The sequence below is a fragment of the Vicia villosa genome, linkage group LG2 (assembly GCF_029867415.1).
Source record: "Vicia villosa cultivar HV-30 ecotype Madison, WI linkage group LG2, Vvil1.0, whole genome shotgun sequence".
In the NCBI taxonomy this organism is placed as follows: domain Eukaryota; kingdom Viridiplantae; phylum Streptophyta; class Magnoliopsida; order Fabales; family Fabaceae; genus Vicia; species Vicia villosa.
Window position 1 is genome coordinate 207,411,759 of NC_081181.1, and position 71,866 is coordinate 207,483,624.

The window sequence follows — 71,866 nt, forward strand, 5'->3', positions numbered from 1 at the left end:
TCGTTTATCACATGATTGACTAACACTAATTAAATTATGTTTAAGCCTTTTAACTAATAAAACACCTTTAAGAGCTATTGTGTAGGGATTTTCCACAATACATTCTCCAAGAATTTTACCTCGTTTGTTGTTTCCATACGTGACATGACCATTTTCTTTATGATCAAGCTTTATGAACATCTAAGTGTCTCCTGTCATGTGTCTTGAGCATCCTCTATCTAGGAACCAAAACCTTTTCATGAAGACAAGACGTTCTTAAAGACAAACAAACATGTAATTTAGGTACCCAACTAGTGGGTCCTTGAGGGTTTGTTAAAGAACACTTAAGTATCCATGACATGGTACCATTAGGAACTTTGACAATCCTATTATGGAAAAGAGACCTAATCAGGCCTTTGTCACCACAATAATGAAATATAGCTTTAGAGGAAATACTCTTTCTATTTCTTCTAACAAGTCAATGGTTTTTCTCAAAACAATTCCCTCTTTCACATGAAGACATAGAACTAGTAGTAGATAGAGAAATAGCTTGTGCTAATAGTCATTTGAGATTTTCATTTCGAAGTTTTAAAATTAGACAAGAAACACAATCTATTTTTACTATCTTTTTAACTAAAGTATCAGAAGCATTAAAATGCTCAATTATGAGAGATGCATGCTCTTCCCTTAAGAAATATAAGGCATCATTATTAAGATCATTAATCTCCTTTTTTAGTTTTGAAATAAGATTTCTTTAGAGAGAAATTTTCTTAAAAACATCTAAAGCATTTAGATGTAGTTCACTAAAAACTTTCAAAAATTATTTATAAGATGGTTTAACTTTAGGGTCAAAAGTATATACCTTGGAGTCTTCACGTTTCTTGTATGCCATCAAGCATAGGTTGGCACATTGATCATCTGAACTTGAACCAGAACATGAAGACGGGCTCTCATCTTCTTCTTCCCAAGCAATATAGGCTCTATGATTTTAAGCATGTTTGCTCTTTGTCTTGTAGAATTCTTTATCTTTTTCCTTATGATGTTTGTTGAGACTCGTAAACATGGTTCTATAGTGACCTGATTTTCTGTATTCAAAGCATGTTACATTTTCTTTTCTCTTATGTTCCTTCCTGTGTGGATGAGACTTCTTAAAACTAATCAAATTCTTATCGGAATTCTTGAGCTTATGTTTCCTCATATATTTATTGTAGTGCTTGACAAATAACCCCATCTCTTATTCTTTAGATTAATTTTTGTCATAACTAACACCTTCGTCCTTACTTTTATTTGTCATTGACCATAAAGCTTTCAAGGATAGAGCATATTTTTCTTATTTTATCTTATCTTTCTTTTTCAACTTTACTTTGCTTTCAAAGAGCCGTTTTAGTTTATTCTCTAGTTTAGTAAGCTTTCCAAACAGTTTTATGATATCCAAAGAACTATTATCATTTGATTCTTTTATGGTAGTAACCTTTGGTTGTCATTCCCTGCACATAGATCTTAGAATATTGTTAGCATATTCTTATTTAGAAAAGGTATTTTCCAAGTTGTCTAGCTTGTTGGTTAAATGTAGGAAACGAGTATGCATGGATTCCACGGGTTCTCCGAGTTCCAAACAAAAAATATTTAATACTCCTCTATCAACATTTTGATTATCGAATCTTTGGCATCTTCAGTTCCTTCGTAAAGGACTTGGAGAGCGTTCAACATAGTTTGTGCGCTCTTATGATGTGAGATAGAGTCATATACTTTAGCACTTAACATGTAGATAGGTATATTCCTTGCCTTCAAATCATATTAAGTCTTTTTAGTTTCATCATTGGTCCAATCTTTTGGGAGTTTAATCGCATTATCAAATTTATTTTTAGGGATAAAGCAAGTCTTTCGGTAACTGCTCCCCATAGATTCTTGTCAATTGACATTAAGTGTATATATATGTTTTCCTTCCAATAAGCATAACTTTCTCCTTTAAAAATTGGTTCTTTATGATGCGCAGCCTTTAGATCGTCCTCACCCATATTCCCAAACTTTTGAGTTGCTTAGACCTAAATAAAATACCAGCTCTAAGGCCAATTGTTGGGTGAGAATATGGATAATAAGCGATCTTGATGGGGGTGAATAGACCTTCCATGTTTAAAAATTTGTTTGAAAATAGTTTTATCAGAGTTTCAAAACTAAATTTGATTTTGCGTGGCAGAAGCAAATTTAGCGTAAAAGAGATTATGCTTATCGATTGGAAGTTATGTGAGTATACTTAAACAGCTCACAATACAATCAAGAGTGATAATTGAATTAAACTAAAGAGATAAACTAGATTGTCTTGAATAATATCTCAATCACACAAGGAGTGTTATTGCACCATTATCAATACTGATAAGATTCTACAAGCACAGTTTCCTACTTAATCGACATTTAAACAAAGTTAAATTGCCAATTCTAACAAAACCTATAACTTATGCAATAAATCGCTACCAATAGAAATCCTATCAGCATGCAATTTCTAGAAAGCAATAGAAAACGACCTTAACATGCAATTACTTTATATTAATTGTACAAGACAAATCGATTTTACCCACAACAATCCTCTAAGAAGAATTTAATTACTTTCTTTGATATTTGTGTAGAATAATAATAAGTGGCTGGTTTGCCCGAGAGGTTAAGGGGGAAGACTTAAGATCTTCTGCACATAAGTGCGCGTGGGTTCGAACCCCACAGCCAACATTTTTTATTAATATAATTTTTCCTCTAATTCTGATAGTGGTTATGCAATAATTTCTGTTTTTTTTCTTAATGCATATTTTAAACGTTTTTAGGCTATAATGACTAGTTTTCAGATTAGTTGGCCTCATGTATTAGAGTATTCTTCTTCCTATTGAGATCTATCTTTTGTAACTTAAGCTCTTCGACACATAAGTGTGTATGGGTTCAATATTTATAGCAAACACGCGAGTTTCAATATTTTTTTCTTTTTAAAAAAGAATTTTTTTCATTCTCTCAATAAAGGTTTATATATATATATATATATATATATAGTTTTAAATGTATTAGGAAAAATATAATTCATTAAAAAACAATAACATAAGAGTTTATTTCACTATATGAATGTAACTAATATAATTGTTTTCATCAAAAGCTTCAATCAAGAGACACTTCAAATAAATATTGATCTTGCTTAAAAGCTTCAATCAAGAGACACAACACTCATGCTTAAAAGCTTAGAGTGACACAAAAAATTACAACTCAAAAACACCATACTCCAATACAATTATCAAAGTGACAATTGCTTGGCTCACAATAGAATACTAAGAACAATAAACCCTAACATACAAAATGCAGCACACTGAATTCTTCACGTAAAAATCTCTGCATCTTCAAGTAGGATTACCTATCTTCTTATAGGCAGATCATGGGCCTTGGGCCTCTCAAACACAAATTAGGGTTAACCAAGTTAACCTAATTTTCACATACCAAGGTGCTAAAATATAGGCCACAAGCGCGGTCTTTCATAAACAGCATTGAATAGATAGTTTCCTAAAATATAGCCTGAGATTAATAAGGAAACATAATAGAACACATAACAGTCCATGCTGTCAGATATTGATGTCACAACATTCAGCTTGACATCCAATAAACTCAATAACAGCTAACCATACATATCCTGCAGAACACTACAAATGCATGTCATGACATCAGTCAAGACATCTAAACACAGAAATATGTTTTATCATAAAATTAAGCCAATCAAAACATCTACCTCATGGATGCCGATAAAAAATCAACACTACAACCATAAATCCAACCCATGAGATAGAAAGTCGGATAAACATAAAGGAAAACTAAAATTAATTGCACTAAGGGAAAAGTCGCCATGTTTCTTCAAAGGTTATGGTACAATAAGTTGATTGACTTTCAGTAGTACATTTGTTCTTTTTCTAAAGAAGTTTTCTCTAATAAATCACAAAGATCTATTTGATAAGGAGTATGATAATGTAGATCTCTATAGTTTTCACTTGCCAATATTTATATTTTATTAATTCAATCAGCACGTAGAATTCATCAATTGTTCAAATCCCGGACAAAGTGGGAAGTAAAACACTTCCTATTTATCATGAAACATATACCAAAATCAACTCAAAATTATTTTCAATCTTATATTAGTTGAAGTTTTACCATAAAGTGAAGCACTTCTTATATGTCATGATACATATATCAAAATCCACTCAATTATTTTCACTCTTATATAAAGAACAGGGAGGAGGAATAGCAGAGGCGACATTGGGTCCGCTTTATTTGGTAAATTTATTGTTGAAAGTGGTTTGGTGGATGTTCCATGTAAAGGGAAAAAATCCGTGATTTAGTGGAGATGAGAGGTCTATGAGTAGAATCAATCGATTCTTGGTGTCGAATACTATCGTGAATAGGTGGGGTGTAGTGGGGCAACTCATTGGTAGGAGAGATATATTGGATCATAGTCCGATGTGGATAGTGATGGATAACACAAATTGAGGCTTGAAACCTTTAAAGTTTAACAATGAATGGTTTACTTTAAATTCTTTTATTCCTTTTGTTGAGAAGGAATGGAAAAGAATGGTTGTGGAAGGAAGGGGTGATTTTGTTCTAAAGGAAAAGTTAAGAAGGTTGAAAGATAGTTTAAATTGGTGGAATAAGAAGGTGTTTGGTAGATTTGATTTGGAAGTGGAAGAAAGTGTGAGGGAGATAAATTTGGGGGATGATGTTTTGGAAGTTGCTTCGGAAGACTTTATTGAAGATACTATTACAAGTAGAAAGGAGGCGGCGAACAAGATATTTTGGTTAAATTTAAGAATTAAGGAGAACATGCTTGTGCAAAAGTCTAGGCATAAATGGCTCAATGAAGGTGATTCAAATAGTAGGTTTTTCCATAAAGTGGTGAAGTAGAGGAGAAGAATCATTCATTTGGGCCCTATTTCTTCTCCCGGTGGTTTGCTTGAGAAGGTGGAGGATGTTAGAAAAGAGGTTCGTAGGCATTTCTCTAATAAATTTGTTGAGGAAGAAACAGATAGATTGATTTTAGAGGGTGTTCCTTTTGAGAGAATTAGTTCCGATGTTTCTTCTTCCCTTGAAACTCCTTTCCTAGAAGAAGAAATCAAGGAAGCAATATGGAGTTGTAGGAGTTCAAAAAGCTCGGGTCCGGATGGATATTCTTTTCTATTCATAAAGAAGTGTTGGTATTTCCTTAAGAAGGATTTTGTGAGCTTTTTCAATTATTTTCATTCGGGGGGTGAGGTATCCAAAGCTTTATCTTCTTCTTTTTTGTCTTTGGTTCCTAAGGTTACAAACCCGGTTTCTTTGGATGAATATAGGCCTATTTGTTTGGTGGGATTTATGTACAAGGCCATTTCAAAACTCTTAGCGGGTAGGTTGAAAAAGGTTCTTCATGTGATTATCTCTCCTTCTCAAAATGCTTTTGTGTCGGGTAGACAACTTCTTGACGGGGTGTTGGTTGCAAATGAGGTAGTGAATTTAGTCAAGAAAGAGGGAAGAAGGATTATATTATTCAAGGTAGATTTTGATAAGGCTTATGATAAAGTCTCTTGGAACTTCCTTAGGTATATGATGGATAGAATGGGGTTTGGTTTATTGTGGAGGAGGTGGATGGATATCTTGGTTTTTCAAAGTAAAATGTCCGTTTTGGTGAATGGGAGCCCAACTAAGGAGTTTGTGGTGGAGAAGGGATTGAGGCACGGTGACCCTTTATCGCCTTTTCTTTTTGTTTTGGTGGTTGAGGGCCTAGTGGGTTTAGTGAGTAAATCGGTGGAGATTGGTGAATTCAAAGGTCTTGATATTAAGGGGGAGTGTGATGTGAGGTGGATATTCTCCAATTTGCGGATGATACACTTTTGGTGGGTGAAGGGTCTTGGAGGCATGTGTGGGCTATCAAGGTGGTGCTTAGGGCGTTCGAACTTGTTTCGGGGCTTGGCATCAATTATCGCAAGAGTAAATTGATTAGTTATAATGTTAGTAAGAATTTTTTGGATGTGGCTTCTTATGTTCTATCTTGCAAGGTGGAAGAGTGGATGTTTTCTTTTCTTGGTATTGTCACTGGGTGTAATCCGAGAAAGGTAGCGACTTGGAAGCCTCTTGTGACTAAATTGAAGAAGCGACTTTTGGGTTGGAAGAATCGTTTTCTTATTTTGGGCGGAAGAATAACACTCTTGAAGTCGGTTCTTATCTCTCTCTTAATTTTTACTATGTCCTTTTACAAGATGCCGGCGTTGGTGGCTAAGGAAATTACTAGCATTCAAGGAAATTTCTTGTGGGGAGGAGGGATGGAGGATAAGAGGAGGATCCATTGGGTAAGTTGGAAGAGTGTTTGTCTTCTGGTGGAAAAAGGGGGCTTGGCATTAAAAATATCGTGGATTTTAATTTGGCCCTTCTTAATAAATGGAGGTGGAGAATTCTTAAAAGGAGAGGAAGTTCTTTGGTATAAAATGTTGAAAGCGCATTATGGCGAATTAAGCGTGAAGACTTTTTGTGGAGGTACGCTTCCTTTATCCTCTCCCACTTCATCTTCTTCTTCTATTGCTTCATATTGGTGGAGAGATTTGATTGCCATTGGGAATTTTGGGGTTGGAGATCCTATGGAGTCATATTGTCGTTTTAAAATTTAGAAAGGATTTTCTACTCCGTTTTGGGAAGCGTCGTGGTTGGAAACGTTTTGTTTAAAGAAGGATTTTTCGGAATTAGATGTGAATTATAGTTTGAAGAAGGTGGCGGTGGCGGGTATGGGAGGTCGGGTGAATGGGGTATGGACTTGGGGGAATTGTGGGATTAATCTGTTGGTTTTAGCCGAGCATAATCTTGAGTCGGATATGGAATCCTTGTGTGTTTTGTTAAAGGGCTGTGGGCCGTGTAGTGCGGAAGGTGATGGGGTAGTGTGGAGAGCCGAATCAGATGGTGTTTTCTCCGTTGCATCTTGCTATAATTTTTATGCCGGTTCTCGTATTCCTTACGGTCCACTTAATAAAGATGGGGCATTAAGTTTGGTGTGGAAAGCGGAAGTTCCGTTCAAAATTAAGGCATTTGGTTGGAGACTCCTTGTGAATAGGCTTCCAACAAAGGACTTACTCTTACATAGAGGCATTACTTTTTCAGTAGATAATTCCAAGTGTGTTTTTTGTGGTGTCGATCCGAAAAGTCGGAATCATTCTTTCTTTACTTGTTCTTCGGTTAAGGCGGTTTGAGTGCGGTGACTATGGGGATTGGGAAACCGTATGGAGGTGTGGAGGAAGATTGTTATCGGGGTTTGGATTGGTTCTCCTTTTGTAAAAAAAAGAAAGTTAAAGAAGGTAAAGTAGGAGTAGTTTGGTTAGCAACTTTATGGACCCTTTGGCTTTATAGGAATTGGGTTTGTTTTCGGAATGAAGTGTGGAATGTGGATAATACAATTTGGAGCATCAAGTTTTTGGTTTGGAAGTGGGCGCTTATAGGATATATTACACATCCCATTTGTAGTTTTTACGAATTTAACAAAGATCCTTTGCTATTTATTTCATAGTACCAATTGGTTTGTAATCTCTCGATTTTTTTGGCGGGGATGTCTCCCCTTTCTTGATGTAAACAGGTGTTGAGAACCCTTAGTTCTCCTTTTAATACAACTTGCTTACTCAAAAAAAAATTGAAGCTCTACGACAACATGAGTTTTGGCACAAGGCTAGGTGACAACAAATAAGCAAAGAATTCTGGTAAGGAAATAAATAGAATTTGAATAACAACTTAATAGTAAATTTAAACCAATTGATAAAAGGGTATAGTATAACAACTTATTTTATGAGAAGGATTCAACCAACCCAATAAATTTGGAAAGGCTTTTGAGACTCAACGCTTCTCATAAAAGATGGTTTCATGTGAAGGTTGATAACGAGGATAAAGTCATTATTTTGTTGTTCTATTTACCAAGATCTTATGATCACTAGATGATCAGTCTCACATACAGGAAAGAAAAAATCACACTTGATTCTATTTTTTAACCCTTTTTGCAACACGCACAACATCGCCAAAGTGAAGAGGAAGATGAAGGAAGTTCAGGTGAAGGTTTGTTTACAAAGGGAGGTCAAGACCGTGGCAGAGGAAAGGGTAAGGCAATGGATTATGGAAAGAAAAAGAGGTTCAAATTCAAGGACAGAAAAATATCAGGATGTTATGGTTGCAAACACCATTTCAAAGATATTTTTTGTTGGATTCGTAGTGATTATAGTAGTTCTATTGACTCTAGCTACACAAGTTTATGTATTCATGAGAATGGTTATGTGATAATGTATGCTTATTCTTTCTTAGTGAATATCCCAAACCATTAAATGGTTATTATGACTAGCATCAAAACTAGTTAACCTTTCCACGAGGTATTATAGTAATATTCTTCCTATTGTAATAAGTCTTTTGTAAATGATTTTTTTTTCTGGTTGAGTTTTCTTCCACCGACAAACAAGACGGTGTAAGTAGAGAAATAGTTAGGGATGATGATCATATTATGGTGAAGTTTTATCTAGGGTCTACTTTGGAGGTTCTCTACATGTACACTAGTATTATTGAAGATTTAATGTTTAGAATTCTCTTTATAAACTTTGAGTGTCAGTTCTTCAAGACACTCTATATGACGCCTTCTTAGTTTAGTCTCAATAAATGGCCCTTCATGAGGTCTTTGGAATTTTTTCCCAAGTCCTTGGCGTATAAGCTATTGTAGGGGTTTTATTTTCTATTAATTGTACAAGATGGAATTTTTTCACCCATATTAATCCTCTGACAAGGATTTAATTACTTTTGTTAATGTAAATGTAGAATAACAATAAGTGGCTGGTTTGCCCGAGAGGTTAAGGGGGAAGACTTAAGATCTTCTGCACATAAGTGCGCGTGGATTCGAACCCCACAGCCAGCATTTTAAGTTTTAGAAGAAATATTTTATATAACATAAAAAGCATCTTAACATAAATATAAAGTAAGGGTGCTAAAATGGGCCGTGGCCCGCCGGGCCGTACATCTGACATAAAATGACGGGTTGGGTTGGGATTTTGAGCACGCTGCCCATAAAAATCCGCCGCCCTCCAAAACCCCCACCCGCCAAAGTCCGCCCCACCTATTCGTTCAACCTGTCCCGCCTTAAGCCAGCCCTTTTTCAATTAATTTTAGTAATTCTAATTCTTGATGGTATTATTTTATACATTTATTTGTGAATATATGCAAGATTTTTTAAAGTAAAATTTGTTTAAAAGATGCTTTATAAAAATTATTCTAAAATATAAGTGAAAATTTGATTGAAAAGTAAAAAAAAAAAACTATTAATCTATTAAAAAAATGAAAATAAATAAATAGGCGGGCAAGTCCGTAGCCCGCCAACTTGGCGGGACGAGTTTGATTTTATGTCCATTCTCGCTTGGCGGACTTGCCCGTCCCGTTTTTTTTTTGCGGGCTTTAGGAAGGGTGGGACGGACGGCCCGTTTTGCCACCCCTAATATAAAGAGTTTATGTTACTATAGAAATGTAACTAATATACTTGTTTTCATCAAAAGTAGAAGTAGAAATAATATTATTTTTCTTCTTCTAAATCGCATGAGAAAAGAGCGCATTGAAAATGATGAAACCACAATTCTTGCCATTCGTCACTAAAATAGTTGTGAAGAGCAATAATTTCTTACTTCATAAATTCTTGTTTGTAGAGTTGTTGGACCAATTTAATATCATATTGATTGAGAATGGAGGATATGTATCTCATGGACACAAATAAAAGACAACCAAACCCTCAGATATAAAGTTGGGTGAATGAAAAAGAAAGTTGAAACCAATCGCATTAGAGGGAAAAAAATTGGGCACAAAAATAGAAAGAGAAATCCACCAAAGTCGTCATTAACTCTTTAAAACACTCTCAAATAATTATCTTAGATTATAATCATTTAAAAATGGTTTATGCATATGGAAAACATTAAATACTTGCATTCATCTATTAACACTAACTGATTAACATTATTTTTCCTTCTATTATTTTTAATTTGGTATTGTAGCTACATCAATAAGTAGGTATTAGTAATTAAAAAAAATTATTGAATCATGTAAATTAAAATTAATACCTTAATTTTTGTCCATATTTTTTGTTTAAATTAGTTGATAAATTAACCCAATCATCTATCAAAATACTCATATTGCAACATCCAAGAAACGCCACATAACTGCTAAAAAGGGGATTATTCTTATCACAACAAGTCCAAGTTTTATGGTCTAATTCGATCGGCAACCTAACACCCGAGTTGCGAACTTTTGCTAATTTACATCATAGAAGCACCTTTAGATTTTCTTTTGCTTTTATCCTCTATAGTATAATACTAATTTGTATGAGTGGCGCTAGATGAATTGTCCATCGATGTTCAAAACAACAACACATTAAAATACCTTCATTAAACCTTTAATAACTCAAAACAACAAAAATAAACCTTCAATAACTCAATAACATAATAGCAACAACAATAGTAAACCATTATTATCTCAATATACCAAAATATTCCACATCTCAATAACAACAATAACACTAAACCTTCATTATTTCAATAACAACAAATTACAATATCTCAATAACATAAAGCCATTAATAACACAGTAACAACAACAACACTAAACCTTCATTATCTTCATAACAACAAATCTTCTATTATTTTCAATCTGGTCCATATAATATAAAGTTTACTATAAATACGATCACTAACTACCATTGAATTGCAAATATATTCATAGTTTAAGATACTAAAAATTAGTAGCATACATACAAGCTATATTCAGTTAGATTGTAAGACACCCTTTAACTATTTAGGCTTACAATAATATGTTTTGTTTGCATTTTAGAAGAGTTGATAAAAGTATTAACTAAGATGAGTATTTTAATGATATTTTTTGGTTTGAGTAGTAGTTAAATCTAGTCATTCTAATTACTCTGTGACACAATCCTATGTAACCTTGAAAGTGATTATGTGATAAATTTTTCTTTTTCTTTCCTATTGCATATTCAAAACTAATCTTCCTATTGTACCTATATTTTGTAAATTTATTTTTTTCGATTGAGTATTCTTCCACAGAAAAGAAGATGATGTATTATAGAAATGGTTAGGAACAAAAACATGTGGTGAAGTGTCCTCTAAGGTTTACTTTATACACTACTAAAAATATGACATTTGCTTAAAGGATTTTATATCAGGTATTAAAATATATGATGTGAAAAATATTTGTTAAAAAAACGGTAGCAGTATTGTAAATATATAACACAGTGACAGTATTGTAAATATATAATACAGTGGCAGTATTGTAAATAGAATGAAAAAAAACGGTGGTAGAATTGTAGATAAATGAAAATCTTGTTATAAAGGATTTTACATCGAACCTAGACCATACCCGATATAATAAATGGTACGCATATGGGAAATGTTAAATTAGTTGGCCTTTACATCGGGCAATTAAAGAACCGATGGAAATGTTACTCCCAAAATTTCCCTAAAACCATTTCCTTTTATATGCAGGCACAAAATTTGTTTCTGTATTCTTCCGAAACCCTATTTCGCTGTCACGACTCTGTTCGCTGTCACGACCTCCTCCGCCTTCCTCCGTTCGCCTTCCCCTGTTCGCGCCGACCTCCTCCGCTTTCCTAGCCGTCACCACCGCCTTCTTCTACAAGTTCTTCTCTTCTAACTAACTAGTTGTATACTTTTGTGAATAGTTATTGTATACAATATCTTCTTTCTTTCTCAAATGTAAAATTCAAATCAATTCTTGTTCTACCTGACCCACATTGATGTAAACCCTAAAACCCCGCTTCTGATGTCGAAATTGCCATTATAGGGTCTGTCTCAGTCTTCATTCAATTCAAACGCAGCATTGTATTGTGTTGTCACAAACGAGAAAAACCAACGTCAAGCGAGAGCGAGAGCGAGAGCTGCTTCTTCTTCCTCTTCATCATTCTTCTTTTGCCATGGTAAGATTTCAATCACCTGATTCTTCAACTCTCATTTTTTTCAATCAAATTAGGTTTATCCTCATTCATGCTAATCAAGTATTTTTTTCTCAGGCTAATAATAATCGACACATGATTATTCTAATCCAAACATCTCAGAACAGAGCAACCAGAACTTTCAAGGATTATAATACAGTATCTCTAGCTATGGATACTAATATTCAATTTTCTGCTGCTGTTTTGTTTTACTCGCTTTTAAATTCATTGTTTATTTGTTGATTTAGGTTTAGCTTGTTTTTTATGTGCAATTTCATCGATAATCAATGTTAGTGTAAACTCGATGAGTTTTTCTCTTTTGGATGAGTTTTTATTCTTCTTGTAGCTTGATTTCAATCCCTAGTTGAACGAGTTAGGGATTTAGAAACAAGTCCTGATTTTACAGCCAACTTTTAACAGAAATAAGCCCATTTCTTGTTCTTGCATTTAGGCTTTCGTCTTCCTTAATATTTATCATTATTTCTTATTCTCTAGACGATTCGGGATGTTGAATCAATATTGAGATCTTATTCTTCTTGTAGCTTGATTTAAATCCCGAGGAAATTGTAATCTTCTATTTTTATTAAGTTCTTGACAATTTTGCAATTTGTCAATTATTTTAAGTACTTGTGTCATTTTGTGACTTGCTATTGTTACGTTATGTGACCTGCTACCATGCTGGCTATCCCTTGTATGCTGCATAGATTGATGGCTACCATCACAATAAGGAGGAAAAGCGTTACAAAAAAGAGATATGGGAATTTAATAATCGAGAGTATCTGGAGGTACTGAAGATTTGTTTTCTACATTCAATCATTACCTTAACTCTGAAGTGGATATGCTTGCATTGTGTCTTCCTCTAATTTGCTATTTTAGAGTCTGGCTTGTGTAAAAAGTTAATATGGACTGGATCTCACTCTACCTTACATTCTCTTACAGGAACAAGCTATCAAGGAAGCAGCAATAGCAGCTGAAATGAAAAAATTAGTTTGGCAAAATCTAGAAAGGTAACTTTGGAATTAGTTTTCTAGTGTGTCTCATGTGTGTGTAAAATGAAACTACTAGAGTCTTATTATTGAGCGATTTACGGTTACCTGTGCACTATTTGTTTATTGGTATTCTAGTCTGTTACATAAACAGTATTGGTAAGTATCCAAGCACTTGGGGGGAGCTTTCTCTTAAAATCTAGCTATCGAGGCAGAAGAACCGCTACACTTAAATACTCCACCACATCTCATACTCCACGGATATATGATGAATTCTAAAATAATAAGACTTAACTCTTATGTTTAACATAAAACTGACACAGTTAAGTTTGAATCAAAAGTGAAAATTATTGTTTTAGTGGTTTTTTATTCTCCATCAATATTGGTATAGAAGTTCTAAAAATAAAAGTGGATTTTCTTCCCTCTATAAAATGCAACTATAAGTATCTAAATGGTTGCATTAAGTGGGGTGCAGATACTATTTTTTATTTTTCATTTTTATATTCAATTTTGCTACGCCGTAATTTTGATTTGGAGAACTACATCTCATTTTCCAAATATATATGCAAAAAGGAAAGGAAAGACCATGCAAGGGAAAGCAAAACAGTTTGTTTTTATATGAGTTTATATATATATATATATATATATATATATATATATATATATATATATATATATATATATATATATATATATATATATATATATATATATATATATATATATATATATATATATATATATATATATATATGAGGAGGGATCAAATTACACCCGAAGAGTTACACCACGAGTTACACTCGTTCAATAACTACATCTCGAAATAATATTTTTTAAATTCAACCGTTGGATTGAAACATAATATCATATAGATCATTCCTATAAAGTTTGAGCTTAATCTATAATGATTTACTATGTCATTGAATTCTACAAAATTAACGTTATATGAAAGCTCATTTTGACGTTAATCTTTGGATATCTTGATGATATAGTAAATCATTATAGATTAAGCTCAAACTTTATAGGTATGATCTATATGATATTATGTTTCAATCCAACGGTTGAATTTAAAAAATATTATTTCGAGATGTAGTTATTGAACGAGTGTAACTCGTGGTGTAACTCTTCGGGTGTAATTTGATCTCTCCTCTATATATATATATATATATATATATATATATATATATATATATATATATATATATATATATATATATATATATATATATATATATATATATGAACCAAGGATTACAAACTTTTTTATACACTATGCCGCATATTTTTAGTATATTATTTTTTTTTTCATAGTACAACTATGCCGCATAAACTGTGACCTGGCATAGAAGTCATACAACTCTTAAAAATATTATTACTCTTATTTGTAGGAAATGAGGCAGAAACGATCTCTAAAGGCAAAAAGTTTGGGTCCTTCTAGATCTGCTGTAGAGGCAATGAGCCGAGTGTTGAAAACAAAGGTATTTATTAGGAAAAAAGACAAATTGAGACAATTTGATTATGTTTATTAAACTAAATAAACATTATGATGCCCACTCTTTTGTTTTGATACATTTTATTTTTCAGTGAAGTGTCTTAATAGTTTCTGAAACCTATGATCATTAATACTCATTATGATCTCCTTATATGTAGTTTTACTAATAGTAATCTTTTTTAATGTGTCTTAATAGTTTCTGAAACCTATGATCATTATTTGAATAGGTCTTTTTTAATGTCTCCTAATAGTTTCTGAAACCTATGATCATTATTTGAATAGGTCTTGTTTGGCTAGTTCAATTTTCATGAGATTTGGCTCATGAAATATTCACTCATATTCCATCTATGACCCTAGTCTAAATTATGAAATTCAAAGACGATTATATGAACGAATTTTCGAGTCAGGTAGTTAGGATGGTTGTTTATCAACCAAGTTCTTTTGATCTGAATATTATGATTAGGATTGGATGCAATGATTTTGATTAAGTTTATCCTTTCTTGTTAAAAGGATTGTTGTTCGTTAGGATTTGCATGGATTGTGATTTCAAATATTATTGGTCTTTATGTTTGCTAATGAATTCATGAAGAAGTGATTCATTGTATACACTGGGTCAAAATGAAATCTGATGCACTTATATGTAATCTAGGAAATATTTTTATGCGAAATTTGGTGCATTTCACATTAGATCCATGAAACATACATTTTACATCAGACTATTATAGGAAATATTACATCAGGCCAAATACGAAACCGATGTAAAAACATAAATTTTACATCGGGCTATCATGGAAACCGATGTAAACACTTACATTTTACATCGGGCTATCATGGAAACCGATGTAAACACTTACATTTTACATCGGGCTATTACAAACCCGAAGTTAAATATTGCATATATATTACTTTTAAAAAAATATTGGATTTTGTTTCACATAAGACGTAATTATAACCGATGTGGTATCATGATTTTTCACATCGACTTGTTGCCCGATGTAAAACGTCCTGGATTTACTACATCGCTTGGATTTATATCGGACCCAAACCCGATGTAAAATGTACTTTTCGCCCGATGTAAAAAGTGTTTTCTACACTAGTGATAGGTGTTCTACACGTACAATAGTATTATTAAAGATTTTATAGTCAGAGTCCTCTTTACAATCTGTTTGGGATGAACAAAATATGTGGCCAGCAACGAACGACTTGATCTTCGGTGATGGTTGAGAAAAAAAGGGTTGTACCTGCAAGATACTCCGATGCCAAAGTAAGAGAGAGAACAAAGGTACAACGTAGGTATGAAGTTTTGCGCAAAGTTTGGATTACCTTGCCCTCTATTTATAATGTTCTCCTCGGTGTGGATTGGGCCACACTATATTTATGGGCTTGGGCGCAATTCCAGGGCCCAAAATAATGGAGACCGTTGAATAGGTCTTAGTTCATTCGGGCAGGGGGGACTATCCATTGGCGAGAACGGTGATCTAGTGTGCTTGGATGATTCTAAGTTATTGGGGAGCCAACGTTAGTTATGTTCGACGGATAATCAGAAGGGCAGATTTGTCCTCAGCTTGCTCAAAGAAGTGGGCAATGCTTACTGGGTCGCACATGCTTATGAGTGGATTGGGCCAATGGATACAATTGGGTTAGTCCATAACACAATATTTGAGTGTGAGGTATTTAAGATAGTAAATATGACGTCTTCTCAACTTCGTCTCCATAAGTGAACCTTCCTAAGGTCTTTTGAAATTGCTTTCTAAGGCCTAGGCATATGATCAAGACTTTATAAGTTTATCAGGATACTAACTTCAAATGCACAGCTAATCATTTAGTTTTGAAAGATATCGAACCCATAAGGACTGAGGATCAATATAGTACGATCTTATGTTATAAAGTTAGCTAAAGCTATCGGTTTCTTGGTTTTAGGGGGAAACAGGAGTTAAATATAAATTTAATTAAATAATCAGATATTAAGATACCGGTATGTAATTGTCGAACTTTGGGGTTCAATAAATCAATGGCATAATTTAAAGTATAAAAACACTTTTCACAATAAGTTATTTGAATTAAAAACTTTTACCTCACACTCTCATGTTTATTGACTTAGATTACAGTGTCAGTTATAAAGTTTTCTCTCGCTAAATCATTAAAAACTGAAGTAATTTTTGAAAATCAAATAAAATATAATTAACTTTAAAGCGCTCTCGTTATATTTAGAGTTAATGTTTAGTGACTACTATCTGGTAAAAACCTCAAACTCTCGTTGTGTTGATTTTAGACCTTAGTTTGTAATTTACTCTCGTAACAAAATAATTTGGTATTAGTTTTAGAAATCAAGACCAGGAAAACTTTTAATTAGTTTTTATGCCAAATCGTTATCGAACCCGTCGGTTCAGTGACCTTACATACCAGTATTAGAAAATTAGCCAAACATGCTTTTTATTATGAACATCCAGAATAGACAATATGGAAACAATGATATCAACATAGAAATCAAATTATAAGACAAATTAGGCATATAAATAAGAACCTAGAAATTATATGAATAAATTGAAATATCTTCAAGTACCAAGTGCTTCAATAGTACAAACGATGTTCTTCACGTACAAATTTGATTCCGAAAATAGAAACTAAATCTAAGGTGCAATAATTCCTCAATGCAAGGAATTATCGCTATGGAAAGTGACATAAAATGGCTAAGAACAAGGGTTGCAAAGAGAAAGGTAATAACAGGAAAGTATAAACTTGCAGAGAAAATAAATAAAATCCAATTGACGGCAGGAAGAGAGAGTCTTCAATGAATAACTGAATCCCTTATATAATGTGACTGCACGACCTCAATCTCCCTAGAATCTAAGGAGTCTCACTTGAATCGTGTGAGAATTCGTCAAACTGGGCTTCTCTTTAATCGTTCGTGGGCTTCTTCTGGTTTAAGTAATATAAGGCATGTGTCGTTCGTCATGTGTGTGTGTCGTGGGGCACACTTTTCGTCTGTGTCGGTCGGGGTAGGGGGTTGTGTCAGGCGACACCATGCCCTATTTAGCAGAATTATGCAAACATTTCTGCTATTTAGCAAAAGTGTACATCTTTGGTCATTTTTCTTCCATTTCTCCATGCAAGCTTGGATAATTTGCAAACACCTGAAAACATAGCAAAAATAACAGAGTGAAACAATATAATCATTTAAAACGGTAAATAAATCCATGTAAACCAAGTCCAATACGCGAAACATTTTCGTGTTATCAGCATAGAAATTATTGTAGATGTTTTTATTTTATTTTAATTGTACAACAGAGACCATTTTCACTCATATCAATCCTCCAACAATTATTTAATTACTTTCTTAAGTGTTTCTGTATGCTAAAAAAAGGTTAGTATTTTCTACACATAAAGTCCACAGAGTTTGAACTTTACTACTAACATTTTTAGTGAGCAAGTGAGTTTCGTTATCTTATTCTTTTCTTTAAAATATATATTTTTCTATCAACAAAATTTAAAATAAATGAAGTTATAAATGTATAAGATGAACTATAATATATTTTTAAAAAATATTCAATTGGTGGAAGAAAATTTCATAAATAAAATATAATCAATTTAATATTTTATTACTTAGTTAAAATCAAAATTATACATGCTATAGTTAAAATCAAAATTATACATAAATAGCAGGCAAACGGATATTAAGCTGCGCCACTATCCCTTTATTATTCTCTTTGTATCTTATTCTCTTCTTTGATAAATGAATTTTGTTCATATTGTAACTTAACTAGGATAAGTATTTTAAAGACTTTTTTTGTTGGAGTAGTTGTAATTCTAATAATCTATTGACTATATTGACTCAAGCCTAAATAACCATACAAATGATTGTGTGATAATATATGCATCTTCTTTCTTAGTGCACATCAAGAATCATTATAAAGCTATAATGACCATCTTCAAGACTAGTTGGTCTTTCCTCAATGTACTGGGTTATTCTTCTTCCTATTATAACAAGTCTTTTGCAAATGTATTCTTTTCCAATTGAGCTTTCTTCCACCCGTAAAGAAGAGGACGATGTAATTATAAAAATAGTTAGAGATGAAGATCATATTGTTGTGGTGAAGCATTCTCTTAGGTCTACTTTGGAGGTGTTCTATATATATATATATATATATATATATATATATATATATATATATATATATATATATATATATGTAAGTATTATTTAAGATTTAATGTTTAAAATTCACTTTACAAAATTTGAATGTGAGATCCTCAAGACACTTAATATGATGGATTCTCAATTTCATCTCAACAAGTGCACTGCATGAGATCTTTTGAAATTATTTCCCAAAGCCTACACATAGAGGCTATTGTAGAGATTTTATTTTTTTATAAATTATTTCATCTGTCTTTTTTTTTGGTTTGATCAAAAGGAGGGCCTAAGCCCAAAGAAACAAGAAACTACAAAGGAATAACCCTAGAAACACTAACAGAAAGCTTATCCTCCTCCAACAAATTAAGCATCCAAGCAGGAGCTTCAGTAAAGAGCATGATGTCTCCTTTCAACTTTCGACCTTCAATGGCCAGAATATTCGCACTCCTATTCGCCTCCCTATAGACGTGTCTAAGCTCCACGATAGCAAGCTTCTGCATCATCTTAATGATAGTCATCACTAAGCTTCCCATAACCATATTCTTCTTGCTACCTTCCTTGATGCACTTCACTGCTAACATAGAATCAGTCTCTATCTCCAGGTTATGATGGCCAAGATCAACTGCCATTTGCAATCCAATATAAATACCCCAAAGTTCAGTCATCAGAATACTGCAATAACCAATACTCTTGCTGAATCCACCTAGCCACACACCATGAACATCACGAAGGACCCCGCCACAACCGGCAACACCGTTGCTATCTCGGGCTCCATCCACATTCAGTTTCACAAAAGGTGTTTTAGGAGGACTCCAATAGACTGGGAGTTTCTCATGGTAACCGCCCATAACGCTTTTCTGGTTAAGCATTGCTGAATTGTAATGTTGGACTCTCTTCTCAATCACTTCCTTCATTGCCGAGGGTCGAACAAAGGAGTTATCATGAGTTTCCTTATTCCTCCATGACCACAGGGTGTGGCAACTAGTGGCCCAGACAATACTCCAATTTGGGCATCCAACTGAATCATTGGACAAATTAAGATGTAACCATTGCTCCCAACCTGCATTGAAAAAAGATGAGGTTAGAGTAAAAGGGACAATATTATCCCAAACTTCCCGAGCCACACGGCAATCACGCAGCACATGCAAACTAGTCTCACTTGCCGCTCCACACAAACTGCATCCATCAACACCAAAACTAGATCTGCTTATCCGATAATTAGTGAGTACGCGATCGTGATGCAGGATCCAAACAATTTGACTATGATACCTCTTCTCCAAGGCTTTTGGATACGTTTCTCTTCCTTCTCCGAAAATATGAAGTTAGGACATTCATATCCTCCAATCAGTTCTTCCTCCACTCTGATTTCACCCCAATCAGCATCGGGATCTCCGTTATCGTTCTGCCGCCCTTCTATATCCTCATCCATATCTTCCCCAGTCCTCCCAGCCATGACATCCCTGAATGAAATTCCTTTATCGATCCTTCCATCCTTTGCTTCCTTGATTTTCTTAGTGCTCCTATCCAAAAGGTCCACTTCAGCTTTGCTCTTAGCAGTGATCATTTGTGAAGTATTTGCACGCGCCGATTCATAATGGTTGACAAACCCTAGCAGCGGGTTCTCCATTGTCGGAAGAAATATGTTTGACAAGCGCAAATTGGTATTGTTTCTGATTGGTATTATTTCATCTGTCTTACCATAGGTGTTCTCTGTGAGATTTTCACACTTTTTAAAAAATGATTAATTATGTTGAATTCAATGATAAAATGAGTCTCATTTACTAAAATAACCTTATTAATAATAGGTAGTGGAATACTTAAATGAATTAAAATACAATAAATAAGGGTAAGTTAGTGGAAATAAATAATAAATATTACATTGATATTTTAAATGGACAAATAATTTGAGACAAATAAAAATTGGAAAGAGAACACTTATTATGAGATAGAGGGGGTATACAAAATGGACTATTTTCACCCGTATCAAATATTCCCTCCGTCCCAAATTATAAAACATTTTGAACATTTAATATAAATTAAGAAAGGTAATTAATGTTACTTGAGAAAGAGAAATTTTGAGTGATTTTATTGCCCTTTAATAATTACACATGAAAGAGAAAATTAAAGAATTAAAAGAAGAAATAGTAATACTCCAATTGATAGATGATATATTGAGAAAAATATCATTAATGTTACCTTCATTGAAATTATAAAATAGTAACTTATAATTTGAGACAATTTATTTTTACAAAATGACTTATAATTTAAGACAGAGGGAATACTAATAAATTATAATGACTTACTACTTCCAGTCTCATTTATAAAAAAAGATTATTTTTTTAGATACATTAAATAAATAATGTATCCAGACAACACATAACACATTGTCCAAATACATTATTTATTCAATTATCTAAAAAGAAAATGTTTTGTTATAAATGAGATTAGAGAAAGTATAATTTAGGACCGAGCGAGTATCTAATAAAATTTTATTTATTTTTACAATATTTATGTAGAATGATAATAAATGGGTGACTTATCCGAGAGATTAAGGGCGAGAAGGCTGAGATCTTATGCACATAGGCGAGCGTGAATTTGAACTCCACAACTAACATTTTTATCGAGCTATATAAAATTTAAAAGAAATATTATATATTAAAAAAAACACCTTAACATCTTATCATTAAACCTTTTTTTTCGCTTGTAAATTTTTTAATCTCTCTAAAAGAGAAATAGTTAGAAGTAAGAAATTTCACACATAACATATGTTTATATTCAACACAATTTCAAACATAATATATGTAATAAAACAGAAATGGAGAATTACATAGACATTGCTATCTTTAGAGTGTGTTTGGATGAAACATTTTTATGAGGTAATGTAATGTTTTGAAGGAACTTAAAATGATTTGCACAAAAATTATTATTTTTTTGAAATAAAAGATTTTGTTTATCTCAAGAATTAATACAAGCAAATGCTACAATCCTATAACTTGAATCTAATTACATGAGAGTATTAACTATATGGGTTATATATTTGGGTTTCATCCACCCTCTATAGACTATAGTATCTATAACATTCCTAATTACAAAGTGAATATCTTTGGCTATTCCTTCTTTCCCAAAAATCTTAGAATTTCTTTAGCTCCATATGCCATAGCATACTTCAGCTATAGCAGCTTTCAACAAGCTCATTTTTCAGCCTTTGCCTTTGGTTTTCCTCTTAATCCAATCGAAGTCCACAATGTTTTCCTCCTGTATATCCAGCCACTTAAGGACACTCTTCCACACACTGCTAGTTCCCTTACAATTGAACATTAAGTGATCACGATTTTCATCCGCCTCATTAGAAATTTCACAGTGAGAATGCTGCAAGAAACCAAACCGTTTCAGACGCGTCTTGGTAGGCAATCTGTCTTGACAGACCAGCCACATAATCACTTTGGCTCTTGGTCTCGCAATGTTATGTGTCACCATGTGATACCAATCAACAAATCTGTTATCTTCAATTAGAGCTTCATAAACCTTCATCACATTGAACTTACGTTGAACAAGCATAGTATTCCAAACATTCATGATCTTTCCCATCTCTTCTCTTTTAGCCATGATGTTCCTGAGGATCCATGTGCAGCTCTTGGATTGATTATCATTCATAACATCTCTACTTTTTAAATAGTAGGTATGTATCCATTTAACCCAGAAGCTATCTCCTTCCATGCAAATGTTCCATAGGCACAAAATTTATTGTTTGGATACAAAAATGAAGAAATGTTAAAATGATGGAAATTTATGGAGTATTTTATCTAAGTTAAATTTAATTATTTTGAAATGACACCAAAAATTAAAGAATTTGAAATTCCTTCATACTCCATAAAATGTATTTGTTACTACTATTTCTTCAAATTTTGCAAATTGGTCATCATATTTTCCAAAATTACAAAATTGACCCTAATTTTTTTAAAATTGCAAATTGGTCCTTAATAATTTTTAAAATTTACAATTTGGTCCTTCAAATTTTTAAAAATTGCAATTTGGTCCCTACTTTTCAATTTTTTAATTTGATTAAAAAAATTATATTTTATAAAAAATGACCCCAAAAATCTAACAATGAATCACCTTAATATTTCATCCAAACAAAATAATTTAAAATAAATATATTTCAATTGAATCATTTGAATTACTTTGAATTTTAAATTCCTTTAGAATTTTCAATTATCTCATCCAAAGACACTCTTATTGTAATCTACCTCATTCAATACGAGACTAAACTATTTTGATCTATGAATGCGTGAGAAGTTGTCATTATAATTTATGAAATTTCAAAACAGCAAACTTGAAGTCATTTATACACTATTTTCAAGTTTAATTATGAATTGGATAGTATTACTAATGTGCAGTTAAATTAAATGAAACATTAACAAGAATTTAAGCAAAGAGTCATTATTAAATTAAAGTGGTAGGGACAACTCAGTAAATTTACACAAGGCCAGCTCACAAAGATGCTCACCCCATGCCCCAATCCTCAAATCAAAAACATCATCACCTCAGTAAATAAACAAAAATAAAAAGTAGCTATCAGATCCAAATCCACAACCACCAACCAATTTTCCCCTTTCTTCATTGATCGAAAAAATCAAAATGCCAATCAACTAACCTAGAAAATAGCATGTACAGGACCCGGACTCACTAACGCCGATCCCGGCGTACTTCCCGTCGGCGGCTCTGCTACAGTAGGCGGAGGAGACGGCGGAGACTGAATTGACGGTGGAGGAGGAGAGTTCGGGTTAGAGTCAGCCGGAGGAGGAGGAGGGTTGGAGGTGGAGGTGGAGGTGGAGGAGTCAGGCGGCGGAGGAGGAGGAGTTGGATTTGTTACAGGCGGAGATTCTGACTGTACCGGAGGAGCAGGTATAGAAATGGGGTTGCCTGGTGTAAAAGGAGGAGTAGGTAAATTGAAATTCGGTGTCGGAAAAGTACCGCAAGATTCATCGGAGCATTTGTTGTTGTTGTTATTGCTGTGTCGGTGTCGCGAGAGACCAAATCCTATGATCAGACCAGTAATAACGAGCGCGGAGACGATGAAGATGAAGATCTTTGTTGCTTTTCCCACGTAGCACATTTTCTCCCTTTTGATATGAACTTGTTCTGCAAGGTGTAGATGTGTGTGGTAATGGTGGGGCTATTTTCTGAAATTTGGTTTTTGGTTTAGTTCTATCTATGTATTGTTATGTTTTTTTGTTTGTTTAGGAGAAAGAAGTGAGTGTGGGGTTTATGGGTTGTTTTTCGTCTTTTTCTCATGGCGTTTTGAGGGAGTGGGAGTGTGCATATCAAGAAGTTAACTACTGGTTGTTTTGTTGGTGTTGCTGGAATGGTTTATAAATAAGGGTATTTTGAGTGGGTAGACATGTGATGGGTGATTTTAATGTTAATAAAGTTGAGGAGAAAAGTGAATATTGGTGTTGCCAAATAAAGACCAAAGTCAAGGAAGTTAATACTAATGCACTTTACTACTGGCCACTGGCCACTGTGGGTGTCATAAGAGTTTTTCATACTCCATTATAGTGACATTTTGTAAAGATTAGATATCCTAACCTATTTTTTTTCCATTAACTTATTTTACCTAGCCAATTTGTTAGATTGATGCATATATACGGTATGAAATTGCATATTCTTGCAAAAAAGGTATAGGCAGGGGATATTGTTGGTAGCACCGGGGTCCATTATTTGATATGATGTGGGGGATGGGAATCTAGGGTGAACGAGGATGGATTGCTAGTGAATTTGTTTGAAAGTAACCGTTAAAAGCGGAAGCAGTCAATTAATATGGAGAATCGAGCATGACAGAGGTGCATGTCTGCCACGTCAACCTTTGTTATAGGGGGTTGTCTTGCTGCTCTGATTACTTGACTTGACTATGTAATCTGGACTCAACCGTTAGATAGAACAAAATTCATGTGAGTTGAATTGCAAGTAGGGGTGCTCGCGGTGCGGTTTGGGCGGTTTTAACGAAAAAAATCATCCGAACCGCAAGAGAAAAAATAGTGTGGTTTGGTTTGGTTCGGTTGGCTTTTAAAAAAAATCCGAACCAAACCAAACTAATGCGGTTTGGTTCGGTTCGGTTGGTTCGGTTTTAAACAAATATTTTATTGAGCCATACATACACATATAGATGATAACATAATTTTATATTTAGACATTCATACACTATCAAATAACAACAAAACTCGCCATATTTTGACAACAAATTTCCATTTAATATGTAAAACTTAAATTAGATAAAAGTGGAATATCAAATATAAAATAATAGCATAAAATAATATAAAAATTATTATAATGAAATAAAAGAGACGAAAGATTAGTGAAGGTGAAAAAGAAAAAAAAATGTTGAGAGATTAGAGAACAAGATGTGCGATAAAAACGAAACTGAAATACGGAACATTTACATAAAAATGAGAAAGTGAAAAAGAAAGAATATAAGAGACTAGAGATTAGAGAAGAAGAGAGAAGATGTATGTGACAAAAAAGGTGCGAGAATGTTATTAGAGATTTAAGAAGATCGGGACTGAAATTATGTGTATAAGGATGAAAAAATTGTTCGTAATCATAAGGCTAATGTATAATAGGTTTAAGTTTGGGTTGGATGTGAGTTAAGTAAAATTTAGGTTGTAACATAATGCGGTTTGATTCGGTTTAGTTCGGTTTACAAAATACAAATCGCAAACCGAAACGAACCGTGCGGTTTTGTTAAAAAATGACCCAAACTAATCCGAACCAAATGCGGTTTTTTGCGGTTTCGGTTTGGTTTGGTTTGCGGTTTTCTATTGGGTTGGTTTGGTTTTGATCACCCCTAATTGCAAGAGTGCAAGACTCACGAGGACTCACACGGTTCATTTTTATAGCATCTATGACACATTTTAAAGTTCTCTTTAAGCAAATACTCCCTCTAGATAAAATTTATTTTTCAATTTATTAAATAAATATTGTATTTGGTCTATATTTAGTCCAAATATATTTAGACTCATATGTTAGATAGAAGAAAATTCATTTGAATATGATAACATGACTTATAAGGACCCAAGTTCAAGTATATTGACAAAAATCCATATTAATAGGTTGAATTTAAAGGTTGGTATTCTTAATTGTGTATGTCAGTTAAATTATTCAGTGTGTCTTAATTGTTTAACAATTGAAGGCATTAAGCTAAATTTGTTGATATTATTTCGATGAGATTTTAATTGGATGGTTCGACAGAGTGGTTCAAAAGAGCGTGTCGAAGGTCTTACACGCACACTAATCTTGGGGACTTAGTGAGTTTTCTTGAATGATTTGGAAGATTTTTTTCGACTGGGGAGATTGAATACACGACAAGGCTGAATAACCGTTTTTGGCCTTATCTAAACTTAAAGGACATGTGGAAGTAAGTTAAGGACGAGAAGCATGCAAGCGAAGACATGTCAACATTTCATAAATGAGATGTTCGCAACATTTATGTAGTTTTCAGTATAATTAGAAAATTGTAGCATTAGGTTTTGTGTGTTGAAATTACTACAGAAACTCATTATACTCAAAGTATCTGAGCGAATGTGGGAAAAGAGTTCAACTGAGTACAATGATGTATTCAAACACCACAATTTATTCATGCAAAATCTTTTACACTTAGTGGCTTTCCTGCAATTTTACTTTTAGTCGAAGTCTTTATTTTCTTTGCATTTACATTCAATTTTCACTTTTTTCTTTACTTTATCAAAAGGATTTCGACCACGTCGAAATCTACTTCTTCTTACACAAAAAACTATACAAAAATATCAGAAATTTTGTACACATATGTCCTAGGATCACCTAGTCGATTCTGCAAGTAACATTTTTGGGAGTACTAGCGCTTGTTTGTCAACTTTCACGGCGAACAAATTAGTACGCTCAATGGGACTTTTGTGTCAATGTTTAAATTTTAGTTTTTTTTTTAGTTTGCATATAAAGTTCTTTGTTGTTAAAACTTATGAGTCTTAGTGAGCATGAGATTAAGGAGTGGTAGGATTTTCAAGATTACCCAAATAGAAAATAAAGAAAATATACTAGAATGGTGAATCCAATAAATAACAACAATGGAGAACAACCAACTAATACCACAAGGGAAGGCACAGTCTCCGCAAGTTTGACTGAAGCGTTCACTTCCATAGCCAGTACGACGGTCATACCATCGAGGGTATAAAGTGGACCAATATTTATCCCCAACAACAACATAGAGTCGTCTGGTGACTTCCAGGCCAACAACGGATAGCGATGTTAGGCCCTATATGCCTAGTTTTACCATGCCCTTAAATGTTCGCGAACAACCTTATGGTATGTCAACGTCGTTCATGGCAGGTTTGCATACGAATACATCGACATTCGTTAACAATGCGATGACTACACATTCACTGTTAGAAGGGTCGAGATCAGCCGTAAATAATTTTGATCAAATAACCCACCCATAGGCATGGGATTCTCTTCCCAACCAATGTCAGCGCTCACCACAAAATCTGTGATGGCGTTAAGGCAACAAATGGATGAGAATAACCATGACATGGTTAATTTTCTTCTGCGACAAATGGGTACCATAATTAATCTGAATTGTTTTGTGCCCCTCAGGTTCAAGTTCGACCTAACTTACAAATCCCAATAATTAGACCAATTCAAAACGAAGGGGGTCGTCCATGAGGAGAATAGAGTTAACCAGGGTCAATAATTTGTACCCAATGTCATCGAACAACCAACTTGGGGAAGTCGAACGACCAACGGTTATCATCGTCAACCAATGGCGAAGCCAGAAAAGTTATAAAGCATGGGCAAAAATTTAAATACGGAAAATTTATTGTATATAATATATAAATAATAGTCATCAAACAGAATAAAAGAGATGAAAGATAACTTTACAATAGGGTGTTAAATAAAATCACGAGGCAAATGTCTTTTTCAAGACTATTTTGCAGTGAATGTTCGAATAATATCAATATCATCAAGTGACTTGAATATTTCCCGCTCAGTGTAACATACCATCAAGTCATTGTATGACACATTGTTGATCTTATTGCGCAATTTAGACTTGATAACCTTCATTAGTGAAAAAAACTCTTTCAACAGATGTTGTCGACACCGATAATATCAAAGCTAACTCAATAAATTTATAAACCAATGAAAATAAGTTTGTAAAACAAGCTTAACATAAAATCATTACCAAAAATATCTTTGCATAAACCACACTGCACTTTAAGAATACCACACAAACCTTCAGTAAATGCTTTCTTTCTACTGTGACGTAATAGTAGGAGTGGATGTGCTACGTGGGTGGTGTACTAGTAAAACCATTATTTCTAATCGGTCAAAAACGCAAAGACCATAACACCAAACAAATATCTCACTTTTTTTTAGAAAATTAAATTAAAAATCATTAATAAAAAAAGGTAGATTTGTTTGTAGACTCATGTTAAGAAACCTATTTTTCTTTCTATGCAAAGGATCATTTCCTTTATGTACAAAGCGTTAACAGCACATCCCCCTCATCAAATTTATCATCTCTCTCGAACCAAAAACAATTTCAATAAACAATCTACATCATATTTCTTGTAACTACTCAAAAATGATTCAAACCTACAGATTTGTAAAATCAAACCATTAAAAACTATGGTCTTCATCAATCTTTACAATTTGTAAAACATAAACCATTACCAGTAAAATCTAAATATTCACAAACTCAAAATCATCACCTCTCAAGGCTCAACCATCATCCTTCAACAACCAGTTAACCACCACAAATTTCAATTACAACACAAAACAATAACTACAAAATCTCCATACACAGACCCAAACGATTTTTAAATAAGACACAGCCATAGTTTTCTATTTTTTTCAGAAAAACAAGAAGAAAAGAATAAAGAACAACATGTCAATAGAAGAAGAAAAGCATGAAAGGATAGGGGAAAGAGAGCTACCGATCGGAGGAGTTTTGATATGATGAAAGAAGCGGCGTGCGACGGTGAAGTATGGAAGGCTGGCGTCGGCGACTGTGGCGTGTTCTTAGGGGTTGTGATATTTCCTTTCAATTTTTTCTTTCTAATGAACGATTTTCCTTTATATTTTTTTTAAAATTTGTTTGTTTTGTTTTAGGCACATGGGCTTCAAAAAACTATTGGGTAAGTGCCCACCCTGGCCGGGCCCTAGCATCGCCACTGTCATCAATCGAAACCATGATGCTGACTAAGTGGTCCATCAAATGAGACAAGGTGATTTGGTAGGAGAAAATAACCTCGCATCCATGGTCGAAAGGATAATGGCGTAAATGTTGGCCTACAGAGGCCAAGTTACGTATCCCTATTGATAGAATACATGTTACAAACAGAACTCCCAAGGGGTTGGAAAGTACCAAAATTCACCAAGATTGCTGGTGATACTAGTGAGTCCACAATCGAACATATCGCTCGATATCTAACTAAGGCAGGAGATATTGCAAATAATGAAAACCTGAGGCTGAGATATTTTCCCAATTCCCTTACAAAAAAATGCTTTTACATGGTTCACCACACTCCATGCACATTCTATTAGTGATTGGACTCGTTTAGAGAGAATGTTCCATGAGCAATTTTATATGGGACAATCCAAGATTAGCCTAAAATAATTGGCCAGTGTGAAGCAAAATTTACTGAATCTATCAATGATTATCTCAATAGGTTCCGACTGTTAAAGGCAAGGTGCTTTACCAAAGTGTCTGAACATGAACTAGTCGAGATGGTTATTGAGAATCTAGATTATTCTATTAGAAAAAGTTAAATACCCAATATCTTAGGGATATGGCCCAACTAGTGGACAGAGTTCGACTAGTCGAACGCCTTAAGGCAGAGAAGACCAGGGGTAAGCAAGAATAAAGAAAGAGTGACCTACATCGACATAGACGAAAATGACAGGCATCTGAGAGCGACTTTAGTTATGTCGAAGAAGGTGAGGTTGATCTAGCCGAAATAAAACTAGGGCCCCCTTATTCGCGTAAGGTTCTTACCTCAGCAAATGGGAAAAATCCTGTATAGTCCAACAAAAATGATAAATTTCCCAGAAAAACATATTCCTTTGACGTAACAAAGCGCGATGAGATCTTTGATCTCTTGGTTACAGATGGTCAAATCTTAGTACCTCAGGGTGCGAAAGTGTCACCATTAGAACAAAGAAAGAAACAAGGGTTTTGTAAATATCATAATATTTTGGGGCATAAAACCTCTCAAGATTTCATTTTCAGGGATCTTGTGCAGAATGCTTTGAAATATGGAAAGTTGAAGTTTGCTGAAAAGAACAAAGCTTCGTGAAGATTGATGTTGATCCACTTCAAATTCAAGAAGCTCACTATGTTGAGCCCTTGGAAATTAACATGGTCGTAATCTATGAGGATTACGACATAGATTCTCAGGACGAGACTGGCGAAAGTAAGATGAATGCTGCATGATAAAATTCTACACCAATTTGAGTCATAAATCCTTTTATTGTTTTTGATAATAGTAGGATTTAAAAATTAAAAATAATTAATATGGATACAAACTTTGAAAATATTATTTGATAATATTTTAGTACATATGTTCATAAATCATCATATTTTTGGTTGGTTTAAATCTACTAGAGAAAGAAGCGGAATTTATCTTGCCAAAACTAAATAAAAAAAACCATTTTATACATGCTACCTTTTAAGTAGGGTGTTTTTACCAAATTATCTTTGTAAAATACTAGATTTTTTGAAATTTTAGGTACCATACCGAAAATTTCATATAAATACTGGAAATTTTGTTGGATTTACCAATTTACTGTGTTTGATACTACATACCGGAAATTTAAAATTTCTGGTATCGGAACAATTAAAATTAATACCGGAAATTAGAAATATCCGGTATATGAAAAAATACCGGGTATTTCAAATTTCCGGTGTGACTTCAGTTCATAAAATTACCGGAAATTTAAAATTTATGGTATATGAAAAATACTGGAAATTTCAAATTTTCGATAAATGCATACCATAATTTTGTAAAAAATAAAAAAATCCTTATATCGCTAAAAAGAGGAACCGAAAATTTGCTTTTTGATGATTTTGACAATAGTCATTTTTTTCAGAAAAGGTACAAATTTGGAGTAAATAGTATCAGAGCTATTTTGAGAATAATGTAAAATGGGGTTGACATGTATAACTTGTATAAATTCTCAATTTACTCGGTACAGAAGTCCAATTAAGTGAAGCCCAATTGAGAATCACAGCCCAAAGAAAATTAAAAAAAGAAAAAGAAAGAGGTCGGCATAATGAAAAGTACATGAATGAACATGAGTGAAAAAGGACACTGACGGTCTAGAAGCTGTGTCTATTATCTTTGATCATTGGTTCAACAACAAAGAAGCAACACTGTCCTCTCTTTATTTCCTAAAATTTGGTCCATATATAATACTAATATCCCACACCCTTCAAATACACAAACACAAAAAAACACACTCATTAGTGATTAGTGTTATTATTAAACACTAATTAATCTCCTTCTCCATTTCATCGCATGCATTGAACCAATTAAGCTTCATATAATCAGCAACAGGAGTAATCTCAATTAATTGGAGTTTAGAATGAGGATGACGATTAACACGTTCGAGGTTCACGAAAGGTATTTTCAACAGGGAAGAATGGGAATACGTGTGGAGAGAGCAAGGAAGCCAAATTCAAGGACAAAACAAGGTTTGAAATTTGATGTTATTCATCGTGGTTCCCTCAAGAAACAACGTTGTGTGTCTGTGACAGCATTCAAAGCTGCCATTGCTGAACCTGCAGAGGTAACCATTTTTTCACTTGTTATGTGTTATTAGAAATTTAGTGTTGATGAAACCAGAGTCTGGTTTTACTATAATGACCTCAAGTTTTTGTCTTCTTCTCTGTAACTGCTGGTGTTGTTGCGAGGTGAGTGAGTGAGAGAGGATGATATGAAACGAGCCACGCGTTATTTTGAGTGGTCCACGCATTCAGGAGCTATGAGAGGGATCACGATTCTCTACCGTCAATTTTTTTTACGTAATCATTAAATTATTATTATTATTTTTTTTAAGTTTGCGGAACAAAATTTCATATTTAAGTTTTTAACTTTAGCTTTGAAGTTAGGGCCACAGGTTACTAATAATTTCCTAAACATACTTTGACTTTTTCATATAATATTAGTAATTTTTTCTTTTTAGTTGTACAATTTCATTAATTTTATGCGTAGATTTAAAATTTAATATTTATAATATTACACAATAGGACTAATTTAGTAAATATACTCTTCATTCATTTATTTATTTATTTATTTATTTATTTATTTATTTATTTATTTATAGTTTTTAATATACGTTGAAAAGTTTAATGAACATGCCTGTGAAATAGTTTTACAGTGTCGTTAACATAAAATCATCAGTCATTAAAATAATGAGAAAATGGGTGATGCACTGACAGTGTAAAATATTTTTACACTGTCAACCAATCACCACTCATGTATCCAATTAAAACATTTTTTTTATTTAAAAAAAATTTAATGACATGACACATTTATGATTTTCTATTGAATGACTGTGTAAAATTATTTTACACTGTCAGTGCACTACCTTTTAACTCTACTACCTTTTAACTCTAAAATAATTTTAAAATATGTGTATAACTTGGTAGAATATACGTCGTTAATTTTAATACATATTGACAGAATATACGTAGTTGGTTGATTACACTGACACATTCTATTTTCTGATATTTGAATTTGAATTTGTTGGTTGATTACACTGACGTATATTCTATTTTCTGATATTTTTGTTGCTTAATCAATAAAAAATAAAAGGCAACTAAAGAGACATATGAAGGGGGAATATTTATGCAGAAAGTTCACAAGGAATTGTTTTTTGGTTAGCATAAGCAGGCGAAAGTGGACAATTGTTTTTTGAGTGAAGTGGAAAGCATGGATAAATTAAACATGAGCTATTTCTTTATTCACAATAGGAAATTAGGCTTAACAAAAATACTTATAAAGTGAATATGTTGTTGGTATTTTAATTTTTAAAAAAGTGAATGAAGCAAACAAAATCATGTAGTGGGTCACCAAATATGTAGTCCTTAACAGTTTGTCATAAAATGCAGGCACCAATTGTTCAAACATACGAAAATCCAATGCTTGCAAACTATGTACCTGTATATGTAATGCTCCAAGTAAGTAGTAATTCAACTATTTTCAAATTTCCTTCTATAAAAATACAGCTCCGATTTCAAAAATGTATTATTGCTTCATTCCAGCTAGGAGTGATTACAGATGGCAATGTCTTGGCGGATAGAGCAGGACTCGAGAAACAGCTGAAGGAGCTACGAGCAGCAGGTGTTGATGGAGTAATGGTCGATGTCTGGTGGGGTATAGTAGAATCAAAGGGTCCTCAGCAATATGATTGGTCAGGTTACAGGTCCTTGTTTCAACTTGTTCAGGATTGCAAACTGAAATTACAAGCTATAATGTCGTTTCATCAATGTGGAGGGAATGTTGGAGATTCTGTTTTCATTCCATTACCTAAATGGGTTCTTGAAGTCGGCGAATCAGATCCTGATATCTTTTACACCAACCGTACGGGAATTCGGAACAAGGAATGTATTTCACTTGGTGTGGATGATAAACCTTTCTTTAATGGAAGAACTCCTATTCAGATGTATAGGGACTATATGAAGAGTTTTAGAGAGAATATGGCAGATTTCTTAGAATCTGAGTTACTGATAGATATTGAAGTAGGACTCGGCCCTGCCGGAGAGCTCAGATATCCTTCTTACTCAGACTGTCTAGGGTGGAAATTTCCTGGTATCGGAGAATTTAACGTGAGTTTGTGACTTTTTCTATCGTAGAAATTTGTGCATATTTCCATATAACATTGTGTTGAAAACAAATGGACTCAGATCCTCTCTCACGGTGCAGCAAAAAAAATTGTGCATAAAAATTTGTTGCACCATTGCGTCGATGGAGAGTATTTGAATCCAAAACAAATAGGGTTTCAACTTGACGATATCAATTTACTACTCATATCAATAACATAAACTACTCATATGAGTTTTCAAATTTTATGTACTTGCATTTGAAATCTTGCAGTGCTATGATAAATATCTTCAAGCTGACTTCAAAGAGGCTGCAACGAAGGCAGGCCATCCTGAATGGGAGCTGCCAGATAATGCAGGGTTATGTAATGACACACCTGAATCTACGGAATTTTTCAGATCAAAGGGAACTTATCAAACAGAGAAAGGGAAATTTTTTCTTACTTGGTATTCCAACAAGTTGCTGACACATGGTGATGATATCTTGGATGAAGCCAACAAAATATTCCTAGGTTGCAAAGTGAAGCTAGCAGCAAAAGTAAACTCTCAAATATTTAGTTTTGTTATTTGAACAACAAAAAGTACACGTATGTTAAACTAGCAATACAATTTTTTCACATCAATAAGCTGAAAGTTTTTAATACAAAACAGATTGCTGGAATCCACTGGTGGTATAAAACTGACAGCCATGCTACAGAGCTTACTTCGGGATATTACAACTTAAGTGATAGAGATGGATACCGTCCCATAGCAAGGATGTTCTCTAGACATAAGGCTATTTTGAATTTCACATGTCTTGAGATGAGAAATTCCGAGCAACCAGAAGAAGCCAAAAGTTGCGCCCAGGAACTTGTTCAGCAGGTAATCTATTCCAACTTGACATCTAATCTAACATGCTCTCTGCAAAATCAAACAGAATTTGAGATTGATAAATTCCATTACTTGTAAATTGTATATTTACTTGTAGGTTCTGAGTGGAGGATGGAGAGAGAACCTTGAAGTAGCTGGGGAAAATGCACTTCCAAGGTATGACACTGAAGGTTACAACCAAATCCTTCTAAATGCTAGACCGAATGGTGTTAACAAAAAGGGCCCTCCAAAACTAAGGATGTATGGAGTCACATACCTACGTTTGACAGAAGAATTATTCCAGAAACAAAATTTTGACATATTCAAAATCTTTGTGAAAAAGATGCATGCTGATCAGGTATTGTAAATTAAAAGATATTCTGTTGTGTTTGGACTTTGAGGTGACCTAATCAAAGGTAAAATTTTGCAGGATTATTGTCAAGACCCAGAGAAATACTATCATTACACGGTTCCTATGGAAAGATCAAAACCAAAGATTCCATTGGAGATTCTTCTTGAAGCAACCAAATCAGAGAAGTCATATCCATGGTCTGAAGTAACAGATAAGAGTGTTAGTGAAGTTAGTGGATTTTTTGCTGTCTTAATAGCAATGATCTTGTCTATGTTTAGGAGAAACCGAAACTGAAATTGTGTAAAAAAAAAAAAGGAAAGGATTGATCCTTAATAAGATTGGGAGAGGAAATTGCTTACAAGTCATTATTTTCATGTTGCTACAGAGAAGCATACTTTATACCATCCCGCCACCAGGCCTCAAACTCAGCAATGTTGAATCAACTCTGTACAAAATGTACAACAAAACCATCCAAACCCTTGTAATCAAGTTTAAGGCTTGTCATATAATCTTACTACAGAAATAATACGAAACTGTAAGTTTTGAAATAGAAAACGTTAAGAATAATGCCAATAACCATTTACAAATTATCATCTCACAAAAACAAATCTCGGTATCAGCCAACAAATCTAATAATTTTTTGTTAGCATACAATCTACTTTCACTTAAGTTATAACCGTAATATAGAACGCCTCTAGGAACTCGATGACTTTTTTTTCCGTTTCCCTTGGAAGATCATGGTTGAAACTGTTTACCGGCACGAGGTTGTTCATCCAATACAAAGGAACCCGGTGCTCGCCGCTCTCTTCAAACATAACCATGGAGCGTTCCCCTCCCGCACAAAGCGGCCCTTCTAGTTTTTATAAATGGAAGAATACAAGGTGAGTAGAGCCTTCATGGAAAATGCGCATATAGACACACAGCTTCCCTTCTCTACCCCTTCGGTGCCATAAAAGGAGAAGAAGACACCTACAGTCTTCGTGATCTCCAAACTCCTACAGATGATCTTGAACCCCCTGATAAAGAAGGCCTGACTATTCAGGTGTATTTGGGAAGGAGTGACGTTGATGGTCTTGAGAATGTCAGACTCAACTATTGTAAATGGAATCCCCATTCTCAGATCATAAACAAAAAGAAGGTACATATAGAAAAACTTTCCCTGGTTCTCGAGACATCGTCATATTGACCCTTTCACCTTCATCACATCATATTTTGCAGAGTAACTGTTAACTACAACTTCTGTCTAATAGTTAATCAATAATTGTAATATTTCAGACCAAAACACTGCATTTCAAAACACATGCAAAAAAAAGTGTAGAATGAGTAGTACAGTGTAGAAAGAAGTAGCAATTACAAAAAGAATAGTATAGAAAATGTTCAGATTATTTAGAATATTCCATTTTCAATACAATGTTATGTCCCATCAAAAGTATAAAGCAAACAAGGAATATGCCATAAAGAAATCTAGTTCAATTCAAGGGTCGTGCATCTAGGTCCAATACCAAGTCAATGACATAGAAATGGCTAATAATAGTACCTTCCAAGTCATAATTTTAATGTTGCAACAGAGAACCATACTTTATATCCCGCCACCAGGCCTCAGACTCAGTAATGTTTGATCAACTCCCTGCACAAAATGTACAACAAAACCATCCAAACCCATATAATCAAGGCTTGTAATCTAATCTTACTATAGGGATAATAAGAAAATGTAAGTTTTGAAATTGAAAACAATGAGAAGAATGCCAATAACCATTTGCAAATTATCATCTCACTGTCAAATCTCTGTATCAGCCAACAAATCTAATAATTTTTTGTTAGCATACAATCTACCTTCAAAATTGAAGAAGTTATAGAAACTTTTATAATCAACTCTATGCTTGAAACAACTTATATATTTATTTTCTAGGTTTTAAGAAGCGGTCCGTGGTCGCGAAAACGACCGCAACAAAACAGTATCATCAGGTGCCGATATCTATACTGTTATTCACCGTTTTTATGTTAAAGAACAAATTGTAATTAATTCACACAGCAACAACCACGTTCAGTGTCGCAACACCTATACCGCGACAACCGCATTCAGTGTCGCAACACCACAGAGCGAAAGCCTTTACGCGACTGTGACTGTTTTTTAAAACCTTACACCCAAAAAGTTGTTGCTCAACAGTACAAGGCAACTAAAAATTAAGCAAAATGCGATCATACATGGAACATTCAAGATAAATTTGTTCCAATAAGCAGGTATATCAAAGTATTATATTAAAAATTAAGAATAATCATTTCCCAGTTATCAAAAGATAGACTATGAATTAGGTGAAGGCACAAAAAGAAGGAAGAGAGGTTGAAGAACAAACAAACCCTAGGTTTGAAAATAACCCTCTTCTTCCTTCCTTCCAGTAAGTGTTGGTCTATTACGGTTTCAGATAATTGCTTCCGTTTTGTGCTGCGGATTGCTCCAATATGAGAAAAACAAAAGAAAATGGAGATGCGGGGTATCGATCCCCGTACCTCTCGCATGCTAAGCGAGCGCTCTACCATCTGAGCTACATCCCCATCTGTTCATCAGTTGAATCTTACGGTAATAATACTTATTATAAGAAATATATGCGAGGCCAGAATTTGGTTGAAGATGAAGTTGAGAGGAAATACACCATTGGTGGTAGCCAATTCCTTGGGAAAAAAATATATAATGACCAGATAAAAGGCAAGGAACAATTGCTCTATCTACTATGTATGAAAAATATATTTAAGCAGCTAGTGCAGTACACGACTATTTTTAATGAAGTATCAACTTGAACATTATAAAATGAACGGGTATTGGGTAATAACTCTATCTTCTTTGATATATTATATTTTGCTAATATCCCTATTTTACATTTTTGTGCAAAATATAATAAAATCAAGCATGATTTATAATAGACAATGTACAAATATGTATTCTTGATATTAAACTTAGAGAATTTCTTCATTGATCCCTTCTTTCTTATCACCTTAAGTGAAATATCATAAGTGTCCCTATAATTTGGAAATGCATTTTCGAAATTGAAAAAAAGATTGATTTCGGAGATGCATCTCCGAAATTACTCTTTTTTTAAATAAAAAAAATATTTCGGAAATGCATTTGCGAAAACAACATTTTGAAGATGCATTTCCAAAAAAATGTGCGTTTTGCTGTTTAAACAAAACAACCTTCCTCCATTTTCATTTTACCCTAAAACTCAAAAACTTTACAAAATCTTTCCATTTTTCCATCCTACTGTTGTACCCTAAATTTTGCCCCGACTTTTTATCTACATCATTTACATTTAGTATTCTTATTTTATCTCAAAAAATAAAAAAAAATATAAGTAGCATCTTATACATTCATTTGCATCATTTGCATTCAAAAAAATCAAAAAAATATACATTCATTTCATATATCATTTTATAATTAATAGTATTTTTGTTTATTTTACTAATCTTTTTAGGATTTATAATTTTAATTTTAAATTCAATTTAGATTTATGTTGAGTTTATAATTAAAATTAATAAATCAATTTTTATCACATGTGTTATTACTTGTTTCTTGTTTTGTTTTATTTTTTGTATAGGTCCAATTCAATTAAGGGATGCAAGATTAGAGGGCCCAATGTCATTGTTGACCCAAGTCATTTGTTTGTCTAGAGCCCATCAGCGTTTTTTGTGAAGCCTAGTGGTGAATATTTTGAGAAAAATAATTGGGAGACCCCACACCAAAATCTCACACGGTTCACGCCTTTTCTGCAGCAAGTATTACATCATCACTTTTACATTTTTCACTACAGACAAATGAGAGGAAGATATTTTCTTTGAGGTCACACATTCCTTCATTCTTGGCCAGCTCATTGAAATCACAAACTTCCACCAATTCCTCACGCATTTTTCACTACAGACAAATGAGAGGAAGATATTTTCTTTGAGGTCACACATTCCTTCATTCTTGGCCAGCTCATTGAAATCACAAACTTCCACCAATTCCTCACGCGTTTTGCAAGCAGGTTCTAACAGAATTGATTCCATAATCCTCATCAGTTTTACTCTTCTGCCCTCACTCTCCTAATGCTATAAATAAACACTCTCAGATCAGAAGAAGGGGAGGAAGAAAATAAGTTGTTACTCTGCCAAATTTATTACCAAATGCTTCCTCCAACTCTCTTCAATCTATTTGCATTTCTATCATCACTTTCAATCACTCCATAAACCATTCATTTCAAGCCAAAAACCAGCATAAACCAAAATCCCCTTCCTGTTTCGGAAGAACCATACTCAGCACCACAAATTCACCATTTACAGACTACAAACCAGTAAAAATCAACCAAACAATACATTACCACATCAATCCATCATATCCTCACCATAAACTGAATCAGATCCAACATCATCAACGTCACGTTTCATCTGTAGCCATTCCGCTTCATCAAGCATCCTCATCACTTGCAACAATGACGTGAAGCATCAGGCGCGAACAACACGACCAAGTTTCCTTCAGCGACGCCGACGAGGTAGCATCTTCGACTTCAACGACTTCCTTCGTCTTCAAATCGCAACAACACTGTGACAGACCTGAACAACAGAACTGATTTAATCAATCTTCTTCAAGCACCAGATCGAACCTCTATTTCAGTCGGTAACATTTTTCTCATTTATTGCTTTAATCTCGAGATGTTGTTGTTGTCATGATGTGTTTCCTGTTCAATTATTGTTGATGCTTCATCACTGTTGTTGACGCGCTTTCCCTTTCAATCATTCTTTGTCATGTTTGTTTGGTGCTCCGTACTCTCTGCTTTCACTGTGTCACCATGTTTATTGCTGGATTTTTGAACATGTGATTGTTGCTATTGATGTTATCGTGGCCGTGAGAGAACTGGGAAAGATGAAGTGAGGTTTTGTGGTGTGTTATTATTTGAGAGAAGGAACAGAGTGAAACAGGGGAGATAATTTGAATGAGAGACACGAGTTTTCTTTTTGTGTTGTTCATTTGAGAGAAAAACGGAGCGTGAGTGTGGAGAGGCGGAAAGAGATTGAGGGGGGCCTGTTCACATTTTCAGACTTCTAGGGTTTATTATGTTGTTATAATTTCGTTTTGGGCTTGGAATGTTGAAGCCCAACATTTTTTCATATTTACCCATGTTCGATCCATGAACCCCCTCCCTTTGGTTGAGTTTTGTTTATTTCGTTTGTGGGCCTGTTGCTTAAGAGGCCCAACGCCCTATTTCTTATGCACTACTCTGTTGGCAGCGCACCCCCTGGACGAATCCCTTTTGTTATGGGGCCTTTAACATGCTAAGCCCAGCGCCCAGTTACTAGTGCACCCCCATTTTACTATTTTGTTCAGCCCATTTAATTTGTTTATTTTTAGTGTTATTTGATATTTTGTTTTTTTTCCATGATATATTAAAAAATACAAAAAATATGTGTTAGATTTATCAATTTTTCTCATGTTAAAAAATACCAAAAATATGTTAGTTTAATTTCTCATATTATTAGAAACACCAAAAATATGTAGTTTATTTTAATTTCTTCTAGAATTTAATATGCTTATCTCTAAATTTTCCTTTAGTTAATCTTGATTAATATTTGTTAGTATATTTTTGTCATTCACTCATGCATCATTATATATATATATATATATATATATATATATATATATATATATATATATATATATATATATATATATATATATATATATATATATATATATATCCGTGACTAACATTTGTTTGACTTTTGTGAGGTACTACTACACTTGAGTCTTGGATATTGATTATGGACATTTATAATTCATTTTAATTTTTGTATATATTATCCTTTTATTTTTTCGCTTTATTTTTCGATTGGGTTGTAATAATTAGTAGTTAATTTTCATCCCCATTCGTTTAAGTGTGTAATCCCCATCCCGAGGCCTTGTAATAATTTTACCGCTTTCCTTTACCGCTTTACTTTATTATTGCTTGCATGCTTTTAACCGTTTTTCAAAATAAAAGAATATTAGGTTCTTAGCCGTTTTCTACCATAAGTCGATCGCACTTCACGCATCGCCATCAACCGTACTTACACATGCACACTTGCACGTTTAGAGGCTAGTCTTTAACTAATGCACGTACATTCTTATTTTATCTCTTTCATGTTCATCCCTTTATGCTTGAACTTGTATGCTTGTTTGTATGGATTTTACCCGTATGAGCTTGTATGTTTTTTACTTCTTCCATCTTTTTAAATAAAATGTTCACCCCCGCATTACTTGGTCCACATACGAAGCTCCCAACCAACTCTTTGTAAGTCGAGTGTCTTGCGCACCGCCATCGACCTGTTTTCAAAACTCTTTTCATCATAAAACCTTGACTTTTGTCATGTGATCTTCGTTTAAAACTCTTTTGTGCACTTGCACTCTTTCTCTTTTAAAACTGTTTTCAATAAAACCTTTTTCAAAACTTTTGAGCAGAACTACAAATGCTCTGACTTCTCCATTGCACTGAGGAGGTATGTAGGCATAAGACACAACGTCTTGCCGAGCAAACTTTTGTAAATAATCTTTTCTTTTCTCATTTCTTCTTTTAGCAAACAAAAATGGTTTCAACATAAACACAGATTTCCAAAAGGTTCCTGTGGAGTACCACAGATGTGAGGGGTGCTAACACCTTCCCCTTGCATAACCAACCCCCGTATCCAGATTTTCTTTATGGTTTTTTCGAGTTTTTTCCCTTTCTTCTTTTGGAATCAAAAAAGTTCGGTGGCGACTCTTGCTTTTTAACGAATTAAGTTAACCAATGGCTTAATCTCAACTTTTCCGCCGCTACAGAAAAGTGGCGACTCTGCTGGGGATGAACGTTAAGTGGGTTTATCCTATTTTGTTTATCTGTGTGTTTATGTTATTGATTATTGTTTGCTTTTTATTTTTGTATATATCTCTTTTTGTATATATTTTTATCTGTTTATGTGGTTACTTGGGTGATACCTTGTGATATGAGATAAAGTTCTAACCCGGACTTTTGTGAGTAACTTAAGATAGGAGGTGGTATGACCAATAGTTGCATGTCAGGAGCGATCCTTAACATGAGCATCATATGGTGGAACCCCAATCAGTGGAGGCCTCATGGAAGGTAGTAGATGTTGTTACGAGCTATCGTAAGAACGCTATTACTTTCAATAGTGAGTGTCCGTAGAAGCTGAATGACCTAGAACCCTTTTAACCCATCTAAGCCTTTTTAGGATGTAGCGCAGAAACAGGTTCAAGTACCAATTTGTTCTTGTTGTCATGCGATGCTACGCTCAGACGAGGTTTTTTTAGGAATATTATTGGTGCCCATGAGCAATTGTGCGTGCTGGTAGTATCCGATAGAAGATTGAAAACTCTGGGAACCTTTGTAGAACCCGTTTGGCAGGTACAAAAATTCCCTAGTACATACCTTTGTGGGAGGTTCTTAACCATGACTCCATGCTCGTGACTTTGAACCTTGTTTGTGTGATCTTGATTGTGGTTGATGCATAAACCAAGCATTCATTTGATTTCCAAGGAACTCATAGGGCTTCCTTTGTAAACATCATAAGTTTCATCAAACTCAATGGATCTTGGGTGTTCATGGGGTGAAAACCCTAACCCACCAAGATGGATGATTGATCTTGATGATAACTTGATCAATGCTTTGATCCAATTTAGGATTTACTTCCTTCATGCTTTGATGTTTACAAATTAATAACTTGAATTCCTTGAAAATCAAACAACATTGCATTTGCATTGCATCATTTGCATACTTCATGCATTTATCCAGGTTGTACAGAAAACTTATCCTTGTATGTCTCCATCTTCAGAGTTGTCTGTCTACCGTCAAGCTGATTCCTCCGTACAAGTACGGAACTAGAGCTGCTGTTAGACAAAGAATGGCAGACCAAGAGAAACATAACATGGAAGTTAGAATGGAAATTGATGAGTTGAAATCAGGCATGATTAAGCTTACCGAGATGATGCAAGTGTTGATGGCTAGGACTGATCCACCTCAGAGGACTGTTATTTCCGAAGTCTCCACTGCTGTTGTTGATCCTTTACAGGTTCAGAAGCCACCTTCTACTTTGCCAGAATTTGGGTTAACTGAGAATTTCTCTCCAACATATGTCAATGCTTCTATGGTGGGTCAAACTTCGAGGCAGATATTCCAACCTCCGGTCTTTTCTGAACCTCCACCTGTTGTTCATACTACTGCTCAAGCTGTTCCAGCTCGTTATGACAATCCTCTCTATGATTACCGTTCTGTTGGTTCTCGAAGTGTTAGTCAAGGAGATTGTGGTGAAGTTGAAGAAGTCCGTGAGCAATATCAGGCATTGGAAAAGAGACTAAGAGCTATGGAAGGAAACAATTTCTTTAGTGTGAATGCTGATAACATGGGTCTTGTTTCAAATCTTGTCATGCCTTCCAAGTTCAAAGTTCCTGAGTTTGAGAAGTATAAGGGGCATACTTGTCCAAGAAATCATTTGACCATGTACTACAGAAAGATGACTGCTTACACCAACAACCAGAATTTGCTCATTCATTGCTTTCAAGACAGTTTAAGTGGTGCTTCGTTGAAGTGGTACATGAGTTTGGAAAAGGGTTGTGTTCAGAATTTCCAAGATTTAGCTGATGCGTTCATGAAACAGTACAAGTATAATCTGGATATGGCACCTGATCATCGTCAACTTCAGAATATGGCTCAGAAGGAAAAGGAATCTTTCAAGGAATATGCTCAACGTTGGAGAGAATTGGCTTCCCAAGTTGAACCACCTTTGTCTGAGAAGGAATTAACTAGCTTGTTCATGGATACCCTTTCTCCTTTCTTTTGGGAGAAGATGATTGGAAGTGTGTCTTCAAACTTCACTGATTTGGTAACAATTGGTCAAAGGCTAGAAGAAGGAATCAGGAAAGGAAAAGTGTCTGTTGCTGTTGATTCTTCAAAGAAACCTTTTGGGGGCTTCCAGAAGAAGAAAGAGAATGAGACTAATGCTGTGTTGAATGATAGAAGAAGACCTCGTCATAGACCTCAGAATGGTGATCAGCCATATGTAGCTGTTGTCGCTCCTGTGCGACTTCAAGCTCCTCAACCTCAAGCTGCTAACCAGAATCAGATTCGTAATAGGGTCGACTTTGATCCTATCCCCATGACTTATACTGAACTGTATCATGCTTTGGTCCAGAAAGGGTTGATTACAACAAGAGCTATGCCTCCTCCTCGAAATCCTCTCCCTGATGGTTTCAGATCTGATCTTCATTGTCCTTTCCATCAAGGTGCAGCAGGCTATGATTTAGAAAGATGTTTCCCTCTGAAGGCAAGAGTTCAAGAGTTGGTTAGATCAAAGATGCTATCTTTTAGGGATATGGGTCCTAATGTTGTCACTAATCCTTTGCCAGATCAAAGTGGCTGAAGACAAGTCAAAGCCAGATAGTCTCCTAAAGCCAAGTGTTTCAGACCGGATAACTCATCCTTGTTGCTGATTAGTCACTAGGCCTTGTTTCTCTACTGTTTGCATTTCCTTTATTGTATTGTTTGGTTTCAAACTTTGTTTGTTCCTGAATGTTAAGTTTAATGAAATGAGCATTGCATATTTTGAATTCATTCACATCCACTATGTTTATGTTTATTCCTTCTTTTACAAAAAAATTCTTCCATTTGCTTTCTCTATCAAAATTGTGTTTTATGCAAAGATTGGAGGGAGGATGATGACAACGAAATACCCCAAGTTGTTGAATTGTATGCTTTCAAATAAAACTTTGCTGATGATGTATAGACATTGTTTCAATTCCCAAACACTGGAGAAATAAGGAAGTTAATCTCTTGTCAACCCCTTTGAGCCTTCGAAGTAGGAGTTTCTTTCTGTACGAAGAAACCCACATTTTTAACCTGGGGCAGGGTAGTTCTCAGTTAATTTGGCTGTGCATTCTATTTTAAGAGAATAATTCATTACACCTTTCAACAAAGGTTTCAATCACAAGCGCTCCTCCGAACACATCAAAGAAGTGTTGGAGATGTCAATCAAAAGACAATGATGGTTCTTCAATCATTAAGCAAGGCAGTCACTATCTTTCAAAAAAAAATGTGTAAAAATAAGTGTATAAAAAAAATAGAATCAAAGAAAAGCCTGCTAAGTCAAAAATCCAAAAAAAAAAATGACTTAGGCAAAATCAAGGCATCCCGCTGATTGTAAGTTCAAAAGTAGACAGTTCAGGCAAAAGTTAGGGATATCAAAAGAAAAAGATGAAAAAAGAAAAGTCAATAAATTCCTGAACAACACAATGTTGTGACTACCAAAAGGAAGAAGTGACCGCCATCTCAAAAGTTCTCTTTGCTTGTGAACTATCATCATTATCAAAGGTGAAAATCCAGAAGTCTCTTGGAACCTAAATGCATAGTTTGAATTAACCGAACTTAGGACTGGAGATCATTAAAAAGAGGGGTGGGTACAATCAAATTTTGAGCCTTATATCCTTTGTTTCTAAAAACTGTGAACCTGGCCACGTTACAACCTTTAAAAGACCTAATTGAAGCAAGGTTTATTTTGAAAGCATACTACAACAAGGTTGCGTAGGCTGACTCCCAAGAGATTTGCCAATCATTTGTTTTGATATCATACCTTTTCTTTATCTTTCACTTTGAATGTCTTAACCTTTATGTTTTGACCAGTGATTCCATTTGCTTTACATCAATAACATCATTCCAATAATGATTTTGATTTCAAAAATATGTTTTGAGCATTACATTAAAATTACCATTCTTGAATGAACATTTTATTTGCAAGTAAGCACTCATCTTTCAGGAAGTTCAAACAGTCGAGAAACTTGATCAGTGATCCTATCAGGGGCACGTTACTTCAAGATCCTGTTGTTTAGATGTTCAGTCAAGATTTGTTGATCAGAATATCCTTTCAAGACTTATATTAGGGCAAGCCATCCCAACATTCATTTCAAGATCTGAAGCCATGATCAGTTCATCCCCTAGTACAGTTCAACTGAAGCCATGATCAGTTAACTCGCAACAATTAGTGAATCAGGGGCAATCTTCATCAGCAATCCCCAAGCAGTTCATCAGTCCTTCCCAAAAGGATCATCATTTTGATATAGTTACAGTGTAATATAAGTGTGGTCAAGCATTTTCTTCCCAAGTAGAGTTGGCAGAGTTCCCGTGTTAAGGAATCAGAGCTCTAATCTTGCCTCACAAAAGGGTCTCCCTCAGTTGTCACAAACAATTGCATTGCATTGATCATATATCATGCATAGAAAAATTCAACATCATGCATAGAAAAAATTCATGCTCATTTGCATCTTTCCGAGGTCCTGTTGTTATCAACATCTTACCTTGAGATCAGAATCCAACGTACTTGGCACCTATCCAAAACAGATACTTGTTTGTCTTCTCCGTCTAGTGTTGTTCCTAGATGTATCTTTTCTTCTTTCAGTGCCATTCCTGAAAGATTTCCACCATGCTTTATCTTGGTTCTCTTCAATCATGTTTTATCTTGATTGTCTTCGATCATGCTTTATCCTGATCAATTTCGACCATGCTTTATCTTGGTTCCCTTCAATCATGTTTTATCTTGATTGCCTCCGATCACGCTTTATCCTGATCGCTTTCGATCATGTTTTATCTTGGTTACCTTCAATCATCTTTTATCTTGATTGCCTCCGATCATGCTTTATCCTGATCGCTTTCGACCATGTTTTATCTTGGTTACCTTCAATCATGTTTTATCTTGATTGTCATTTGATGTTGCTTCGTTCATGCTTTATCTTGAACGTCTCTGATACATTCTTCTCAAAGTTCAATCATGTTTTACTCTTGATTACCTTTGATGCCGTTCAATCATGTTTTATCTTGATTGTCCTGGATGTTATCCAATCATGCTTTATCTTGATTGCCCTTGACATTATTCATTCATGATTTATCTTGAATGCCTCATCTATTCTCTCCTCGAAGTCCAGCCATGTTTTATCTTGATTGCCTTTGTTGTTTATCTTCCTTTCCAGATTCATTCATGTTTTACTCTTAAATGATTTTTGACGTGGGTTCCAGAGATCTGTCTTTTTGAACATCTTTGTTGATTCTGTCCAGAGTTCCTTTCATGTTTTACTCTTGAAAGCTTCTGTTGACTGTCTCTTTCTTTTGTGAAATCCAAGTTTTATTCCTGGATGACGCCTATCTTTTCCCCAGCTTTATCTTTCATTCCAGTCTATTACTCATTCCTTTTGTTTTTCCTCTGCGGAGTTCTTGTGTCCTTTACCATGTTTCTCCATCAATAGTTTGTCTCTCGTGGCGCTCTATTCCCCACAGAGATTCGAGTCTGTCTCATATCATATCATACAATATATATATATATATATATATATATATATATATATATATATATATATATATATATATATATATAAATATATATATATATATATATATATATATATATATATATATATATATATATATATATATATATATATATATATATATATAAAGAGTCCCTGCATTCATGGCATAACATATCATTGCATCAAGGGGCAAAATTCAGGTTTTAAGTATTTAATTACCTTCTGCCACAGATATCTTGATGACTAAGTCATTCAAGCTACCCGGGCTAAAGATAATTAAATAGGGGCAGCTGTTGTACCCTAAATTTTGCCCCGACTTTTTATCTACATCATTTACATTTAGTATTCTTATTTTATCACAAAAAATAAAAAAAATATAAGTAGCATCTTATACATTCATTTGCATCATTTGCATTCAAAAAAATCAAAAAAATATACATTCATTTCATATATCATTTTATAATTAATAGTATTTTTGTTTATTTTACTAATCTTTTTAGGATTTATAATTTTAATTTTAAATTCAATTTAGATTTATGTTGAGTTTATAATTAAAATTAATAAATCAATTTTTATCACATGTGTTATTACTTGTTTCTTGTTTTGTTTTATTTTTTGTATAGGTCCAATTCAATTAAGGGATGCAAGATTAGAGGGCCCAATGTCATTGTTGACCCAAGTCATTTGTTTGTCTAGAGCCCATCAGCGTTTTTTGTGAAGCCTAGTGGTGAATATTTTGAGAAAAATAATTGGGAGACCCCACACCAAAATCTCACACGGTTCACGCCTTTTCTGCAGCAAGTATTACATCATCACTTTTACATTTTTCACTACAGACAAATGAGAGGAAGATATTTTCTTTGAGGTCACACATTCCTTCATTCTTGGCCAGCTCATTGAAATCACAAACTTCCACCAATTCCTCACGCATTTTTCACTACAGACAAATGAGAGGAAGATATTTTCTTTGAGGTCACACATTCCTTCATTCTTGGCCAGCTCATTGAAATCACAAACTTCCACCAATTCCTCACGCGTTTTGCAAGCAGGTTCTAACAGAATTGATTCCATAATCCTCATCAGTTTTACTCTTCTGCCCTCACTCTCCTAATGCTATAAATAAACACTCTCAGATCAGAAGAAGGGGAGGAAGAAAATAAGCTGTTACTCTGCCAAATTTATTACCAAATGCTTCCTCCAACTCTCTTCAATCTATTTGCATTTCTATCATCACTTTCAATCACTCCATAAACCATTCATTTCAAGCCAAAAACCAGCATAAACCAAAATCCCCTTCCTGTTTCGGAAGAACCATACTCAGCACCACAAATTCACCATTTACAGACTACAAACCAGTAAAAATCAACCAAACAATACATTACCACATCAATCCATCATATCCTCACCATAAACTGAATCAGATCCAACATCATCAACGTCACGTTTCATCTGTAGCCATTCCGCTTCATCAAGCATCCTCATCACTTGCAACAATGACGTGAAGCATCAGGCGCGAACAACACGACCAAGTTTCCTTCAGCGACGCCGACGAGGTAGCATCTTCGACTTCAACGACTTCCTTCGTCTTCAAATCGCAACAACACTGTGACAGACCTGAACAACAGAACTGATTTAATCAATCTTCTTCAAGCACCAGATCGAACCTCTATTTCAGTCGGTAACATTTTTCTCATTTATTGCTTTAATCTCGAGATGTTGTTGTTGTCATGATGTGTTTCCTGTTCAATTATTGTTGATGCTTCATCACTGTTGTTGACGCGCTTTCCCTTTCAATCATTCTTTGTCATGTTTGTTTGGTGCTCCGTACTCTCTGCTTTCACTGTGTCACCATGTTTATTGCTGGATTTTTGAACATGTGATTGTTGCTATTGATGTTATCGTGGCCGTGAGAGAACTGGGAAAGATGAAGTGAGGTTTTGTGGTGTGTTATTATTTGAGAGAAGGAACAGAGTGAAACAGGGGAGATAATTTGAATGAGAGACACGAGTTTTCTTTTTGTGTTGTTCATTTGAGAGAAAAACGGAGCGTGAGTGTGGAGAGGCGGAAAGAGATTGAGGGGGGCCTGTTCACATTTTCAGACTTCTAGGGTTTATTATGTTGTTATAATTTCGTTTTGGGCTTGGAATGTTGAAGCCCAACGTTTTTTCATATTTACCCATGTTCGATCCATGAACCCCCTCCCTTTGGTTGAGTTTTGTTTATTTCGTTTGTGGGCCTGTTGCTTAAGAGGCCCAACGCCCTATTTCTTATGCACTACTCTGTTGGCAGCGCACCCCCTGGACGAATCCCTTTTGTTATGGGGCCTTTAACATGCTAAGCCCAGCGCCCAGTTACTAGTGCACCCCCATTTTACTATTTTGTTCAGCCCATTTAATTTGTTTATTTTTAGTGTTATTTGATATTTTGTTTTTTTTTCCATGATATATTAAAAAATACAAAAAATATGTGTTAGATTTATCAATTTTTCTCATGTTAAAAAATACCAAAAATATGTTAGTTTAATTTCTCATATTATTAGAAACACCAAAAATATGTAGTTTATTTTAATTTCTTCTAGAATTTAATATGCTTATCTCTAAATTTTCCTTTAGTTAATCTTGATTAATATTTGTTAGTATATTTTTGTCATTCACTCATGCATCATTATATATATATATATATATATATATATATATATATATATATATATATATATATATATATATATATATATATATATATATATATATCCGTGACTAACATTTGTTTGACTTTTGTGAGGTACTACTACACTTGAGTCTTGGATATTGATTATGGACATTTATAATTCATTTTAATTTTTGTATATATTATCCTTTTATTTTTTCGCTTTATTTTTCGATTGGGTTGTAATAATTAGTAGTTAATTTTCATCCCCATTCGTTTAAGTGTGTAATCCCCATCCCGAGGCCTTGTAATAATTTTACCGCTTTCCTTTACCGCTTTACTTTATTATTGCTTGCATGCTTTTAACCGTTTTTCAAAATAAAAGAATATTAGGTTCTTAGCCGTTTTCTACCATAAGTCGATCGCACTTCACGCATCGCCATCAACCGTACTTACACATGCACACTTGCACGTTTAGAGGCTAGTCTTTAACTAATGCACGTACATTCTTATTTTATCTCTTTCATGTTCATCCCTTTATGCTTGAACTTGTATGCTTGTTTGTATGGATTTTACCCGTATGAGCTTGTATGTTTTTTACTTCTTCCATCTTTTTAAATAAAATGTTCACCCCCGCATTACTTGGTCCACATACGAAGCTCCCAACCAACTCTTTGTAAGTCGAGTGTCTTGCGCACCGCCATCGACCTGTTTTCAAAACTCTTTTCATCATAAAACCTTGACTTTTGTCATGTGATCTTCGTTTAAAACTCTTTTGTGCACTTGCACTCTTTCTCTTTTAAAACTGTTTTCAATAAAACCTTTTTCAAAACTTTTGAGCAGAACTACAAATGCTCTGACTTCTCCATTGCACTGAGGAGGTATGTAGGCATAAGACACAACGTCTTGCCGAGCAAACTTTTGTAAATAATCTTTTCTTTTCTCATTTCTTCTTTTAGCAAACAAAAATGGTTTCAACATAAACACAGATTTCCAAAAGGTTCCTGTGGAGTACCACAGATGTGAGGGGTGCTAACACCTTCCCCTTGCATAACCAACCCCCGTATCCAGATTTTCTTTATGGTTTTTTCGAGTTTTTTCCCTTTCTTCTTTTGGAATCAAAAAAGTTCGGTGGCGACTCTTGCTTTTTAACGAATTAAGTTAACCAATGGCTTAATCTCAACTTTTCCGCCGCTACAGAAAAGTGGCGACTCTGCTGGGGATGAACGTTAAGTGGGTTTATCCTATTTTGTTTATCTGTGTGTTTATGTTATTGATTATTGTTTGCTTTTTATTTTTGTATATATCTCTTTTTGTATATATTTTTATCTGTTTATGTGGTTACTTGGGTGATACCTTGTGATATGAGATAAAGTTCTAACCCGGACTTTTGTGAGTAACTTGAGATAGGAGGTGGTATGACCAATAGTTGCATGTCAGGAGCGATCCTTAACATGAGCATCATATGGTGGAACCCCAATCAGTGGAGGCCTCATGGAAGGTAGTAGATGTTGTTACGAGCTATCGTAAGAACGCTATTACTTTCAATAGTGAGTGTCCGTAGAAGCTGAATGACCTAGAACCCTTTTAACCCATCTAAGCCTTTTTAGGATGTAGCGCAGAAACAGGTTCAAGTACCAATTTGTTCTTGTTGTCATGCGATGCTACGCTCAGACGAGGTTTTTTTAGGAATATTATTGGTGCCCATGAGCAATTGTGCGTGCTGGTAGTATCCGATAGAAGATTGAAAACTCTGGGAACCTTTGTAGAACCCGTTTGGCAGGTACAAAATTCCCTAGTACATACCTTTGTGGGAGGTTCTTAACCATGACTCCATGCTCGTGACTTTGAACCTTGTTTGTGTGATCTTGATTGTGGTTGATGCATAAACCAAGCATTCATTTGATTTCCAAGGAACTCATAGGTCTTCCTTTGTAAACATCATAAGTTTCATCAAACTCAATGGATCTTGGGTGTTCATGGGGTGAAAACCCTAACCCACCAAGATGGATGATTGATCTTGATGATAACTTGATCAATGCTTTGATCCAATTTAGGATTTACTTCCTTCATGCTTTGATGTTTACAAATTAATAACTTGAATTCCTTGAAAATCAAACAACATTGCATTTGCATTGCATCATTTGCATACTTCATGCATTTATCCAGGTTGTACAGAAAACTTATCCTTGTATGTCTCCATCTTCAGAGTTGTCTGTCTACCGTCAAGCTGATTCCTCCGTACAAGTACGGAACTAGAGCTGCTGTTAGACAAAGAATGGCAGACCAAGAGAAACATAACATGGAAGTTAGAATGGAAATTGATGAGTTGAAATCAGGCATGATTAAGCTTACCGAGATGATGCAAGTGTTGATGGCTAGGACTGATCCACCTCAGAGGACTGTTATTTCCGAAGTCTCCACTGCTGTTGTTGATCCTTTACAGGTTCAGAAGCCACCTTCTACTTGGCCAGAATTTGGGTTAACTGAGAATTTCTCTCCAACATATGTCAATGCTTCTATGGTGGGTCAAACTTCGAGGCAGATATTCCAACCTCCGGTCTTTTCTGAACCTCCACCTGTTGTTCATACTACTGCTCAAGCTGTTCCAGCTCGTTATGACAATCCTCTCTATGATTACCGTTCTGTTGGTTCTCGAAGTGTTAGTCAAGGAGATTGTGGTGAAGTTGAAGAAGTCCGTGAGCAATATCAGGCATTGGAAAAGAGACTAAGAGCTATGGAAGGAAACAATTTCTTTAGTGTGAATGCTGATAACATGGGTCTTGTTTCAAATCTTGTCATGCCTTCCAAGTTCAAAGTTCCTGAGTTTGAGAAGTATAAGGGGCATACTTGTCCAAGAAATCATTTGACCATGTACTACAGAAAGATGACTGCTTACACCAACAACCAGAATTTGCTCATTCATTGCTTTCAAGACAGTTTAAGTGGTGCTTCGTTGAAGTGGTACATGAGTTTGGAAAAGGGTTGTGTTCAGAATTTCCAAGATTTAGCTGATGCGTTCATGAAACAGTACAAGTATAATCTGGATATGGCACCTGATCGTCGTCAACTTCAGAATATGGCTCAGAAGGAAAAGGAATCTTTCAAGGAATATGCTCAACGTTGGAGAGAATTGGCTTCCCAAGTTGAACCACCTTTGTCTGAGAAGGAATTAACTAGCTTGTTCATGGATACCCTTTCTCCTTTCTTTTGGGAGAAGATGATTGGAAGTGTGTCTTCAAACTTCACTGATTTGGTAACAATTGGTCAAAGGCTAGAAGAAGGAATCAGGAAAGGAAAAGTGTCTGTTGCTGTTGATTCTTCAAAGAAACCTTTTGGGGGCTTCCAGAAGAAGAAAGAGAATGAGACTAATGCTGTGTTGAATGATAGAAGAAAACCTCGTCATAGACCTCAGAATGGTGATCAGCCATATGTAGCTGTTGTCGCTCCTGTGCGACTTCAAGCTCCTCAACCTCAAGCTGCTAACCAGAATCAGATTCGTAATAGGGTCGACTTTGATCCTATCCCCATGACTTATACTGAACTGTATCATGCTTTGGTCCAGAAAGGGTTGATTACAACAAGAGCTATGCCTCCTCCTCGAAATCCTCTCCCTGATGGTTTCAGATCTGATCTTCATTGTCCTTTCCATCAAGGTGCAGCAGGCTATGATTTAGAAAGATGTTTCCCTCTGAAGGCAAGAGTTCAAGAGTTGGTTAGATCAAAGATGCTATCTTTTAGGGATATGGGTCCTAATGTTGTCACTAATCCTTTGCCAGATCAAAGTGGCTGAAGACAAGTCAAAGCCAGATAGTCTCCTAAAGCCAAGTGTTTCAGACCGGATAACTCATCCTTGTTGCTGATTAGTCACTAGGCCTTGTTTCTCTACTGTTTGCATTTCCTTTATTGTATTGTTTGGTTTCAAACTTTGTTTGTTCCTGAATGTTAAGTTTAATGAAATGAGCATTGCATATTTTGAATTCATTCACATCCACTATGTTTATGTTTATTCCTTCTTTTACAAAAAAATTCTTCCATTTGCTTTCTCTATCAAAATTGTGTTTTATGCAAAGATTGGAGGGAGGATGATGACAACGAAATACCCCAAGTTGTTGAATTGTATGCTTTCAAATAAAACTTTGCTGATGATGTATAGACATTGTTTCAATTCCCAAACACTGGAGAAATAAGGAAGTTAATCCCTTGTCAACCCCTTTGAGCCTTCGAAGTAGGAGTTTCTTTCTGTACGAAAAAACCCACATTTTTAACCTGGGGCAGGGTAGTTCTCAGTTAATTTGGCTGTGCATTCTATTTTAAGAGAATAATTCATTACACCTTTCAACAAAGGTTTCAATCACAAGCGCTCCTCCGAACACATCAAAGAAGTGTTGGAGATGTCAATCAAAAGACAATGATGGTTCTTCAATCATTAAGCAAGGCAGTCACTATCTTTCAAAAAAAAAGTGTAAAAATAAGTGTATAAAAAAAATAGAATCAAAGAAAAGCCTGCTAAGTCAAAAATCCAAAAAAAAATGACTTAGGCAAAATCAAGGCATCCCGCTGATTGTAAGTTCAAAAGTAGACAGTTCAGGCAAAAGTTAGGGATATCAAAAGAAAAAGATGAAAAAAGAAAAGTCAATAAATTCCTGAACAACACAATGTTGTGACTACCAAAAGGAAGAAGTGACCGCCATCTCAAAAGTTCTCTTTGCTTGTGAACTATCATCATTATCAAAGGTGAAAATCCAGAAGTCTCTTGGAACCTAAATGCATAGTTTGAATTAACCGAACTTAGGACTGGAGATCATTAAGAAGAGGGGTGGGTACAATCAAATTTTGAGCCTTATATCCTTTGTTTCTAAAAACTGTGAACCTGGCCACGTTACAACCTTTAAAAGACCTAATTGAAGCAAGGTTTATTTTGAAAGCATACTACAACAAGGTTGCGTAGGCTGACTCCCAAGAGATTTGCCAATCATTTGTTTTGATATCATACCTTTTCTTTATCTTTCACTTTGAATGTCTTAACCTTTATGTTTTGACCAGTGATTCCATTTGCTTTACATCAATAACATCATTCCAATAATGATTTTGATTTCAAAAATATGTTTTGAGCATTACATTAAAATTACCATTCTTGAATGAACATTTTATTTGCAAGTAAGCACTCATCTTTCAGGAAGTTCAAACAGTCGAGAAACTTGATCAGTGATCCTATCAGGGGCACGTTACTTCAAGATCCTGTTGTTTAGATGTTCAGTCAAGATTTGTTGATCAGAATATCCTTTCAAGACTTATATTAGGGCAAGCCATCCCAACATTCATTTCAAGATCTGAAGCCATGATCAGTTCATCCCCTAGTACAGTTCAACTGAAGCCATGATCAGTTAACTCGCAACAATTAGTGAATCAGGGGCAATCTTCATCAGCAATCCCCAAGCAGTTCATCAGTCCTTCCCAAAAGGATCATCATTTTGATATAGTTACAGTGTAATATAAGTGTGGTCAAGCATTTTCTTCCCAAGTAGAGTTGGCAGAGTTCCCGTGTTAAGGAATCAGAGCTCTAATCTTGCCTCACAAAAGGGTCTCCCTCAGTTGTCACAAACAATTGCATTGCATTGATCATATATCATGCATAGAAAAATTCAACATCATGCATAGAAAAAATTCATGCTCATTTGCATCTTTCCGAGGTCCTGTTGTTATCAACATCTTACCTTGAGATCAGAATCCAACTTACTTGGCACCTATCCAAAACAGATACTTGTTTGTCTTCTCCGTCTAGTGTTGTTCCTAGATGTATCTTTTCTTCTTTCAGTGCCATTCCTGAAAGATTTCCACCATGCTTTATCTTGGTTCTCTTCAATCATGTTTTATCTTGATTGTCTTCGATCATGCTTTATCCTGATCAATTTCGACCATGCTTTATCTTGGTTCCCTTCAATCATGTTTTATCTTGATTGCCTCCGATCACGCTTTATCCTGATCGCTTTCGATCATGTTTTATCTTGGTTACCTTCAATCATCTTTTATCTTGATTGCCTCCGATCATGCTTTATCCTGATCGCTTTCGACCATGTTTTATCTTGGTTACCTTCAATCATGTTTTATCTTGATTGTCATTTGATGTTGCTTCGTTCATGCTTTATCTTGAACGTCTCTGATACATTCTTCTCAAAGTTCAATCATGTTTTACTCTTGATTACCTTTGATGTCGTTCAATCATGTTTTATCTTGATTGTCCTGGATGTTATCCAATCATGCTTTATCTTGATTGCCCTTGACATTATTCATTCATGATTTATCTTGAATGCCTCATCTATTCTCTCCTCGAAGTCCAGCCATGTTTTATCTTGATTGCCTTTGTTGTTTATCTTCCTTTCCAGATTCATTCATGTTTTACTCTTAAATGATTTTTGACGTGGGTTCCAGAGATCTGTCTTTTTGAACATCTTTGTTGATTCTGTCCAGAGTTCCTTTCATGTTTTACTCTTGAAAGCTTCTGTTGACTGTCTCTTTCTCTTGTGAAATCCAAGTTTTATTCCTGGATGACGCCTATCTTTTCCCCAGCTTTTTCTTTCATTCCAGTCTATTACTCATTCCTTTTGTTTTTCCTCTGCGGAGTTCTTGTGTCCTTTACCATGTTTCTCCATCAATAGTTTGTCTCTCGTGGCGCTCTATTCCCCACAGAGATTCGAGTCTGTCTCATATCATATCATACAATATATATATATATATATATATATATATATATATATATATATAAAGAGTCCCTGCATTCATGGCATAACATATCATTGCATCAAGGGGCAAAATTCAGGTTTTAAGTATTTAATTACCTTCTGCCACAGATATCTTGATGACTAAGTCATTCAAGCTACCTGGGCTAAAGATAATTTAATAGGGGCAGCTGTTGTACCCTAAATTTTGCCCCGACTTTTTATCTACATCATTTACATTTAGTATTCTTATTTTATCACAAAAAATAAAAAAAATATAAGTAGCATCTTATACATTCATTTGCATCATTTGCATTCAAAAAAATCAAAAAATATACATTCATTTCATATATCATTTTATAATTAATAGTATTTTTGTTTATTTTACTAATCTTTTTAGGATTTATAATTTTAATTTTAAATTCAATTTAGATTTATGTTGAGTTTATAATTAAAATTAATAAATCAATTTTTATCACATGTGTTATTACTTGTTTCTTGTTTTGTTTTATTTTTTGTATAGGTCCAATTCAATTAAGGGATGCAAGATTAGAGGGCCCAATGTCATTGTTGACCCAAGTCATTTGTTTGTCTAGAGCCCATCAGCGTTTTTTGTGAAGCCTAGTGGTGAATATTTTGAGAAAAATAATTGGGAGACCCCACACCAAAATCTCACACGGTTCACGCCTTTTCTGCAGCAAGTATTACATCATCACTTTTACATTTTTCACTACAGACAAATGAGAGGAAGATATTTTCTTTGAGGTCACACATTCCTTCATTCTTGGCCAGCTCATTGAAATCACAAACTTCCACCAATTCCTCACGCATTTTTCACTACAGACAAATGAGAGGAAGATATTTTCTTTGAGGTCACACATTCCTTCATTCTTGGCCAGCTCATTGAAATCACAAACTTCCACCAATTCCTCACGCGTTTTGCAAGCAGGTTCTAACAGAATTGATTCCATAATCCTCATCAGTTTTACTCTTCTGCCCTCACTCTCCTAATGCTATAAATAAACACTCTCAGATCAGAAGAAGGGGAGGAAGAAAATAAGCTGTTACTCTGCCAAATTTATTACCAAATGCTTCCTCCAACTCTCTTCAATCTATTTGCATTTCTATCATCACTTTCAATCACTCCATAAACCATTCATTTCAAGCCAAAAACCAGCATAAACCAAAATCCCCTTCCTGTTTCGGAAGAACCATACTCAGCACCACAAATTCACCATTTACAGACTACAAACCAGTAAAAATCAACCAAACAATACATTACCACATCAATCCATCATATCCTCACCATAAACTGAATCAGATCCAACATCATCAACGTCACGTTTCATCTGTAGCCATTCCGCTTCATCAAGCATCCTCATCACTTGCAACAATGACGTGAAGCATCAGGCGCGAACAACACGACCAAGTTTCCTTCAGCGACGCCGACGAGGTAGCATCTTCGACTTCAACGACTTCCTTCGTCTTCAAATCGCAACAACACTGTGACAGACCTGAACAACAGAACTGATTTAATCAATCTTCTTCAAGCACCAGATCGAACCTCTATTTCAGTCGGTAACATTTTTCTCATTTATTGCTTTAATCTCGAGATGTTGTTGTTGTCATGATGTGTTTCCTGTTCAATTATTGTTGATGCTTCATCACTGTTGTTGACGCGCTTTCCCTTTCAATCATTCTTTGTCATGTTTGTTTGGTGCTCCGTACTCTCTGCTTTCACTGTGTCACCATGTTTATTGCTGGATTTTTGAACATGTGATTGTTGCTATTGATGTTATCGTGGCCGTGAGAGAACTGGGAAAGATGAAGTGAGGTTTTGTGGTGTGTTATTATTTGAGAGAAGGAACAGAGTGAAACAGGGGAGATAATTTGAATGAGAGACACGAGTTTTCTTTTTGTGTTGTTCATTTGAGAGAAAAACGGAGCGTGAGTGTGGAGAGGCGGAAAGAGATTGAGGGGGGCCTGTTCACATTTTCAGACTTCTAGGGTTTATTATGTTGTTATAATTTCGTTTTGGGCTTGGAATGTTGAAGCCCAACGTTTTTTCATATTTACCCATGTTCGATCCATGAACCCCCTCCCTTTGGTTGAGTTTTGTTTATTTCGTTTGTGGGCCTGTTGCTTAAGAGGCCCAACGCCCTATTTCTTATGCACTACTCTGTTGGCAGCGCACCCCCTGGACGAATCCCTTTTGTTATGGGGCCTTTAACATGCTAAGCCCAGCGCCCAGTTACTAGTGCACCCCCATTTTACTATTTTGTTCAGCCCATTTAATTTGTTTATTTTTAGTGTTATTTGATATTTTGTTTTTTTTTCCATGATATATTAAAAAATACAAAAAATATGTGTTAGATTTATCAATTTTTCTCATGTTAAAAAATACCAAAAATATGTTAGTTTAATTTCTCATATTATTAGAAACACCAAAAATATGTAGTTTATTTTAATTTCTTCTAGAATTTAATATGCTTATCTCTAAATTTTCCTTTAGTTAATCTTGATTAATATTTGTTAGTATATTTTTGTCATTCACTCATGCATCATTATATATATATATATATATATATATATATATATATATATATATATATATATATATATATATATATATATATATATATATATATATATATATATATATATATATATATATATATATATATATCCGTGACTAACATTTGTTTGACTTTTGTGAGGTACTACTACACTTGAGTCTTGGATATTGATTATGGACATTTATAATTCATTTTAATTTTTGTATATATTATCCTTTTATTTTTTCGCTTTATTTTTCGATTGGGTTGTAATAATTAGTAGTTAATTTTCATCCCCATTCGTTTAAGTGTGTAATCCCCATCCCGAGGCCTTGTAATAATTTTACCGCTTTCCTTTACCGCTTTACTTTATTATTGCTTGCATGCTTTTAACCGTTTTTCAAAATAAAAGAATATTAGGTTCTTAGCCGTTTTCTACCATAAGTCGATCGCACTTCACGCATCGCCATCAACCGTACTTACACATGCACACTTGCACGTTTAGAGGCTAGTCTTTAACTAATGCACGTACATTCTTATTTTATCTCTTTCATGTTCATCCCTTTATGCTTGAACTTGTATGCTTGTTTGTATGGATTTTACCCGTATGAGCTTGTATGTTTTTTACTTCTTCCATCTTTTTAAATAAAATGTTTACCCCCGCATTACTTGGTCCACATACCAAGCTCCCAACCAACTCTTTGTAAGTCGAGTGTCTTGCGCACCGCCATCGACCTGTTTTCAAAACTCTTTTCATCATAAAACCTTGACTTTTGTCATGTGATCTTCGTTTAAAACTCTTTTGTGCACTTGCACTCTTTCTCTTTTAAAACTGTTTTCAATAAAACCTTTTTCAAAACTTTTGAGCAGAACTACAAATGCTCTGACTTCTCCATTGCACTGAGGAGGTATGTAGGCATAAGACACAACGTCTTGCCGAGCAAACTTTTGTAAATAATCTTTTCTTTTCTCATTTCTTCTTTTAGCAAACAAAAATGGTTTCAACATAAACACAGATTTCCAAAAGGTTCCTGTGGAGTACCACAGATGTGAGGGGTGCTAACACCTTCCCCTTGCATAACCAACCCCCGTATCCAGATTTTCTTTATGGTTTTTTCGAGTTTTTTCCCTTTCTTCTTTTGGAATCAAAAAAGTTCGGTGGCGACTCTTGCTTTTTAACGAATTAAGTTAACCAATGGCTTAATCTCAACTTTTCCGCCGCTACAGAAAAGTGGCGACTCTGCTGGGGATGAACGTTAAGTGGGTTTATCCTATTTTGTTTATCTGTTTGTTTATGTTATTGATTATTGTTTGCTTTTTATTTTTGTATATATCTCTTTTTGTATATATTTTTATCTGTTTATGTGGTTACTTGGGTGATACCTTGTGATATGAGATAAAGTTCTAACCCGGACTTTTGTGAGTAACTTGAGATAGGAGGTGGTATGACCAATAGTTGCATGTCAGGAGCGATCCTTAACATGAGCATCATATGGTGGAACCCCAATCAGTGGAGGCCTCATGGAAGGTAGTAGATGTTGTTACGAGCTATCGTAAGAACGCTATTACTTTCAATAGTGAGTGTCCGTAGAAGCTGAATGACCTAGAACCCTTTTAACCCATCTAAGCCTTTTTAGGATGTAGCGCAGAAACAGGTTCAAGTACCAATTTGTTCTTGTTGTCATGCGATGCTACGCTCAGACGAGGTTTTTTTAGGAATATTATTGGTGCCCATGAGCAATTGTGCGTGCTGGTAGTATCCGATAGAAGATTGAAAACTCTGGGAACCTTTGTAGAACCCGTTTGGCAGGTACAAAATTCCCTAGTACATACCTTTGTGGGAGGTTCTTAACCATGACTCCATGCTCGTGACTTTGAACCTTGTTTGTGTGATCTTGATTGTGGTTGATGCATAAACCAAGCATTCATTTGATTTCCAAGGAACTCATAGGTCTTCCTTTGTAAACATCATAAGTTTCATCAAACTCAATGGATCTTGGGTGTTCATGGGGTGAAAACCCTAACCCACCAAGATGGATGATTGATCTTGATGATAACTTGATCAATGCTTTGATCCAATTTAGGATTTACTTCCTTCATGCTTTGATGTTTACAAATTAATAACTTGAATTCCTTGAAAATCAAACAACATTGCATTTGCATTGCATCATTTGCATACTTCATGCATTTATCCAGGTTGTACAGAAAACTTATCCTTGTATGTCTCCATCTTCAGAGTTGTCTGTCTACCGTCAAGCTGATTCCTCCGTACAAGTACGGAACTAGAGCTGCTGTTAGACAAAGAATGGCAGACCAAGAGAAACATAACATGGAAGTTAGAATGGAAATTGATGAGTTGAAATCAGGCATGATTAAGCTTACCGAGATGATGCAAGTGTTGATGGCTAGGACTGATCCACCTCAGAGGACTGTTATTTCCGAAGTCTCCACTGCTGTTGTTGATCCTTTACAGGTTCAGAAGCCACCTTCTACTTGGCCAGAATTTGGGTTAACTGAGAATTTCTCTCCAACATATGTCAATGCTTCTATGGTGGGTCAAACTTCGAGGCAGATATTCCAACCTCCGGTCTTTTCTGAACCTCCACCTGTTGTTCATACTACTGCTCAAGCTGTTCCAGCTCGTTATGACAATCCTCTCTATGATTACCGTTCTGTTGGTTCTCGAAGTGTTAGTCAAGGAGATTGTGGTGAAGTTGAAGAAGTCCGTGAGCAATATCAGGCATTGGAAAAGAGACTAAGAGCTATGGAAGGAAACAATTTCTTTAGTGTGAATGCTGATAACATGGGTCTTGTTTCAAATCTTGTCATGCCTTCCAAGTTCAAAGTTCCTGAGTTTGAGAAGTATAAGGGGCATACTTGTCCAAGAAATCATTTGACCATGTACTACAGAAAGATGACTGCTTACACCAACAACCAGAATTTGCTCATTCATTGCTTTCAAGACAGTTTAAGTGGTGCTTCGTTGAAGTGGTACATGAGTTTGGAAAAGGGTTGTGTTCAGAATTTCCAAGATTTAGCTGATGCGTTCATGAAACAGTACAAGTATAATCTGGATATGGCACCTGATCGTCGTCAACTTCAGAATATGGCTCAGAAGGAAAAGGAATCTTTCAAGGAATATGCTCAACGTTGGAGAGAATTGGCTTCCCAAGTTGAACCACCTTTGTCTGAGAAGGAATTAACTAGCTTGTTCATGGATACCCTTTCTCCTTTCTTTTGGGAGAAGATGATTGGAAGTGTGTCTTCAAACTTCACTGATTTGGTAACAATTGGTCAAAGGCTAGAAGAAGGAATCAGGAAAGGAAAAGTGTCTGTTGCTGTTGATTCTTCAAAGAAACCTTTTGGGGGCTTCCAGAAGAAGAAAGAGAATGAGACTAATGCTGTGTTGAATGATAGAAGAAAACCTCGTCATAGACCTCAGAATGGTGATCAGCCATATGTAGCTGTTGTCGCTCCTGTGCGACTTCAAGCTCCTCAACCTCAAGCTGCTAACCAGAATCAGATTCGTAATAGGGTCGACTTTGATCCTATCCCCATGACTTATACTGAACTGTATCATGCTTTGGTCCAGAAAGGGTTGATTACAACAAGAGCTATGCCTCCTCCTCGAAATCCTCTCCCTGATGGTTTCAGATCTGATCTTCATTGTCCTTTCCATCAAGGTGCAGCAGGCTATGATTTAGAAAGATGTTTCCCTCTGAAGGCAAGAGTTCAAGAGTTGGTTAGATCAAAGATGCTATCTTTTAGGGATATGGGTCCTAATGTTGTCACTAATCCTTTGCCAGATCAAAGTGGCTGAAGACAAGTCAAAGCCAGATAGTCTCCTAAAGCCAAGTGTTTCAGACCGGATAACTCATCCTTGTTGCTGATTAGTCACTAGGCCTTGTTTCTCTACTGTTTGCATTTCCTTTATTGTATTGTTTGGTTTCAAACTTTGTTTGTTCCTGAATGTTAAGTTTAATGAAATGAGCATTGCATATTTTGAATTCATTCACATCCACTATGTTTATGTTTATTCCTTCTTTTACAAAAAAATTCTTCCATTTGCTTTCTCTATCAAAATTGTGTTTTATGCAAAGATTGGAGGGAGGATGATGACAACGAAATACCCCAAGTTGTTGAATTGTATGCTTTCAAATAAAACTTTGCTGATGATGTATAGACATTGTTTCAATTCCCAAACACTGGAGAAATAAGGAAGTTAATCCCTTGTCAACCCCTTTGAGCCTTCGAAGTAGGAGTTTCTTTCTGTACGAAAAAACCCACATTTTTAACCTGGGGCAGGGTAGTTCTCAGTTAATTTGGCTGTGCATTCTATTTTAAGAGAATAATTCATTACACCTTTCAACAAAGGTTTCAATCACAAGCGCTCCTCCGAACACATCAAAGAAGTGTTGGAGATGTCAATCAAAAGACAATGATGGTTCTTCAATCATTAAGCAAGGCAGTCACTATCTTTCAAAAAAAAATGTGTAAAAATAAGTGTATAAAAAAAAATAGAATCAAAGAAAAGCCTGCTAAGTCAAAAATCCAAAAAAAAAATGACTTAGGCAAAATCAAGGCATCCCGCTGATTGTAAGTTCAAAAGTAGACAGTTCAGGCAAAAGTTAGGGATATCAAAAGAAAAAGATGAAAAAAGAAAAGTCAATAAATTCCTGAACAACACAATGTTGTGACTACCAAAAGGAAGAAGTGACCGCCATCTCAAAAGTTCTCTTTGCTTGTGAACTATCATCATTATCAAAGGTGAAAATCCAGAAGTCTCTTGGAACCTAAATGCATAGTTTGAATTAACCGAACTTAGGACTGGAGATCATTAAGAAGAGGGGTGGGTACAATCAAATTTTGAGCCTTATATCCTTTGTTTCTAAAAACTGTGAACCTGGCCACGTTACAACCTTTAAAAGACCTAATTGAAGCAAGGTTTATTTTGAAAGCATACTACAACAAGGTTGCGTAGGCTGACTCCCAAGAGATTTGCCAATCATTTGTTTTGATATCATACCTTTTCTTTATCTTTCACTTTGAATGTCTTAACCTTTATGTTTTGACCAGTGATTCCATTTGCTTTACATCAATAACATCATTCCAATAATGATTTTGATTTCAAAAATATGTTTTGAGCATTACATTAAAATTACCATTCTTGAATGAACATTTTATTTGCAAGTAAGCACTCATCTTTCAGGAAGTTCAAACAGTCGAGAAACTTGATCAGTGATCCTATCAGGGGCACGTTACTTCAAGATCCTGTTGTTTAGATGTTCAGTCAAGATTTGTTGATCAGAATATCCTTTCAAGACTTATATTAGGGCAAGCCATCCCAACATTCATTTCAAGATCTGAAGCCATGATCAGTTCATCCCCTAGTACAGTTCAACTGAAGCCATGATCAGTTAACTCGCAACAATTAGTGAATCAGGGGCAATCTTCATCAGCAATCCCCAAGCAGTTCATCAGTCCTTCCCAAAAGGATCATCATTTTGATATAGTTACAGTGTAATATAAGTGTGGTCAAGCATTTTCTTCCCAAGTAGAGTTGGCAGAGTTCCCGTGTTAAGGAATCAGAGCTCTAATCTTGCCTCACAAAAGGGTCTCCCTCAGTTGTCACAAACAATTGCATTGCATTGATCATATATCATGCATAGAAAAATTCAACATCATGCATAGAAAAAATTCATGCTCATTTGCATCTTTCCGAGGTCCTGTTGTTATCAACATCTTACCTTGAGATCAGAATCCAACGTACTTGGCACCTATCCAAAACAGATACTTGTTTGTCTTCTCCGTCTAGTGTTGTTCCTAGATGTATCTTTTCTTCTTTCAGTGCCATTCCTGAAAGATTTCCACCATGCTTTATCTTGGTTCTCTTCAATCATGTTTTATCTTGATTGTCTTCGATCATGCTTTATCCTGATCAATTTCGACCATGCTTTATCTTGGTTCCCTTCAATCATGTTTTATCTTGATTGCCTCCGATCACGCTTTATCCTGATCGCTTTCGATCATGTTTTATCTTGGTTACCTTCAATCATCTTTTATCTTGATTGCCTCCGATCATGCTTTATCCTGATCGCTTTCGACCATGTTTTATCTTGGTTACCTTCAATCATGTTTTATCTTGATTGTCATTTGATGTTGCTTCGTTCATGCTTTATCTTGAACGTCTCTGATACATTCTTCTCAAAGTTCAATCATGTTTTACTCTTGATTACCTTTGATGCCGTTCAATCATGTTTTATCTTGATTGTCCTGGATGTTATCCAATCATGCTTTATCTTGATTGCCCTTGACATTATTCATTCATGATTTATCTTGAATGCCTCATCTATTCTCTCCTCGAAGTCCAGCCATGTTTTATCTTGATTGCCTTTGTTGTTTATCTTCCTTTCCAGATTCATTCATGTTTTACTCTTAAATGATTTTTGACGTGGGTTCCAGAGATCTGTCTTTTTGAACATCTTTGTTGATTCTGTCCAGAGTTCCTTTCATGTTTTACTCTTGAAAGCTTCTGTTGACTGTCTCTTTCTTTTGTGAAATCCAAGTTTTATTCCTGGATGACGCCTATCTTTTCCCCAGCTTTATCTTTCATTCCAGTCTATTACTCATTCCTTTTGTTTTTCCTCTGCGGAGTTCTTGTGTCCTTTACCATGTTTCTCCATCAATAGTTTGTCTCTCGTGGCGCTCTATTCCCCACAGAGATTCGAGTCTGTCTCATATCATATCATACAATATATATATATATATATATATATATATATATATATATATATATATATATATATATAAATATATATATATATATATATATATATATATATATATATATATATATATATAAAGAGTCCCTGCATTCATGGCATAACATATCATTGCATCAAGGGGCAAAATTCAGGTTTTAAGTATTTAATTACCTTCTGCCACAGATATCTTGATGACTAAGTCATTCAAGCTACCCGGGCTAAAGATAATTAAATAGGGGCAGCTGTTGTACCCTAAATTTTGCCCCGACTTTTTATCTACATCATTTACATTTAGTATTCTTATTTTATCACAAAAAATAAAAAAATATAAGTAGCATCTTATACATTCATTTGCATCATTTGCATTCAAAAAAATCAAAAAAATATACATTCATTTCATATATCATTTTATAATTAATAGTATTTTTGTTTATTTTACTAATCATTTTAGGATTTATAATTTTAATTTTAAATTCAATTTAGATTTATGTTGAGTTTATAATTAAAATTAATAAATCAATTTTTATCACATGTGTTATTACTTGTTTTGTTTTATTTTTTGTATAGGTCCAATTCAATTAAGGGATGCAAGATTAGAGGGCCCAATGTCATTGTTGACCCAAGTCATTTGTTTGTCTAGAGCCCATCAGCGTTTTTTGTGAAGCCTAGTGGTGAATATTTTGAGAAAAATAATTGGGAGACCCCACACCAAAATCTCACACGGTTCACGCCTTTTCTGCAGCAAGTATTACATCATCACTTTTACATTTTTCACTACAGACAAATGAGAGGAAGATATTTTCTTTGAGGTCACACATTCCTTCATTCTTGGCCAGCTCATTGAAATCACAAACTTCCACCAATTCCTCACGCATTTTTCACTACAGACAAATGAGAGGAAGATATTTTCTTTGAGGTCACACATTCCTTCATTCTTGGCCAGCTCATTGAAATCACAAACTTCCACCAATTCCTCACGCGTTTTGCAAGCAGGTTCTAACAGAATTGATTCCATAATCCTCATCAGTTTTACTCTTCTGCCCTCACTCTCCTAATGCTATAAATAAACACTCTCAGATCAGAAGAAGGGGAGGAAGAAAATAAGCTGTTACTCTGCCAAATTTATTACCAAATGCTTCCTCCAACTCTCTTCAATCTATTTGCATTTCTATCATCACTTTCAATCACTCCATAAACCATTCATTTCAAGCCAAAAACCAGCATAAACCAAAATCCCCTTCCTGTTTCGGAAGAACCATACTCAGCACCACAAATTCACCATTTACAGACTACAAACCAGTAAAAATCAACCAAACAATACATTACCACATCAATCCATCATATCCTCACCATAAACTGAATCAGATCCAACATCATCAACGTCACGTTTCATCTGTAGCCATTCCGCTTCATCAAGCATCCTCATCACTTGCAACAATGACGTGAAGCATCAGGCGCGAACAACACGACCAAGTTTCCTTCAGCGACGCCGACGAGGTAGCATCTTCGACTTCAACGACTTCCTTCGTCTTCAAATCGCAACAACACTGTGACAGACCTGAACAACAGAACTGATTTAATCAATCTTCTTCAAGCACCAGATCGAACCTCTATTTCAGTCGGTAACATTTTTCTCATTTATTGCTTTAATCTCGAGATGTTGTTGTTGTCATGATGTGTTTCCTGTTCAATTATTGTTGATGCTTCATCACTGTTGTTGACGCGCTTTCCCTTTCAATCATTCTTTGTCATGTTTGTTTGGTGCTCCGTACTCTCTGCTTTCACTGTGTCACCATGTTTATTGCTGGATTTTTGAATATGTGATTGTTGCTATTGATGTTATCGTGGCCGTGAGAGAACTGGGAAAGATGAAGTGAGGTTTTGTGGTGTGTTATTATTTGAGAGAAGGAACAGAGTGAAACAGGGGAGATAATTTGAATGAGAGACACGAGTTTTCTTTTTGTGTTGTTCATTTGAGAGAAAAACGGAGCGTGAGTGTGGAGAGGCGGAAAGAGATTGAGGGGGGCCTGTTCACATTTTCAGACTTCTAGGGTTTATTATGTTGTTATAATTTCGTTTTGGGCTTGGAATGTTGAAGCCCAACGTTTTTTCATATTTACCCATGTTCGATCCATGAACCCCCTCCCTTTGGTTGAGTTTTGTTTATTTCGTTTGTGGGCCTGTTGCTTAAGAGGCCCAACGCCCTATTTCTTATGCACTACTCTGTTGGCAGCGCACCCCCTGGACGAATCCCTTTTGTTATGGGGCCTTTAACATGCTAAGCCCAGCGCCCAGTTACTAGTGCACCCCCATTTTACTATTTTGTTCAGCCCATTTAATTTGTTTATTTTTAGTGTTATTTGATATTTTGTTTTTTTTCCATGATATATTAAAAAATACAAAAAATATGTGTTAGATTTATCAATTTTTCTCATGTTAAAAAATACCAAAAATATGTTAGTTTAATTTCTCATATTATTAGAAACACCAAAAATATGTAGTTTATTTTAATTTCTTCTAGAATTTAATATGCTTATCTCTAAATTTTCCTTTAGTTAATCTTGATTAATATTTGTTAGTATATTTTTGTCATTCACTCATGCATCATTATATATATATATATATATCCGTGACTAACATTTGTTTGACTTTTGTGAGGTACTACTACACTTGAGTCTTGGATATTGATTATGGACATTTATAATTCATTTTAATTTTTGTATATATTATCCTTTTATTTTTTCGCTTTATTTTTCGATTGGGTTGTAATAATTAGTAGTTAATTTTCATCCCCATTCGTTTAAGTGTGTAATCCCCATCCCGAGGCCTTGTAATAATTTTACCGCTTTCCTTTACCGCTTTACTTTATTATTGCTTGCATGCTTTTAACCGTTTTTCAAAATAAAAGAATATTAGGTTCTTAGCCGTTTTCTACCATAAGTCGATCGCACTTCACGCATCGCCATCAACCGTACTTACACATGCACACTTGCACGTTTAGAGGCTAGTCTTTAACTAATGCACGTACACTCTTATTTTTTTCTCTTTCATGTTCATCCCTTTATGCTTGAACTTGTATGCTTGTTTGTATGGATTTTACCCGTATGAGCTTGTATGTTTTTTACTTCTTCCATCTTTTTAAATAAAATGTTCACCCCCGCATTACTTGGTCCACATACCAAGCTCCCAACCAACTCTTTGTAAGTCGAGTGTCTTACGCACCGCCATCGACCTGTTTTCAAAACTCTTTTCATCATAAAACCTTGACTTTTGTCATGTGATCTTCGTTTAAAACGCTTTTGTGCACTTGCACTCTTTCTCTTTTAAAACTGTTTTCAATAAAACCTTTTTCAAAACGTTTGAGCAGAACTACAAATGCTCTGATTTCTCCATTGCACTGAGGAGGTATGTAGGCACAAGACACAACGTCTTGCCGAGCAAACTTTTGTAAATAATCTTTTCTTTTCTCATTTCTTCTTTTAGCAAACAAAAAAGGTTTCAACATAAACACAGATTTCCAAAAGGTTCCTGTGGAGTACCACAGATGTGAGGGGTGCTAACACCTTCCCCTTGCATAACCAACCCCCGTATCCAGATTTTCTTTATGGTTTTTTCGAGTTTTTTCCCTTTCTTCTTTTGGAATCAAAAAAGTTCGGTGGCGACTCTTGCTTTTTAACGAATTAAGTTAACCAATGGCTTAATCTCAACTTTTCCGCCGCTACACCTACTACACGAATTTGCTCTCCAAAGTTACTCTACAACCTTCAAAGACCACTCAAACTTCAAGTTTCAAAGCTTCCAATTTGTAAGTTTTACATCCTTCAACTATAGGATTGAAATGCATTGTAAGGTTGTTAGAATTAGAAATTAGTAAAATGTTATAGGGGTTTAGTTATTATACTTCAATGTGTGTGTTTAGTTAGTAAAAATTTGATTTTGAAGCATTTAAGGAGGAAATGGGTTTCTGCAAAAATGGTGTTCGCGGGGGGTTTCGGAAGTGCATTTCCGAAAACACCTCCCTGACTAGTTTCGGAAGTGCACTTCTGAAACTGGTCAAGGAGGTGTTTTCAGAAATGCACTTCCGAAATATTTCCAAAAAATGTTTTTTTTTATTTTCTTGATTCTTATGGATTTCAATGTTTTCAGGAAAATGTCACGCAACCTCGCACGAATCCGACATGGCAAAGAGACTTCGACAGCGTCGGCTAGACGCGAGCGGGCATGCGGCAGTTTGGACATGTACAAATGATACTGAGGTCACCGTTTGATACTGCTCCCGACAGAGTTACCCGAGGACTGGGAGCATCATTTGGTCCCAGAGGAGTATCGTCGCATGCAAGCCACCCAGGAGTGGCATTGTGTAGAGGGGTACGTGACATGGTTCTATCGGGTGTCACATCCTCGTATGACACCTGACGCTCCCGGAGCTCTTAGGCCAGCATATGAGGAGATCTTGGAGAACCAGCAGGCCGAGGATGACCATGCCATTGATCTCCTGCCGATATGCCAGTGGATAAGGATGCTTGGGCGGGACGCATTGGACCGAGGTATCATTGTGCACGACGTTCCAGAGGTGGTTGCAGTCGTGGAGAGGATGGTCGGCGACGCGTTAGGGTTAGGTATACTCAGTAGGGGGTTCCGGTTTATTTTTCTTGGATTTTATTGTATTCGGTTTGTATTTCTTGACATTCACGTACATTTTCGCACACTATTAGTATTTTATTCGGCTTGTATAAATAATATTAGTATTTTATGCTGATATGTCGCGTATTTTATTCGGGTTATATTTTATTTATATCAATCACTGATTACTGCAAGCGTTTTCATTTAATTAAAAATACGGGACTAAACGTTGTTTAGAAAAACACAAAAATAAAACAATTTCTGCATATTTCGGAGATGTATCTCCGAAATGATCCAAAAATATGAAAAAGGTGTTTTCAGAAATGCATCTCTTAAAACACCCCATTTGATATTTTCGGAAACGCATTTCTGAAATCTGGGAAAATTTTGAAAAAAAAATTACTTCGGAAATGCATTTCCGAATTAGGGGTATTTTTGGTTTTTCGGAAATGACTTTGACCATCAATGAAAAAATATATTCACAAATCCCCTTGTTGCACATGAACTCATTTCAAAAGAAGAAACTAAAAATTAATATAATAAATGAATGAGGTTTAAAAAAAATAAAAAATTTTGCCTTGTCTACTATGTACATCTTTTATCGTATCTTTTGAACATACACGTGTGTCGGAACATATAAATATATAATTGGTGAATAATGGGATTTAGGGTTTGTGGAGAAGCGAAGAGTGAGAGATAATAGAGAATTAGAGAGAGTAATTGAGGGTAAAAGTGGCAATTTTCATCTAGAATGCCTTAAAGACATTTATACAAATGTTGCACAATAATAGGGAACCTAAAATAACTCATTAAACAACTAGAGAAAACAAAAACGCAGGCGCGTAATCGGTCAATACATATGGTTAACCGGTTACACAGACAGATAGAAAAAATCTCATGTCAAGTGTAACCGGTTAATGCATGTGGTTAACTAGTTACAACAACTCAAAACCAGTTTTTTCAGGCTCCAGAAGTGATTATTCTCCAGCAGTAACTGGTTACACCCCCGTGTTAACCGATTACAACACTTGAGTTATTAGGATTTCATCCAACACACCACTTTAATTCAAGTGCTTCAAATTCTTCATGCACATGCTCATCTTCAACCTCTTAAACACATCATTTGTGACTCCCTTAGTCAACAAATCAACAACTTGTTCCTCACTTCTACAATATCTCAATCTTAACTTGCCTTCATCAACAGGCTTCCTCAAGTAATGAAACCTTATCTCAATGTGCATGCTCATCTCATGTGCAATTTGGTTCTTAGTAAGATTAATGGATGAAACATTATCAACCAAGAGTGTGACAACCTTACCCTCATTGTTGCCTGCTCTTCCAATAGATTCATTAGCCTATGACAACTAGAAATTCAACGAGAGTGCAACTATCGCTTCCTTCTTCGAACATCGTGAGATTGGTGCTCCTTTGAACATAAATATGTATCCAGTTGTAGATTTATGATCATCTGTATCTCTGCACCAATTGGAATCGGTAAAACCAAGCAAATTGCATTTTCTGCCTGTATCCGTTGCGAGAAAGAGAATTTTATAGCCGATAGACCCTTT

At 35.0% G+C, this 71,866-nt stretch overlaps 2 protein-coding genes, 1 long non-coding RNA gene and 3 other non-coding genes across 6 annotated transcripts; 4 read left to right on the forward strand and 2 right to left on the reverse strand.

Moving 5' to 3' along the window:
• The first annotated feature begins 2,617 nt into the window (after positions 1–2,617).
• TRNAL-UAA (transfer RNA leucine (anticodon UAA)) lies at positions 2,618–2,700 on the forward strand. The gene has a single exon. It is a non-coding gene; the product is annotated as a tRNA-Leu (tRNA).
• Positions 2,701–8,810: 6,110 nt separating this feature from the next.
• On the forward strand, positions 8,811–8,893 carry TRNAL-UAA (transfer RNA leucine (anticodon UAA)). The gene has a single exon. It is a non-coding gene; the product is annotated as a tRNA-Leu (tRNA).
• Positions 8,894–12,224: 3,331 nt separating this feature from the next.
• Positions 12,225–17,785, forward strand: LOC131653709 (uncharacterized). Its single transcript, XR_009299132.1, has 3 exons — positions 12,225–12,765; positions 12,920–12,987; positions 14,355–17,785. It is a non-coding gene; the product is annotated as an uncharacterized LOC131653709 (long non-coding RNA).
• A 5,459-nt stretch (positions 17,786–23,244) lies between these two features.
• On the reverse strand, positions 23,245–23,706 carry LOC131651175 (pollen-specific leucine-rich repeat extensin-like protein 3). Its single transcript, XM_058920842.1, has one exon. The coding sequence runs from the start codon at positions 23,704–23,706 to the stop codon at positions 23,245–23,247; it is 462 nt and encodes a 153-aa protein (XP_058776825.1).
• A 7,254-nt stretch (positions 23,707–30,960) lies between these two features.
• LOC131653710 (beta-amylase-like) lies at positions 30,961–35,006 on the forward strand. Its single transcript, XM_058923973.1, has 7 exons — positions 30,961–31,409; positions 32,734–32,802; positions 32,887–33,450; positions 33,719–33,982; positions 34,096–34,305; positions 34,412–34,651; positions 34,724–35,006. Exons 1-7 carry the CDS (start codon positions 31,206–31,208, stop codon positions 34,937–34,939), a joined length of 1,767 nt encoding a protein of 588 aa, XP_058779956.1. The 5' UTR covers positions 30,961–31,205; the 3' UTR covers positions 34,940–35,006.
• A 2,119-nt stretch (positions 35,007–37,125) lies between these two features.
• TRNAA-AGC (transfer RNA alanine (anticodon AGC)) lies at positions 37,126–37,198 on the reverse strand. The gene has a single exon. It is a non-coding gene; the product is annotated as a tRNA-Ala (tRNA).
• Between the last annotated feature and the right edge of the window lie 34,668 nt (positions 37,199–71,866).

Bases quoted from the DNA above. Each gene is read 5' to 3' on its own strand.
- LOC131651175 (XM_058920842.1), bottom strand. From the start codon at position 23,706: ATGTGCTACGTGGGAAAAGCAACAAAGATCTTCATCTTCATCGTCTCC.
- LOC131653710 (XM_058923973.1), top strand. From the start codon at position 31,206: ATGAGGATGACGATTAACACGTTCGAGGTTCACGAAAGGTATTTTCAA. The intron at 32,803-32,886 runs GTAAGTAGTAAT...GCTTCATTCCAG, and splicing joins CTGTATATGTAATGCTCCAA to CTAGGAGTGATTACAGATGG. The intron at 33,451-33,718 runs GTGAGTTTGTGA...GAAATCTTGCAG, and splicing joins CTGGTATCGGAGAATTTAAC to TGCTATGATAAATATCTTCA.